Source organism: Pholis gunnellus, assembly GCF_910591455.1.
Source record: "Pholis gunnellus genome assembly, chromosome: 2".
Classification (NCBI taxonomy): Eukaryota; Metazoa; Chordata; class Actinopteri; order Perciformes; family Pholidae; genus Pholis; species Pholis gunnellus.
In genome coordinates, this window is record NC_136536.1 from 9,286,332 (window position 1) to 9,336,823 (window position 50,492).

Sequence of the window (50,492 nt, forward strand, 5' to 3'; positions counted from 1 at the left end):
GGTTGATGACTTATTTATTTATATGGCTCATAATGGGAAAGTGATGGCTTATTAATGTTCTTAATCATTTGTCCTCTAAACACAGTGTGACATGCAGTGGTGTACTCAGGCTGTCTGAAGGGCAGGGGTGAAAGAAAGGAATGGCACCAGCGCGTAGAAGGTTTTCTAGAAAGTAGGGCAGCTTATATGACATCGTTTTTCTCCAGTGGAAGGGCACACTAGGGCACTTTATCATGTCTTAAATCATAGGTGCATCCAGGAGGGCACTTTTGCTGTCGCCAGCAAATCTCCTTCGCCAGTCAGTGTTCTTCACCGCTGGACTGTCTCTGACGCCGATCAACACGAAGAACCAGATATTCAAACGGAAGCTGCAACTCCATATTCATCCGCCTGCAGAGAAAAGTGTGTTGGTGGGAACATGTTTCAGTGTGAAGTCCGTAATCTCTGATCTTCATTCTCTCTCTGGTCTTTGTGTTGATCGGTGCAGGACAATGTTTACATTTTCTTTCATAAAACCCTTAAAAATATTTTTTTGGGGCGGCTTTTAACTTGAGCCAAATCCTGCCTTTCTTATAAAGGTATTTTCATTGATAACCTGCATGGTTTGAGGGTTTTATGAGGGTTTAAAAAAAAAAAGCACTTAAAGGCACCTTTATGAAAAAGTGCTCTGATGGTTTACAGAGTGAAAACATAAAGTGACACCTCGTGTCCTGCACATGTTTCTTACTGGTGACTAAAGCAACAAATCCCCAACATCTCAGCCACATGCATTGTCTTAACGTCAGGCTGGTTTAGTCTTCTTCTCATCCTTTACAGGACAAAATATCAAAAATGGTTTGAAAGAAGAGTACCAACCCTGCCTTTAAAGAATTGTATTTTGATATAAACTTCATATGATATAGATGGTTTAATAACACAACAGTGTGTACACAAAGTACTTCATGTACATCACACTCTTTCACTTTCATGATATACAAGTCCAAATGGAGTACTGATACTGTTGTTAAATGACCCTCTTGTGGATATCCACCAATTGTCCAGTTTCACAGGATAGATTTCCCATTAAAAAGCAGGAGCTGGAAAATGAGCAATCTGAGGGAGGGAGCCCAAGTGAGACATTAATGTGGAGGGTGGGGAAGAGAAATGGCTTGCAATTTACTTCTCCCACCTAAGACATGCACACATGCACACACACACAACACACTCTCTCTGTACATAAGGCCATAACTTGTGTTTCACTCTACAGCAGTTGAGCCATAGAGACGCCACATAAATACAACAACTATTACGAAGATATTCAGCTTCCAGCGGGGGCAAGAAAAAGCTACTTCACAAACGTTTGGCCATGTTGGTTTTATTTCTCATATCGCAGAAGATAAGTCGGATATATCAACACTGTTGAAGAAGAGGAAGTAGAAGAATATGTATCAGAACATAGAGCTTCAAAACAGCTGTGTTATCTGGAATGGATAAGGTAACATTGTTGTATTAGCTAATGCTGACTCATCCAAATTATAATTGTATTATTCCTGTCACTCCAGGAACATTCTCTATTCCACAGGCCCCTTCATTGCCATTTTCCATCCATCTGCCAGGTACCCTTAGACTTTACTTCCCTTCCCCATCACCTGACTGCCCCACCCATCTACACACCTGTTCCTACTTCCCTCCTCAGGCCTGCAGTTACCTAACCTTCTGTCCACCTGCATCTCATTCCCTCATCGGCCTTCATCTACCGGCCCACTTCCATTCATTCCCTGCCATCAACAATAAACCACTGAAATCATCCTGCTGCCTCGGCTGTCTGTGGGTTCCTCCCTTGTTGCCACTTTCCCTCACACCTGGGACAGTTCTCTTGACATAACATAAATTGCAAGAATATAAAATAACTTCTTAAACCCTAGGCCTCTGGCTCAGGCCCCTGCTCGAAAAGGAAACTCCCAAAATGAAAAGAGAATATCTGCAAATTCAAGCATCAGTGTATATGCTACGCAGTAAATGCGTAGACCCTATAAACATTACAAAGGTTAATAACAAACAGTGGATGGTTCTAAAGCAACTGCATGAACACCTTAGACAATTAAAAACAACTTTTACTAGCATTGAAGTCCCGGTTTGATTGACATCTGACAATGCAAGTATTTGATCATTTTACAATTTTAGAAAACAGTTACGTATGTTTATTTATTGTATGCTAACTATAACATAGTATTATAACATAATATACTACAAAGATGACAATATAGTTCAGTATAATGTCAGTATACAGTATACAGTCAGTATTGGGACACAGCTAGTATTTATTCTTAGAAGAAAGGGACACATTTGTCATCCTGACAATGATGCAATCAGCAACAGTGTAAGTGCGCAATAAAGTTAAAAAGAAAAAAAAAACAGTTTAACATTGTGCCTTTGTAATAGGCTTAAGGTTACCCTGGTGATATATATTCTCTCTGACCCAAATAATGAAGGATAATTATAATGGAGAATGGGAACATGGCCAGGCGAGACTACTGGCTCATTCTTTCTCTGGGTAATATTACTGTGGATTTGTCTGAAAAGCGAGGAAGGTCATGCAGACAAAAAGAAAAACATTGAAAAGAATGAAGGAGAGAGAGAGAGAGAGAGAGAGGGAGGAGGTTAGTGGAAAACTAACCATCTTCGGTGCAGAGGACATGGACTGTTGTTACAGCCAAAAAACATCCATTTGATGAAATGAAACACATCGATCTGGGAGTTTTGGACAGCAGATTCAAGCTCATTTTGAGGCTCGCACAACAGACCTGATTTTCATGAATAGAAATCAGTGTAAATGTCCAGGTAGTGTATACTCTGTGTAGAAACCAAGTTTCTGTGGGAGATCTGCTGCCAAAAGGAATCACTGTCTATCTCACTAAAGACGATAAATTCTGAAACAACAAGCGTTTTATTTCATTTACACTCGATCCATACCCTTTGTTCTGTTTCAGCACATTTATACCACAGCAGATTAAGAGAGTATCAAGGCTTTCAAGCTTATTCAGTGGGGACTTTAGGCTGAACCAGCAATATTCCACCAACTTCATATATCAGCACAGTGTGCGGCATTTAAAAAGACCACTGCAGCTCTGGCCTATCGGACAGCATTTCAAAATAAAAAAGACTGAGATCAGCGGTGAGTTGGTTTGTTTGGGGCTTGGATAAATTAAGTTGTCACTGGCCACTGCGTGTGATTCATAGGTTTACAGGCCATTTGTTTGTAGTAAAAGTTGCTGCTTCTCTCTCAGGGCTCTCGCGAAACACATGACATGAGAAGAAAGGCCTTATAGTAAACACAGCATCTTCACAGCTAGCACGGGGCATGATGAAAGGATATGATGGATTCGTGGATGCTTCCCGAGGGGGCCACAGTTTTCCACTTAATGATGGTATTATAGCAGCTGGTGGTAGAGCCTTGGCATGAATTACAGCAGATAAAACCGAGCCCACGTTGTACCCAGAGTCACACTGAGCTCATGTTGCGCTGACATGTTATCATGTTTTTTTAGGAATTTAATTTATTTGCTAACAGAATTCCTATTAAATAACATTTAAATTGTAATGATACAATTTAATAAAAAAAAGTCGAGGCAATACTTCCAACATGTAACTCCTCGTTAAACCACAATTCTTTGTTTATACATTTCATTTAACAAATGAGCTGTAATATGTTAATTAGTTAGCTTTAGAGTTGGTGGAAGGTGGATTTTTAACCTTTGGATAGAGCCAGACTAGCTTCCTCGTGTTTCTAGTCTGAATGCTAAGCTAAGCTAATTGGCTGCTTTATATTTATTTATTCATTCATTCCTTCACATATTTCCCCCCAAAAATTAAAAAAAACATTCCTTTGAATGAACAAACTGACTAAACTTCCTTTAAGGTTTTTTTTATGAAATTTTAACGAATTGACTGAATTCGCCTTTTTAAGATCCAACAGATCTTACTTTAACCAAATCGGACTATAAATAGATCAGAATCCACTCCAGTCAAATGTACCAGCCCTCGCCAGGAAGGCAACCATTTGACGTCTACTTCAAAGAATGGATATCGTGAACATACCTGAAGTTGACACAGATGGAGGTTTGAGTTCAGGGATGTCGGCTTGTTGCGGTAAAGGCTCGTTAATCCTAATTAGCTCGCTTCGCTAATGAAGCCATTAGCCCTGTTGTATAGCCAAAGGGCCATGCTGCTCCTGCTGCTGCTGCTGCTACAGATGCACTTGTTTTCCTCTTGTTTTGTTTTACCTTCACAAGTGGCCTCTAATAGACAATAAATCACAATACCACGCACTTTGTAAGGCTTGTTTATTAACAACTGTTACAGATTATATTTGCATTCAGTTTTATATTAGTCACAGGGGCTGAACCTCACTACACTACAACACTTCAACTGATCCAATTTCACATATAGGTTATGGTACAGTACTTTTACCACTGCATACCAAAGCCACAAATTGTCTCTTGAATTCGGCGATATACCTCTTAGTAGCAACTTTTCTGCGGTTTGCAAGGACGTTTTTGTTTGTACTTGTGAGGACGGGCGACAGTTGGCCTGAAGGCTGAATACTTATTATTCTATGGGGAGCTGAAAATGCTAATGAATAAAAGACTATCTTGGCAGTGAATCTGCCCATACTGCATGTAGCCGGAAAGTCACTGCATCAATTATTTTGTTAATCAAACATCATTATGAAGAGTCAGAGGGCTGCTGAATCAAACCAACGCCACAGCACAACAACAAAGTCAAATAGTCCATCAGTAAATTATTAAAGAGTCTTTATATAACCTTCAATTATGATGTTCCCACTGCTCTACAATGAAGCATTTCAATATAGTTATGTGTAGCAAAAGAAGGATCCCTGTTATCAATTACAGCAACTGCACTGGGGGAAGAAACTACTGCTGAAAATACTGACAATCTTTTTTGTTTCCTAATAAAAGTTTCCAGGAGACTCTCCATTTTTTGAAGGTGGTGAAGGTCATGCTCTTTTTCCAACACCACCGATGGCTTGTCGACTTCAGTAACTCAATGAGCCACAAACCACGACGACAACTCATGTATCCTGGCAAGGTCGTCAAATTTCTCTGGTTTTGTTACTCAGTTCCATTTTGTTCTGTGTAGATTGCAGCCTTTTTGTTGTGGAGTTTGATATGACAATATCAGATCATGAACAATTAAACTGTCTCTACGATCTGTCTTTGCAGAGAGACTGTTAGTATCGTACTACAGTCCACGTTCTATCAGCTGCAGTTCTCTCGCTCCAGTGTCTCCCCTGCATATAGCGGTGCAGTGCTGCTGCTAAATCCTTCGCGCCACTGCTATGTAGAAATCTCTCCAAACGCAATAACGTTAGGAGGCAATATGGCCTTGTGTGCTCTGATTAATTTGGCATGCAGTTAACACACCATTCATCTTTTTGTTTGAATGAAAACTCAACTCCTCGCATTTGCTCCTGGTGTCCTAAAGATTTCTTTAAATGTTTATCAGTTACTTTTCAAAATGCATATGAACCACTCTGCTCAACGCCATTCATTAGATCCACCTCACAGCACTTAATCAAAAGGAGAATACCTTTAAAGCGTGTTCGCCTGTTACTCCCGTTATTTCCTTCTACCAAAACAGTGTTTAAATAAACTTAAAAATGATATAAGAGCCTAATTTAGTGTGGTGTTTTGTCGCCTTGAAGGGCTATATTATTTAAAATAAGGAAATTAGTTCGGTTGTACTGTTCACTAACTTGCAAAATGGTCTTGAAATCAACATGAAAAAGAATGGTAATGATATCGGGGATCATTATCGTATCATTTTCTTCATTTGCCTGTTTTTTGTTTATTAGACAAACCGGATCACCGTTAAATCCAGCTTGACAACTCCTCTCAACTGTTTTGATGCTCAGGTCTCACAAGGAGTATCATGACTTCAGTTGTTGTCTTGCACAGAGATTGCTCTCTTCCTGCCCCGCCGCTCAAAGAAATTCCATCAAATAAAAGCTTGTTCGTCGCCCGGGGGCCTCTGCAGTCTCACAGCACCTGTCTCTGTTTGGAATTGGCCCGGCAGTAAAGTAGATCTCTTTAGATCAGGCTGGTGTACTCCGATATCCCATCAGTCTCTCTTTCTCCATATTGATCGCCGCCCCTTGGCGAGTAATCTCTGGCTGGCAGCGAGGGGGGGGGGGGGGGGGGGGGGGGGGGGTGACAGCACTTCTTGCATTCTGCATACGGATGAGATGTAATCTGTCTGCCATCTCCAGATGGAAGTGCTATCTTGCGGCCGCGGGGCACAGGAGCGGAAATGACTCTGTTCTGTTCAATCATTGTACTCTTTTGAACGGGGGTGTCTTGGACATAGCTGAGAGATAAAAAGATTTAGCTTTCACACACACACACACACACACACACACGCACACATAGAGGGGGCTGTCCCTTTGATAAGCATGTATCCACTTAGAGAAGACAGTTTCAAGGCAACAGTTTCCGCAACCGCTGACCTCTTGGTGTCCATCTCTGGTCCTGCTCTTTTCTCTTTTCTCAAGCGACAGAGATCATTTTCTAAGTTTCAAGTCGCTGGATCACCCCTGACATTGCAGTTCTGCAGAGAGCAAGCTCGACATCCTCTCCCAGATTGGTAATCTGCAGAAGGTCGCGTGATGAAAGCAGCCCAGACTCTTACGTGACACCGTGTGTGTGCTCTCTGACACGGGATTCTTTTTTCTCCAGTGAGCATAAGGAAGCTTGTTAAAGTAGTTTTTCCATGGGGGGATCCATTGAAGATTCAGACTGTTTGCCAAGTACATTTAGGATTCTGTCTGAGTGGTTCAACTTCAAAAAGAAAGTCAGAGCCAATCCACAGCACACCCACCAATCACTGTCAAAGCCTCCCTTGCTTCTCTTGGCGCGACAGCTTTGGAGATCTCTTCTCGGTCTCCCCTGCTAGATTTGGATGGAAGTGTGATTACACTCTCATCTTGAGAGGCAGCATCATTTTCACACAGCAGAGCTTCAGAGCACATGAAGATTAATTGCTCCACTTTGTCCTCTTGCTACCTTTGCATTACGCAATTTCAACTTTGCCTATTTCATATGTCAAAACAGAAGTCTCTCGGCATTGATAGCACAGGACTTTTCTCTCTCTTCTTTCTCCACAGTTGGTTGGTTTAATCACGGCTGTCTCACCAAAACATTTCAGTAGCTGTCGGTGCACTTAACGGCGGTGCATTATTCAGTGTGGACGGGTTTTCTGTGCAATGTGGCACGTACACTGGAGGCATGCAAAGCACACGCCGAGAGCAAGATGTACAACAATGATGTTGCCTCTGTAGTTCGTTGTTACATACGTACTACAAGATTAAACTGGAGGCAGTGGATGTGTTTTGCAAAAGTAAAGTGAGTGAGTTATTCACATCAATACACAACACGCCTCATGGCTAGTTTGAAACATTCTGTCAACTCTGATGGGATCACATATTTAGTTGAATCCCCTCACGTCGTCCCCTCTGTCACTAAGTCGCTTATTCTTCCTCACAAATCCTCCGTTGGCACCCCAAATGTTCCCTTTCCCACCATCTGGCAGTGACACATAATACAAGCAAGACACGAGTGTCACTTCTGCTTCGTCAAGTTTTAAATTAGCACAGCTTGCTTACTCATAATTGTCTCCTTCTGTCTGGACCAACAATCAGATTAACTGCACATTAGTTTCAACACAGTTACGCAAGAAGGGAAAAGTATCAATACCACGGTGCAAATGTGCTCTGTAAAAGTTCTGCATTCTGAAGTTCACTTATAAGATACATGTGTAGCTTTCGGGTGATCTATTAGCAGAAATGGAACATGATATATGTGTATAGTTAACTGAAACTAAGAATTGTTGTGTTTTTGTTAGTTTCGTACGAGCCCCTTTTTAATTTTGTTTTAATGAGAACTAAGGTTAATGCAAATGAACAACGGAAGGTGTAGATCAGCAATGTCCGCTGTGAAAACAGCTTGCATATTTTCAGATGAGCTAAATCAGCTGATGACCTATAGTCATGTCAGCCAATTGACTACTGAGGTTGGCCAGGACAGCCTGCAAGACACTGCGAGGGGTATCAGACCACTCGCGAGGGGTATCAGACCACTCACTAGTGGTAGACTAAAGCTAATAATGCTAGATGTGCAGCAACTATGTGCAATCAAAATGTTCAAATAAACTTAGATCATCTGCTCATTTTCCAACACCATTTATGGTATGTGACTAACCTCAGTTTATTAGTGAAAACTAATATAGTTTTTCTTTATTGTTTTGATCTGTTCGGCTTTTTTGTATTATTTTGTATTTATCTGTTTTTGGTTCTGTTCCTATTTTGTATTCACAGCACATTTGTGTGTTTCATTGTATTGTCTGTTTTTGTAGTGTGTTTTTTGTATTTGGTTGGGTTTTTCCTGTACTTGTTTTGGGGCTTTTGTACATTTTGGCTGTATTTACAGCAAGTTTTGTATTTGGTTTCTTTTCTGTATTTGTCACACTTTTTTCTGGTTGTGTTTTCTATGTAGGTCACATTTGCCTTCGGTTGCATGTCTACAGTAGAAGTGTAAATTTACATAAAATGTAAGTATTCAAGTCAAGAACAAGTACCTCAAAACTGCACTCAATTACAGTACTTGAGCATATTTACTTCATCATTTTCCTCCCGAAGGTACTTTAGAAAACATTTACAATTGAAACAGCCATGACGACACACACGTTTCGATGTTTTCACAACTGAGTCTTGTCATTAGCTGGTAAAGAGGTGGGGGAATAATGACAGCGGGCTCTGTTCTGAGGCTTCGAGGGGGTTATCGGCAATATCTTTGCAACAGAACAAAGCACTGCCTCCCTTTGATGGCAGCCCTAAGTTAGGAAACATGATTAAAGTGCTCTACTTTCTGCCAATCCTCTGAGGGGACACTTGATAAATCTAGTGAGCAGAAAAAAGGAAGCACGCAAAGAAAAAAAAAAAAAAAGGGTGGAGGCTGGGATTGGAAGCAGCATTTCAGAATGTGTCCTGCCATGTCGTCTTCACATGTTAAAGACCAAAAGCAAAGATACCTTGCCTGCATCTAGCAATTAATGAACAAATAAGTTCATTGAAATGTTTTCAACTTTGCATTAAAGAATTCCCTTCCAGACTGTCTCACTGATGTGTGAGGGGATGAAAAGAGAGATGACACACTTCAAACCTCTCTCATCCTCTCATCGTACTAAATGTCTTTCATGAAAACTGAAGTGCTGTTATTTGCAATTTGCATCCCCCATCCTGCTTCTCAAGACTAATCACTCTCTATTTTTCTGCGCCTCAAACCATTTCACTCTGACATTTTACATTGTACCAAAGCCTCAAACCCTTATTGTGACTGTTTACCACTTTTTCCGAGTAAACTAGCTAATTATTTGTGTTGTTGAGTATAATATAGTAAGTCATAACATCTATCCTATAGCCTGCTGTGCATTATGTTATTGCTCTGCACTCTGCTGGTATGGTAATATCCCCTTCAGACTATTATGTGTGCTGCAGTGCAGGCACTAGAGAAAAGGGACCGGGTTTAGACAGGATAGGAAGCCGGCAATGAACAGCTGTTCACAACAGAAGCACATTTCTCCATGCCAGTCAACATGCTCCTCTCTCTCCCTCTCTCTCTCTCTCTCTCTCTCTCTCTCTCTCTCTCTCTCTCTCTCTCTCTCTCTCTCTCTCTCTCTCTCTCTCTCTCTCCATGTGCCCTACCGTCCACACGCTCTTGAGAGGATGTATTTCCCGCTGCTGTCATCCAGCGCCATATTAATGACTCCATAAACATCAGTGGTTTTTAACATTCAGCTGTGCTCTCCCAGGTGTGTTCTGCCAAAACTGTCAGGGCGTGACACTTGAACTATTCATCTCCATTTTGCCACAAACTCATCTTCCCAATGAGCAGGGGAAACAAATGGCCCTATTTCAGACATTAATGTATTTTAGCGCCGACTGGTTGTAAAACCTCACAGAGCGTCGGCCGAATGATGAGATAAGATAACTATTAAATTGAGGATCCCGTCTTCAACAAACTGCGATCGATGTCTTATTTTCTGAACCAGCTAATGGTTCGAGTTATCTTAGGTTTGAGGCTCACCATGACAACTGACTCTTTCTGTGTTTTGTCGAAGGGAGGTAGTCTGAACTCGAGTGGCTGATTCAGTCACTCATGCCTACTCATTATCCCATGGATCTGTCCTCCCGTTCAACAAGCATCTATTTTAAGGGTGTCTAATACAGCCACCAAAATCACTTTTACCATGAAAAGCAAAAATAAAGCTTGACTGCACAGTAACAATTCCACATCAGTCTTTCCCGTCATCCCATCTGTCCATTTCCCATTAAAAAAAAGGGCACAGTGTAGTAATGATTATATTCTAATTCTAATTCTATAACAATCATGTTTCAGCCTTTGCTTTTGAGACAATTATTCTATCGTCTGCATATTTAACACATGCCTGTTGTCCCAGATTCATGAAAAAGCCTTCTGGCTGTAGCCATGTGAAAGAATTAAGGGGAGAAAATGTAAAAAAAAAAAGAGAGATTAAGTGCATCTTCAGGGCCAGAAGAGAGAGAGAGTGGAAGGAGGAAGGAAGAAAGCTAAAAGTGGCTGTTTGTGAAGTTGAATATGGCTCTTTGGTTTTGAAGAGAGGACGGCACAACAATCCGGTTTTCCTCTCAGCTTCTGTCGTGCCTCGGAGCTTCCTGGCATCCCACTGAACTCGGAACAGTTGTCTGGCATCCAAAACTCTGCACCTCGGCTATAGCAAGTGTAGAGGACCGGGCACATTAAGCCTTCTCCCCCTCTCACTTTGCCTCCAACGAAGCCTCTCAGATTAAAAGCATTCTCATGACTGCGCTACATTTCTGCACATTCATAATCCTCGTAATTCACAAAGCATAATGTTACGTGTTCATGTGCAGACACAACACTTCAGTGGAAGGGCTTATTATAATCACAGAGGAGGCAAAGAGGAGGAAGCGCCAGCAGGGCTGCACCTCATCTGCTGTTTTTCATGCTTTAATGATCAAATGCCCCCTGGTGGCTCAAATAAGTTATGTGCATGTTCATCTTCTTTAAACAGTTGCTTCCTTTTGTTGTGACATTCTTGGAACTGTTATTGTGTTTCAATGTACCTATTAAGTAAGCTGTCATCTTCAAAGATGTGCGTGCTTGAAAAATCTTCAAAGCACTTTTCTTTTTGCTTCACTGTATTCTGCTAACCTTCTAATGTACTGCATTTCCAAAAGGGATCATTTATATACTTTTTTCTTTATCTCACAGGTGTAGCTACTTTGCATTGTATATCAAAAAACAATCCATTGTTAAATATTTAATCAGTGGTTCTCAGCCTTTTTTAGCTGATGTGTGTGCCAAGAAATCTGAAAGCCTCAGTGATGGTTATGGGTTATGGGTTATGGTGTATGTGTGATTTGGGAAAGGGGGCTGTCCCTGAAATCTGTAATGTGTTCTTGTTTTTTAGATGTCCTGAGCTGGAGGTGGTTATCAAGAAACCTGCTCACACTATCGGTCTTCCTTATTGTTGGTTATGAGTCCAACTGTGTTTGTGTCATCTGCATATTTAAAAACGATAACTGAGCTGTGGTGGGATGTGAAGTGGTTTGTGTAGAGGGAGGAGAGCCAGAGTGAGAAAATGAGTTCAGGCAACAAAACCTCTTAGTTAGATGTGGGGATAAACATAATGGTTGTGCTTTAATTACCATACGTCAACTAATACGTACGTGAACAACGTAACATAAGAAAAAACGTCACCAATGTAGCTTAAAAAACAAACAAATAAGAGACTTTTCGGGACATCGGCTGACCGGCTTGTTTGACCCATATACCTCTCCAACTACCGCAAGGTGTCTATCTCGCATTTTATACTACGTCACGTTTTGACGTAGTATAAATATAGCCTACATGGTGTACAAATGACACGCAAATTGTTGAGTCATTAATAGGCCATTTGGTGAGAGCAGGCTGGAGGGGGAGATGAAAGGCTATTCATCTTAACCCTCTGTTGCCTTCTCCACAGGAAGCTCTTGATCCTGTGGCATATGCAGGGGTCGACGTTTATGTCCAACAGTTTATTGAAGAGACTGCGGGCGTAGGTGTATGGTGACTCTCAGCGTTGTAGTGTGTGGTGGAGGGCCATGTTAACGGCATCCTCAACAGGCGTTTTGGCTCAGCAAACAAACTGACAAATATCCATCAGAGGGAGGGTGATGGATTTCATATAAGAGAGGATGATGCGCTCCAACGCCTTCATGACCACGGATGCTATAGAGCAATTTGGTCTGAAGTCACTGAGGCTGGCGGGTCTTAGTTAATTTTGGCACAGGGATTACGGTCGAGTCCGTGAAACACTGCGAAACATCGTTAGGGGGAGTTGTTGAAGACGTTAGTGAACATTGGAGCCAGTTGAGCTGCACAGTGGTTAAGTACAGCTGGACTGATCCTGCTTTGTTTTCCTGGACGTGGCCATCACCTCACCTGAATGTAAAGTGTTGTATTGGTACTTTTAATGAAGTACGTAAAGGAGTACTTCTTCCACCACCATCTAAATGTCTATTAATGTCTATACCATGCCACTCCTGATAGTCCAAAACTCTGCCCGGAGGCATTCAAGGAAACTTTTTTTCTTTGAATGAATAACACATATTGGAAAATAATGGATGCTGGTGGCCTAGTTTGGGGAAAAATAATCTGTTATCATTGTAAAACATGTTTTGTCTTCCCAGCTGCTACAAAGCAGAGTCCAGAGGGAGAAGCTGTTGGGGGATCGGTCACAGTCTGTATGCCTCAAATCAATACGTTGCCACATGAAACACGTAAACCCAGAGAGAGACATTTCCCTTTGTGAGCCAGTGGGCATATAGGGAACTCTGGATCAACCACGTCAGGCGATTTACCATAACACTCCCCAGAGAGGCCTTCTCATGTCAGAACAAAAGGAATCTGCCTTTATGTAACCAGGCCTGTAAAATCAGAGGCATAAAGGCCCTGAAAACCATCAATCACATGGGGCACTGACACACCCTCCATCACAGAAGCAAACAGAGGCAAGCGGTGAAACCAGAGATACCTCTAAAGTAGGCCATCAACTATTCATTCTGATGTGATACGCCTACACATATCAGGTGTGATGCAGTCTTTAGCCTCCGCTCGTCTTTACAGGAATCACTGCTGGCCGAGGCAGCGACGCCTCAGAGCCATTACACAGATTGTTCAGAGGGAAGACATGGCTCCATGCATATTTCATGACGGTAGTCCACTTTTGGGATAGCTCATCGGCTGTTTTAGAGATTCTGGTGACAGGCGACCAAGAAGCACACTCTATACCAAAAGGGGTTGCTGTAGTCTTTTTTTAAATGAATTAGTGAAGTGACTTATTAAGTGTCCTCCTAGAGGCTTTGCTGACACGCCATATAAGTTACACAGCATGAAGAGGACTTTAGTTATCTATCCAGACAAGCTAGTATAAGCCTTTATTTAGAGTCTCCGCTAAAGAAGCAAACAGTGGCGACGAGCTTCTGAGCTGCGATATCAGCATTGTAATACAAATAAAGAAGTCTGCCAGAGAGTGGGATGATCAGTCATTTATTAAAGTGTATAACACAAGAAAACGCTAGCATTCATGCCATTGCTCAGAGTTTTGATCTCTCTCTTTTTCACCTATACCCCCATGCATTTATTCAACTTTCACACTTAAAGGTGCTTTATGCATAGTGCCAGGTTTATTACACAGCTACTCTGTGAATAAACCACATGAAATTGGCAGTAATCATTGACTCCCTAATTAAAATAAAGGACATGTTTAGAAAAGGCAGTTGCTTTGTCTTCCACCCACCCACACACACACACACACACACATTCAGTATTATACTTCTTACTCACTGTAACAGAGTTAGTTCACATTCAGATTGACAAAAATTCTGTATGCATTAATTGTCTTGTATTGATTAAATGTGCTTGGAGGAATAAACCAAATCATTTGTGCATTATTTCTGCCTTCATTCAATAGTAGATCAGAAGCATTCATTTTTTCCATTTGATGTTTGTTTTTTCAATCCACTACAACAAACCCACAAACAACATGGGTGTGAAAATTGAGCTGATCCCAAAACGTCTAATGTTTTATAATGGAAGACAAGGAAAATCGCCCAATCCTCATAGTTGAGAAGCTGTAATCATCACATGTTTTCGCTTGAAAATGCTCTTTTCTAATCGTTTGAGTTCCAGTCTTAACAAAACTAAACATTGCTTCACAAATGTCCTGTTGTTTTGCAGGGCTCCTGTATTGGATTGTATTCTATTGTAAAGGTGTTATTGTGTGAATCACCTGTGAACGAGCATTCAATGCTCATATGATCTTTGATGTTGCAGTTGTAGCACCGGTTGACCTGGTTAAACTGTTCATGCTCTTGCCTCGAGACTAGTACAGTGTAGTTCTCCAGCAGCGCTGATTTTGAGCAATTTAAGCATTGATATTGGCACCTCATTCTTGATGTTGTGAAAATGTGGTCAATGTGTTTTTTTTACCTGAGGGGTTATCGTGGATCATCCATCACTTTTTTGTTTTTTAAATGCTTGAAACAGATAAACAACAGACATGATGCAAATTCAAGCTTGAACTTAAGGGAATAGTTTGATATTTTGTGAAATGCACTTTTCTCGCTTTCTTGCAGCGAATTCGATCGATATCGTGCACATATGTGTTCAATATGAAGCTGGAGCGGGATTAGCTTAATTTAGCCGCAACAAATAACCGGCACATAACTAACCCCCATGAAACCTCAAATTTTTACACTTTTTTCTACTGATTAAATAAACAAGATATATCTTGTTAATTATTGAGCTTTAGAGGTGCCGGTATTCAGATTTTGTTACCTTTGGACATAGTTATTCTCCCCATTTTCCTCCTGTGTCTTTATGCTAAGCTGAGCTAACCAGCTGCTAGCTTTTCATATTTGGTGTTTAAATATGACACTGGTATCAATCTTCTGTTCTATAGGCAAGAAAGTGAAAAAAGCTCATTTCCAAAATGTGGAAAAATGGTAAAAACACAACATTTTATATCGAAGAACTGCATTTGAAATGAAGAACTTGAAGTCTCCACTTGTGTTTCTCTCATCTCAGTAACATTGGGTTTTATTCCGTGTTACACCTGTTGTAGTAGCTAAATATGGTGTTGTCTATCCACCTGCGGAACTTGGATACAGCAGTGTAGACTCCAGGAAACTGGGCATCAGCACATCCTCTCCCCCAGGACACCAGGCCATAGACCCGGCCCTCACATACAAGCGGACCCCCAGAGTCCCCCTGAAACAGCAGCAAAGAAGGGGACTTCAGGGATGACTGATATTTTACTGAACAAGTAAAGGATAGATTTGGTGATATTCTATATTTTTCTTATTGTCAAAAGATGTGTAGAGAGACAAAAACCAACACTGAGTTGATCCTACTAGCAAAAGCAGCAAGTAGAAATACCTTATTCCATGTGCCATAGAGCTCCATTGTTGTCCAAGTGATGCAGTGGGTGACATGTTTTTTTTTATTTCCATGAACGGGTATTTCGTCAAATGTGTATTAATCCACAGCTGAAAATAGTCCCCAACATATGCCCAATTTTCTCCTGTTGAGTTATTATACAGACCATTTAGGCTATCTCAGTAAAAGTAGAAACATTCCAACACAAGTAGAAGTTGTGCATTCAAAATGTTACAAAAGTAAAAGTACATAGGTTTTAGTAGTGACATTTATATTTTTATTTTAAAAGTATTATTAAAAGTCCTGTGTGAAAATTAAAACTTTATGTTGACTTATATTAACTTTACGTCAAACGTTACGTTAAACGTTGCGTCAAACATTATGTACGCATGTGACCTAATTATGGTGACAATTGATGGTATTTTAAGCATGATCTGAAAGTTTTGTTTCATTATTGGTTTGTTTTGTTTGAATTCAAATGTTGACCACATATTTAAAACGTAATTCTGGAGAAAATATATTTCCCTCAAAATGTAATTGAGAATGCAGTTAAGTTTTGTGGGAACTTAATTTCTTAGTTAACAGGGTTTGTCAATGTTGTGCTACATTATTGGATTATTATTAGCGATGCATTAATGTAAAGCAGCATCTTATGTTGCAGCTGGTTGAAGTGAGAATAACTTCTTAACTAACTATATGCTGAAGGGCAGATGTAGTGTAGTAAACTGCAATCTCCAAATGGTGACCGATCCGCACACTGAGTACAACTAGGTCCTCTTACCTGACAGGCATCCATTCCACCAGTACTGAAACCAGCACAGAGCATGTTTTCTGTGATGCTGCCGTCGAAGGACCCACTGCCGTTGCACTGTTCTGTGGAGACGATGGGCAGCATGACCGTGCGGAGGGTGGAGGGGATCTGACCACCAGTGGCGCTGGTGTATCCCCATCCTGACACTCGACACAATCGGCCCACTGCTATGGAGGCGCCCTGCCGGGGCAGCAGAGCGATGGAAACGTAGCTGTTCAGATAGACCGGGGCCCTCAGCTGGAGAGACGGTGAACAGTTTGATCAGTAAACAGACTCTCCCGAGAGCCACAGATTTGAGTAACACACTCGAAGAAATAGGCCGATAGTTTTTCACCTTTATAAGCATGATGTCGTTGTTGGTGTTGGTGGTGTTGTACTCAGGGTGGGGGAACAAAAGCTGAGGAAGAATTTCTTGCTCTGTGCCCTCATAGATGGTTAAAGAGTAGTCTCCCGCTACAATCATCATTTTGTTTACTCTGCAGAAACAAAAAAAAACATTGTAACGTTAAATGCTTCGTCTTAATACGAAAGGAATAGTTCAACATTTTGAGATCTATCTGTCTGTTAAACCTGACGCTACAGCCAGTAGTACAGCACGCATTTGTACGTTAATAACTGTAAACACAGGGCCTTTCTCAACAGTATGTTCTCTTCAGTATGTCCCACTTCATATGTTTAGGGTGTCCCTTTTTTTTTTTTAACCTATCCAATATTGTTGTTTATTCAACATTTATTTTTCAGCAGTAGGGCCCTGAGTCCGTCATATGCTTGCATCAGATTCCCGTACCACTAAGCTCCATTGTTACTGGTGTGCTTGTGTCACTTTCAGGAACATTCTCTCCTCATTCTCTGACCTCCTGCATTGCCTATTTCACATGGCTTGAAATGACTGGATCTTCTCATGAAACCCTGTATACACACATTTACACGCAGACAAGTCAACATGAGGTCATCATATGTCAATAGGATTATTATTTTTACATGCAACTTCCTTACAAAAGGCTAAATCCGGGCACACGGTTTTACCGCAATACTATCCCAAAGGTTACACCGCTTTCATATTCAGCACACGTAAATCAAAAGAAGAAAAATTAGCTCACCCAATGTTACAGTGTGCTGCTGTGATTACCCAGTACTTATTTATCAAGGAGCCCCCACATAAGTGCTGACGCTGTGTTGTCTGTATCGACACAATGTACTTGATTGAATGTGGAACTGGTGCGTATCCTCCCACTATACGTTCCCGGGCCTCCTCTTGACCTGCGACACACACCCAGAGGGAAACAAATACCATCTTAGATGGGATTTAGAGAGAGAAACACACATAACAGTCTAGAGGGCGCTAAGAAAGTTGAAACATTATTACTGCAGCTGCAGCATCAGCAATAACAATAAAGAAAACAACAGCTGACTTCAGTGCACAGATGCTCCCGGGCTGAGCAGATCAATGAAAAACAATCTCACCTCTGAGGTACATTGATTCACAGTAAAGGATTAGTCTGACCATCATTATCTATCTTATGCTAACACAGGAGTGGTTTGAATCCCGCTGTAAAGAGCAACTAAGTACATTTACTCAAGTCAAGTGCTGTACTTAAGTACAAATTTGAGGTACGGATGATTTACTGTAGGATTTCTTGCCACTTTATACTTACATTTTGAGGATATTGCGGTACTTTTAACCCTACTACATTTATCTGACAGTTATTTACAGATTAAGATTGTACATACAAATGATATGATGATCTTGTAAAACGGGATGTACTATTACAGAATAAAAAAAGATAATCTTAAAATAAGATTTTACTAAATTATGAGTATCTTTACTTTTGCTAATAATACTTACATACTTTTACTTGAGCGGTGTTTTCAATGCAGGACTTTTACTTGGAAAGAGGCAGTTTTATATCAGTGTTGCAACTTTTTTGAATACTTCTTCCACCACTGCTAAATAGAGATTCTTATTCTGTTACAGAAATCTTAAAAACGTGATTTATTTGTACTCATAATTTCTCTCATCCTTCAGAGTTCCCACAGCCGTACCATTGAGGACACTGAGGTCACATTCGTTTATTCTCTAGGAAGTTTTTTTTTTGATAACCTGAGGAGCACTTTACTTTCTACATTTAAAAATGTATATGTGTTCACTGTGTTCACAAACTGATTCCAGTACTTTTAGACTCAATGGTTACATTTGACTCCTTTTAGGCCACAGATTAAGTATTATTACGCCATCAGAATTTGAAGCCTGGCATTGTAGAGCAGGCTTTGACACAGCAGACCTTAACTGAATAAATGAAACAAGATCAGTCCACTCTTTTGAGACTTGGGGGGACTTTGGGCCACTGGGACTCAGGACCATGGTATTTCTAGAATCCTGGCCATGAGAGTATCTACACTGTAAACATTTGAACATTTCTGCTAAAAATGTAAAGTGTACATCACATCGACTGAGAGCCATCTCAGATACAGAAATGCCATCAGCAATGAAACAATTCCCTCTCATTACTGTTCGAGATATTGACTCCAAGCCATAATTAGCAGCAGTGGTGCGTGTCAAGAGCAAAATGGTAACTCTATCTATTCAGTATACATGGCATGGATTGGGAGTGTGTGAGACACACATACATACATGAGCATTAGAAAGCGTTATGTAACAACGTAAAGCGATATGTGTCTCCTAATGCGTGTAATAATGTGAATCAAACAGAATAAAATGCAGTAACGTGTTCTTTTTGGTTGCTGCACAAACTGCTAAACTGTGTTGTAGCGAGTCAATTGTATGTAGTTCACTGCTTACTGCGTATGTAGTTAGCTGCCATTAATCCAGACAAATCTTCTTTTTCACATCCTCAGTCTGCAGCATTGTCTGTTGTGAAATTGCACGGTTCTGCTCGGTCCCAGATCCTAATCGGTGTCTCCTTTCGCATTTTATCTTTGTGACATAATTGCCTGGCACAAAAGGAGGTGGTGGCCACAATAACTTATTGTTGTTGTGTTGTTCACCTTCATCTGTTGTTCCTGAGGTTTCAAATTATTTTGGTGACTAAGCACACTTTTACTGACCATTTCAAAAGCTCTTGGTCTAGAAAGGTGTCTTTGATGCACCGAGTAACATTGTGCATTTCTTTTGAAAAGATTTTTTCACGGCATATCTGCTCTTTATTTGTTTGTGTGACGCTTGGAGAAAATGACATGAACCAAGAGACTGGGCCGCTGATACCTACCTTGATACATGAGCAGCCACGGCGCCCCACAATGTGTATCTTACAGGAATTTTAACTGTTACTGATAATACTTTTAAAAGTTTAAATTGAAACTTAAAAATTTCAAAAAGAAGATCAGAAAATTCTGCAATCAGGTGTATGTACAGTATATATATATATATATATATCTTAATCATTACAACATAATTTACAAGGTGAGCCTAACTGGATGTTAAAAAATGTTAGAACTGAACTATTTTCAAGTTAAAAGTACAATATATGCCAATTCTGCCCTCCTCTTGTTACTCTGTTGGTGTGATTTATGATTTAAAGCTGCGAGACTCTCGCTCATGCCCAGATTAAAATGGCTCTGAGTCAAACTTTTTTGTCAAAAGACCGTCTCAAGGGAGGATCAGTATGCCACTGCCGATGCCACGGCTAAAAGGCAACCTTCAAAACATTGATACAAGGGATGGCAATAACATATTAGACACACATTCAGCCCATTTAAATGCAGATTCAATTTATGACCCCCTCAAACAAAATGTCAACAGTATCCCAACGTTCCTGTCATTGTAACCAAGAGGCTTCATGCACGAATAAACTGTAACATTTTGATAAAGCAGCGTACTTACAGTTTACAGCCAGGACTTCAAACAGTATACAAAGCACTAAAGATGACAGGTCCATGGTGAGACAATGGGGAGAGCAGTCGGCACGCAGAGTGAGGAATCACCTGTGTACTGCTTGTCTAATCTTAACGTGAGGCCACACACCTGCACTCTCGGGTTTCTTATAGTTCCTTAGTTCCTATTTCTGTTCCCATGGTCACCTCCCTTGTCCTGGACCGATATATAATTGAAGATTCCACAGCACGCCCCATGTCTCAACTCTTCCATGACTTACTCATGCTGCCCTAAACTTCATCATTGTTTATTTAATCACCCAGTTGACTGCAGGCCCATTTTAAGGTCCCACAAAAGGTTATACTATGTTTCTTGTGTTGCCAGTTGTATCATGCAGTACAGTTACTGTAATGCCCCGTCAGCTATGTCCAATATTTCACATGTTGCAGCTTGTGATTGAAGCTCAGGATATGGATCAAACGGGCTGCTATCCCCCTGAATGAAAGGAGATACAGTAAGAGTCTCTGCAGCTCTTCATCGCTCTACCTTTTCCTCTCACTTATTTCCTCAGGAAGGATTAACGAGGGTTTTGACTAATGTAAAGCAGCAACGGCTTTTGTATTCGACTACATTGAGCCAGCGCTGCTGCTCCACATCTATTTTAGGAATGGGTGTCATTAAAAATGGAGCACAGCTCAGACAGGTCTTGCCACTGCTACAATCCCTCTGTGGAGGCCCTGACCTCAGCTGGCTAATAGCCCTCTTTGTCGCCCTCTGTGCTACTGATAGCTGTGCTCTCACATCCCCAGAGTGCTGACCATTGCCTTTTTTCCCGCAATATCCCCTCTTCCGTCCAAGTGCTGTCATCATAGCACACGGCTGCCAGCGGTCTCACGGTCATCCACCTGGCCGTAGCTTAGATTGTATTACATCTGTTAGACCTGACAAAGGTTATAAACAAAGCTCATCCTGAATGATTTGAAAAGAGCTTGAGGATGGAAGTTAGTCGGTGTTGTTTTTATACTGACATTAGAAAAGACAACGACTAGAAAAATCCCTGAAAAAATAACTAATTCACTGGCAAGGAGACTTAGAGATACTCTTAGTTTACAGTCTTGAATGGGGTGACGCTGATGTGTTTTCAGTGTATCACTGTCATTACTTCTCATAAAGCATCAATTACTGTGCTGGCTTCCTGATGCATTTTCTCCTTGGAGAAAAGGTCTTCAGTGAAAAATCTATTTGGCTTAAGTTATATACATACAATTTTACTCATTCAGTACAGTAATACAGAAATAGTTAATTTAATAAACAAAAAAGCACTTAAACTACATTTACCATTTTGAGTGCTTCTGGTAATTCAATATGATAATTTATCGTCTTTCAATGGAGTCATAGTGCATTGAAAACATCGAGATGTTGTGATACACAATTAGTAAATTGACAATAACAAGCACATACTAGCTCAAGTTTCTCAGAAAATCTGATCAAACTCAGTAGAAAAACATTGTCAAAGTTCAAACTCGTGTCTTATTTCTGATTACTCTGTATTCAGGTCCATGCATGTAAACATCGTCAGTGTATAGCTGGAAAAACAGACCTAGAAGACTGTTGTGGCGTAAATTGGTTGTTTTGAAACATCCGTAGCTCCGTCCAATCCAAAAGGAGATGAAAAGAAAAAAAATATCCAAAGCAATCAATTAAGTAAACAGGAAATCACTGTAGAATCACAAGCTGTAACATAACTTCTAAAAATAAAAAAAAAGCACACACCAAGGCTGGGACCTTGGCCTGGACGGTGGAGGACGCCTGCGAAGGGGAGAGGGGGGACGAGATAATGTGCATATATACTCTGTTAAACCTTTTTCTCGTGGTTAGACCTCCGAACCATACGTGGGGAAAGAGCTCCATCCATTCAGCTGAATTATTATAGTGTCTGTTCAATGAATACTTAAAGACATTTGATAGTTTTCTCATCAGTTATTTCTCACAGGGAGGTTAAAAAGTTTAATTTCCAACATACTTCGACCTCATGAGGTACCTAAAGGGCCGGGGAAACCCACAACAATCCCGGTTCACACATTTTTTTGGGATCATTATTAAACAGGATTATCATAAAGTCAGATATGCCAGCCATACCTTCACCGATTATGTATTGGCAAGCTAACATTAGTCTTGCCAGTTAATTCAGTCAGCTAGGTAACAGTTCCAGTAAGTGACAACGTTTCTGTAAGAAGAGCTAGCTGAGGGGATTCAGGCATCTGATATCTCATGCGTCTGTTGCCTCCCTGTGGAGGAACTCTGTGAGGAGGAAGAGGCAGACACAGAGCAAACCAGAAGGATTACATTCAAGAAAAACCCGGCTTGGTGAGGAGTCTGCCCATAGTAGCTCCAACTTCTTCTTAGTTTTAAGACATCGGGGAGGTTAATTGGCTACTCTAAAATTGCCCGTAGGTGTGAATGGGAGTGTGATTGGTTGTCTGTCTCTATGTGTCAAGTATTAGTATTATTTGTTGGTATTATATTAAGCCTATTTGTAAATCACTAATACAGACATATGTTAAATTTAGCATTTTGAAGCCATGGTCACACAGTATCTGTAGCTAACAGTTTGATAAATCAGAACTGTGTTTAACAAACCTGGGTGTAATATAGCAGGACAGTGCCATGTGAATTGTTGGCCTATTGTAATGGAGAGAACTGAATGTACTACCAGAGAGTAATCTGAGTGCCGAGCTGAAGTGCGGAGCTGAAATGCTTTTTACCTTGTTTTTGGTCGGTTGCAACGTGGCGTTGTATGTAGACACTATCCTTATCTCAGCCAAATTAGAAACTTTTTAAAGAACACTTTCAAATTGAGATGTTGTGTGTTGATTTGTAAATGAGACACATGTTCGTACATAAATATAAAATGAACTACAAAACCCAGAGTGTACTGCTGTTCAGGTTTCTAAGTGCATTGGTGCATTTAATTGTGTCACTGTGATTCTTTATTAAAAATAATTATATCCACTGAAGACACGTAAGAATCAAGCAAATGAATACAAGCAAATCTAATCACGTCAACAGGGTTATAACATTTATTCTGTCCATAATATGGTGATGGTGATGACCACCTAAAGGCGTTCCCATCTCAAATACCTTCATATCCCAAGGTGCAAGCAGATAACTAGAGCTTAGAAACAGTCATAATACACAAGAACATTTTAGCTTTGTCATGTTGTAGGTCATTTTCATTGTTGCAGCGTACCAGTACAAAACGAGACGAAAAGATAATTGTAACAAAAGATTTGGACGTGGATACAATTACACTATAAAAGGCACCTGGAGAGCACCGATCCCACCAGTTGGACATACTCTGAAGGTTGCTGTGTCTGGGCTCACAGGTACGTAGAAGGTGATTCTAATCTTTAATAATTAACATTCAGGGCCGTACCCTCTATCACCAGTTTATTTTGTGGAATAAATGTTTAAATTGTATTACCAATCATTTAGTTATCTAGTAGAGTAGATCAGTAGTAATTATTTAGCCATCGATTTCAAGAGAAGGTTGAGACATGTTGTAACTTACAGCAAAACATTTTCATTTACAAAATGCCTTTAGGTGTCATACATAGACTCAGGATCAACTGAGAGGGATCAACTGAGAGGAAACAACTGAGAGGAAACAAGGCAAAAAAGTTGTACGTGTTTTGCCTAACCATAATTAGCGAGAGTTTTTTTCTTTTATTTCACACAAACACAATTGGATTAGATCAGGATTGTCAAAGTAATGAATTGAATTGGCACTTATACACTGTGTATAATGTGCTTCTAAAAATGTTTCTGCATTACAGATGAGAAGTAAAAACATGGCTCTGCTGCTAAGCTCAACTGTGCTGTTGTTTTTGGCAGTCTCTGTGCCAGGTAAGTTCCTCAATCCCCAAATGTTTATACCTGAGTGCATAATAAAAAGGTATGACATCCTGCTCAACATGTAGAACCACGTTGAAAGGGACATTTACAGAACACTGGCTGACGTCAGGGTGAAAAAAAAGGAATTGTATTTATCCTACATCAAGAGTAATGGATATACCAAAACTCTGCCAACATGGCCTTGAGACTGCCTCCAACCACTCTTTAAGATTATAAAGAGCACAGAGTATTAAATATGAAATCAATTTGACATTTTTTGTAAAGAAAAATAAGTTACAGGGCACCTGTTCTCACTGTCTTCAGAGACATTTGCACAGAGAATTATTGGGGGACAGGAGGTCAAGCCCTACTCTATCAAATATCAGGCATCCTTGCAGTCCCGCGCTGGACAACACTACTGTGGAGGAACCTTGGTGCACCCTCAGTGGGTGGTCTCTGCTGCCCACTGCTGGAGACCGTAAGTACTGACACCAGACAGGGACACGCTGATGTTTTTAAATCTTGAAATAGTTGAATGTTAACATAAAATGAGGGAAGCATTGCTACAGTGAAGAAGCTAAATTGGCATTTTACTGTATTTTACAGTTAAAGGGTCGACACTGAATCACCTCTTTGTCTGTTTTTCTCCATTAGGACAAGTCAGATGAAGGTGGTGCTGAGTGAACACAACCTGAACAATCCTGAAGGATTTGAACAGGTTTTTGATGTCTTACGGATATATTTCAAGAACTATAACTACAGGACATACAACAACGACATCATGCTCATCAAGGCAAGCATAGGAGAGCCAGCCTGAAATAGTGGGGCTCTAGTCTTGACACATGCATACACTCTTCACTCGTGTTCGTAATTGATGAATAATGCCATTGCTTGGTCAGCATATGTCAGCCTAAACCTTAATTTGTGTTACAGCTGGATAGACCAGCACAGCTGAATGCCAATGTCCAGCCAGCTGTTTTGCCAGTCGATAGCCGTCCCCTACATTACAATGACGTCTGCACGGTCAGCGGATGGGGTGTGACACAGATTTACAATAGCTACCTCTCTCCTGCGCTACGTTCTGTGGACGTGAGACCTATATCGTACTGCCGTTATTATTACTGGGGGATGATCACTCCAAACATGTTGTGTGCTGGATCTCGATGGGGTGGCAAAGATTCCTGCCAGGTACAGAATGTCTTTGTGTTGCATGGTCTGTTGGGCGCTTGTCTTAAATGATTTCACTGTTGCCTAACAATGTTGCATAAAGGTTTCTTGCATATTACATATTATTTTATTATAATAATTAATATTTCCCTTTTTATTGCTCCGCATGCTGTGTATTGTATGTTTCTGCGTTGCATGGTTTAATTAGTGCAGTACAGTGTAGCATAATGATGCCCTGTGCAGCCGTGGTACATTTACTGTACTGTACTTAAGCACAGTTTTGATGCTATTAGTCAGAAGCCAATAATACTATTTACACCAAGGAGGAATAGACAATGTGGCATTTTCACCCATGTGTTATAGCAGGACAAAGACAAGCAACCAGGTGTCCCTAATTAACAATGCTATTTGCACCTGACCTGGGCACACGTTAAATAATGTATGTACTGTATATGTAGCCTACTGTAGGCTATGTATATTTTTACTAAACCTAACCAAGTAGTTTTGTTGCCTAAACTGTGACCAAACACTGAAAAGATTAATAATAATTAAAATCAGTGTAAAGTGTAAAAATACACTGAACAAACCCATTTCCTGGGTTATAGCAGAATTGCTGCGGTGTCACCTGATCGGATGCAAAAACACACATTACATTATTTTTATGTTACTTTATACCTTCTACTTCAATGTAACTCTTTGAGGCACATACTTTTTAGTTTAGTTTGTTCGTCATCTCTAATTTGTCTTTGTGATCCACAGGGTGACTCTGGTGGTCCCCTTATTTGCAATGGCAAATTGGAGGGCATTGTCTCCTGGGGTATCAGCTGCGCAAACCCATACTACCCTGGAGTCTACACCAAAGTGAGGAATTACATCAAATGGATCAACGGGATGATCAAATATCAAACATCATGAACAATTGCTACAATCAATTTTAAAACATTCACAATTCACAACATTGTGTTTAATGGCCTGTTTTGTCACAAATTACTCTCTCTGTGTTTAGTACTAATTGCCAATATTACACACTTTCATAATGTTAGGATATGTTATATAGAGCCATGGTTATAAGTCAATTTTAGATATTCCTAGGTTTACGAGAAATGTGTTGATATGCTTGCAATTCATTGATTTTTCGTCCATTGTTCTGATAGAGAAATAAGATTGAAATAAGAAATAAAGCCATTGTTATTATTATAATTGTATTATTATTATTATTATTGTAGTAGTATGTTAAAGCAGCTTAATCAATAGAGTTGGGCAATGTGGTTAAAATTATTGATAATATTGAATTAACACCTAATTTATTGATTTTCTTTCAATACAAAGTCCTGGGTCCTTTTCTAAAGTTACTACAAGCACTGAATCAATGAGGAAAGCATCCACAGTGACAATAAAGATGAGTTCTTATGTTAAGAGGATATGATGACTCTCTTGCATGGCATCACAAGAATCAAAACAGTCAATGAATTACATTCTCACATACTGCATCCGCAACATTATGTCTCAACAAAAGCCTTGAAGAAGACAACTGGATCAAAATACTTTATCATGAGCCCTAAAAGGCCAAAAGAGTTCAATGAGCGTGGAACAGAGTTCAGAGTAGGAGCATCCCTCATGGCAAAGAATAAGGAACGGTCATTACCAGTAAGTCATTATTTCTGCCGATTGAATTTCATGAAGCTGTCCATGCATTTATGACATAGACAATACTTCAACATTGCTGATAGACTCTTCCGATGATTTCTTTTGGAAACAAGCAAAAGAAAAACTGGTATGTTGTCCAAACCAATGGCTCAGCTGCTTATGTAGATTAGTTGTTCTAAATCAGAGCTCAAACTTGCACACTTCTGTCCATTAACACTGATCACAGCTTGGCTATTCAATTGAATATACCAATATGTACTAATGTGCAAGTGTACTTTACCTCTTTTACTCCAAGTTATGCATACATGTTTGACCATTTTCGATGGATACAGCACACATAAATGTGTACATAATCTAGCCATTGCAGATTATGTCTGTTTGGTATAAAAATAAATTAGCAGACGGCAAAACTCGACTTAAATTGCCACTTAAATGACCTCTCAATTGCAGTTTTCCGTGTCGGAATTTGTTTCTCTCGGATTGGCCTACAAAAATACGTCATCTTCGTCTCCTGTCATTCTCGCGCATGCTCGGTAACGGCTGTTTTGTTTACCATAACACTGTCCTTGCCTGAGGTACCCGAGGACAACCTTACTGACACAAGCGGAGCACAGCCTTTTGGCCCTCCGGTTGAATTATGTCTGTGAAACACGCGATTAGCCGGGGACTCGAGTTGGGCCGGTCGGTCTTTCAGCTGGGCCTCCTCAAGTCGGGTGGCCGGTTCGCAGCAAAGCTCCGAGCTGACCGTTTCCGTGCAGGGCCGTCGGCCCGCACCGTTCAGCCTCAGGCTTTCCTGCCGTCTCGGTACCGCTATTTCCGCACCTCTCTGAAGGGCCTGGCCGCCCAGCTTCAGTCCGCCGGGTTCAGGAGAAGGTTTGGCGGCGGGTCCCCGCGGAACAGGGCCGTGTTTTTGGCTTTCGGTCTCGGCGTGGGGCTCATCGAACAACAGCTTGAAGACGACAGGAGGAGTGCGGCGACATGCGATGAGATCCAGGTATGCTGCCCCGACGTAACGTGTTCTTAAGTCATACTGTGCTCGAGTAGTTTTGGAGTACTTGTAACGTTGATTTACTTTTAGTATTTTGATGTTATGCTACTTATAATCCACTACATTTAAATGACAACAACCATATTTACTTTCTTGTCTTGCTGATTGAGATTATACATACAAAACACAAGATTACACATTGTTATGAATTACATTTCCCAGCAAAGCAGAAAAAAAATACACTATTTCAGTGCTGTACCAAGGATAATACTAAAATACTGTTAACGTCAACACATCAGTAATAATATAATGTGTAATAAAACATTCTATATCCTTAAAAATATTCTCTACAGACATTTTCATGTAATTAAATGCCTTTACGCTGTTGTATAACTAGTTACTTTAGTACTTTTAAAAGTACACACAACTGGCAGTTTTGACAAAGGTTTTATTGAGACCTAATACTAGATCAAAGTTGTCCACCTGCGTTGCATTAATTGCCAGCTACTGCTTCTACTACTAGTACTATTACTACTACTAGTACTGCTTCTACTACTACTACTACTACTATTACTGGTACTAGTAGTGTGATGCTTTTGAAGTCATAGCCAGTTGATGTGGTTAAGTCTGTAAAAGCCTTTTGATAACATCTACAGCTTGTTATTCTGTGTTAAGAAATACTTCTGTGTTAAAGCTCCAATAACTTTATTGGACTTCAACTGGTCGAATGTGCACACGTCTACCTTTCTGCATCTTCTTGTTTTTCTGCCTAATATTTCTCCCCATTTGCAGGCGGTGTTCAGGAAGAAAAGATTCCAGAGCCCATTCAAGCCATGCGCCTCTGGGTATAAACTGGAGGATTACATTATTGGGAGCCAGATTGGGAAAGGCTCCAACGCTGCTGTGTACGAGGCTGCGGCTCGGTTTGCCCCTCAGGAGAGTAACAGCAAGTGCTCCCTGGTTCAGCTGGGAGAAGATGAAGAGGAGACGGCTCGATCGGCGACATGCTGCTCGCTTAGAACCTTCCCTATGGCTATCAAGATGATGTGGAACTTTGGGGTCAGTATTCTACAGTATTCTACACTCCCCCCCCCCCCCCCCCCCCCCCCCCCCCCCCCCCCCCCCCCCCCCCACACACACACACACACACACACACACACACACACACTGTTAGGTGTTAGGCAAACGGATGACAGGAACAAATCAGCACTGACAGGTATTTTTGATGCCGTTTGTTTGCAGGCAGGGTCGTCAAGTGAGGCGATATTAACATCCATGTCACAGGAGCTGGTGCCTGCAGGCCCCCTGGCCCTAAAGCTGGAGAAAGAAGAAATCACTCTGGATGGGTACGTGTTACACTTTCAGTGCTTTTGTCGGTCATTCTTAGTCCTGCAGTCCTGATCAGCTGAACTGCTGTGATCTCTCTACATGCAGACATTTTGGAGGCCTGCCCAAAAGAGTGTCGGCACACCCGAATGTGATCAGAGTGCACCGGGCTTTCACAGCGGACGTCCCATTGCTACCCGGTGCTGAAGAAGAGTATCCAGATGTGCTGCCAGCCCGGCTTAACCCCGCTGGTTTGGGCAACAATCGCACTCTTTTCCTCGTCATGAAGAAGTAAGACCTGCCATCTTTCACCCTCTTACAATGATTTCATTTATTATTACTATTGCTAATAATATGCAGGTCATGAACGGTATCAAATAGTGGCTTTGATTTCACGAAAATCGTACAGGATTACAACTTTAAGAGGTGTACACAAGAAAACCTGAGGCATGCAGTTGAGTAGGACTAATATGCTGTCTTCTTCCGTGCTATAGCTACCCCTTCACACTGCGTCAGTACCTGGAAGTGTCCACACCAGGCCGCAGGCAGGGCTCTCTGATGGTGCTGCAGCTCCTCGAGGGGGTTGACCACCTGTGCAGACAGGGTGTTGCTCACAGGGATCTCAAATCAGACAACGTGCTGTTGGAGTTTGACTCGGGTAAGATCGATATTATGTCATTAAGAGAACAATCCAGACATCAATTAGAGATGTGATTCCATCAGTTCTATGTAAAAAAAATGTAAATTGATTTTGCTTTTATGCAGATGGATGCCCTCGTTTAGTGATTACTGACTTTGGCTGCTGCCTGTCACAGAGTGACTCTAATCTACAGCTGCCATTCAACAGCATATGGGTGAACAGAGGCGGGAATCCCTCCCTCATGGCCCCCGAGGTAGGCTTAAGTAGCTCTTGAGAGAACCTTTCACAGTTCGTATACAATGGCGATGCACAAAAGTGTGCGCATGCAGTTTGGCACCGGACGTACGGTGGAGAGCCATAGCTTGTCAAGCTATGCAAGGCCATTAACCACCAAATATCATGAACGAACCTGCACATTTATAATATTTTTGAAAACATACAAAAGGAACAAACATAAGACAAAAGTTTGACACACCAAGAAAAATAACCACTTGTACAAGTCATTACAGTTAATCATAATTTTACTTTTCTTGAATAACCACGCATTTTATTCCTATCATGATGCGTCTGCCCAAAGGTGGCCACTGCAGTTCCAGGGTGTGGTGTGGTGATTGACTACAGCAAGGCGGATGCCTGGGCAGTGGGGGCCATCTCCTATGAGATATTCGGCCAGCCTAACCCATTCTATCGAGCCGTGGGACTGGAGAGCAGGAACTACCAGGAGAAGCAGCTTCCTCCTCTGCCCTCCGGCGTTTCAGCTGATGTGCAGTTAGTGATCCGATTCCTCCTCAGGAGGAGCCCAAGCAAGGTCAATATATAATATACTGTGTATATATAACAATTTCATCATAAACACAGTGGTTGTATTGGTGTGAATGGTGATCACACAGCAAACACCCTGACCTGCTGAGTTAAATCCTCTGCAGACTGCGAGGACACCACCCACTGAGACGTGTAAAAACATGTTTAGACTGTTAATGTTGTTGAAATCATGCCAATGGATTTTCTGTTTGCCAGAAAGTCCGTAAGAAAAAAAAAAAAAGTAATAAAAATATTCTTATTTAACAACCAAATCCTATTTAAATAAAAAATAATTCTGATTCAGATATTCACTGAGCTACAATACATTTATACTGTATGTTAATTCTCACTCTGCAGCGCCCCAGTGCCCGCGTGGCAGCTAACATGCTACATCTTAGCCTCTGGGGACGGAAGGCCCTGGCCAACCACGACAGCGTTGGCATGAGGAAGCTGGCCGATTGGCTGCTGTGCCAGTCTGCTGTGGTTCTCCTGAAGGGCTGCGGTGGACCCAGTGGCAACATGGTGGAGGCGGAGCTTCAGAGGAGCTTCCTGTCTAACCTGGACCTGGAGGACCTGCGCACCGCTGTGGGCTTCCTCCTGTATGGACGAGAGCAGCATCAGGCCTGCATTCTGTCTGCTTAGATCCACTCTCACTCATTTAGACACACAGCTTAGGAGTCATTGATATGAATAGACTGGGAGCCTCAATTTAAAACTTGCTTTGATTTTCAGTTAATCATCTTTGTTAGTGATATTAATAGACTTGGCCTTTAAATCTAATGTCTGTCTATTGCTGCTCAAATTTATAATCTTCATTTGGAATTGTTTGGAGAAAGGACCTTGTTATCTCTTGTATCTTTTCTACAGTTCTTGTGAGCACCAAACAACTAAATTGGCCCAGAGCTGGACGGTACCAATGGCTGCTGGTATTTATTTTACAAGCTCTAATGCACTTTAGATATTTGCTGGGAAAGACCCTAAGCTACAGTTGTTGTTCCCTGTGTGTTTGATTAAAATTGGTCTGTGTTGAGGTTTCGGACTGGTAAAGGTGAAGGCAAAAGCAGATCATTTAAATTAGAGTAAAAAGTGCATACTTTAGACCCTACTGTGTAGGGCAACATTAAGTCTGTTAATTCCCTATTTAAAATGCATGAAAAAACACCCCAACGTGTTACTACATAGCTATTGCAATAATAATGGTAGATGGCATGGATCATGCAGATTGTTTAAGGATGTGATTTTGTTTTATTTGTTCCTGTGGTTTGCACTTTATGTCCATGTTTGCACTTGCTCACAGCCATTATTATGGTTTACTGGTGTATTGTTCGTTGCCAGCGTAATACTGTGTATTCTAGTAAATTATATATAAAAAGAATGATGATTTGAATAATGTTTTAACCCTTCACACTTAACTATGATCTGTTCTCAAAACAAGTCGCAGCAAGCCTACACATTTGGCACCATGACAGGCATAATAACAATCATCATGTGGACAGTGGGGAACACAATATACAGGGTGTGTAAGTTTTCTTACTGAAGATGGTGAAAATATTTTAGATACGTGTAGATGTTTTTCTGCAGTTTCAGAATAAAAGTACTGAAAGACGTATGAATGGATTTGTGCAAATTATTCTTTTTGTTTTCTAGGTTTACATCTCTGAGAGTCAAGTGAATTTAGATCCATTTATCAATTTTTTAAAGTTGGTGGCTAAAAATGTTATGATTTGGAGGGGCGGGGGGGTCTGTTTCTGATTGTTTGGGCCTGCTGGAGGTCATTCTGTAGGGCTCGGGCAGTGCTCAACCTGTTCCTCCTTGCACAAAGCAGCAGATATCGGTCCTGCTGATGGGTTGAGGACCTTCTACGGCCCTGTCCAGCTCTCCTAGAGTAACTGCCTGTCTCCTGGAATCTCCATGTCCTGGAGATTGTGCTGGGAGACGCATCAAATCTCAATCAATCTTAAGAAATCGCCTCATGCTCCCAGTAGTGATAATGACTCTAGCTAAAGCCAACACTAGTGGAAAACCTGTCAAAAGAGATCAAGAGGGAGAAACTTGAATTGGCCTCCACATGCAAAACCAGTCCTGTTTAGGGGGTCGTCTCATTGTTGTCCCTCTAGTGCACCTGTTGTTAATTCCATCAACACCAATGCTACTTACCTGACCAGATCATTACCAGAGAAGTGCAATTGAATCCATGCCATACCCTGATAAAAGATTGTTCCTTTAATTTTTTTGGGCAGTTTATTTCAAGATTATGAAGGACAAACCACCTGCAACTAATCGTTTCTTGTCAGTATTCACAAAAATATTAAGTAAAAAGGAGGTTTAATAAATAACACAAAACAACTTAACTTTACAGAAACTTTATTTAGGACAGAGCCAAACTGACATTTTAATGACTTTGACTCTGAACATACGCAAGCTGGTAATGAATAGACAATAGACACTGTTTGGAATGTGCTTAAGAACAAATGAAATCATTTGTTTCGTGTTTAACTGGTGCTTTTATGTTTTTTTTTAATATTCCTCTCCCTCTTCCTCTCCCTCACCCTCAATAGAGTCGACTCCAACCTCCTCATAATCCTTCTCCAGAGCTGCCATGTCCTCTCTGGCCTCAGAGAACTCTCCCTCCTCCATACCCTCACCCACATACCAGTGCACAAACGCACGCTTAGCGTACATCAGGTCAAACTTGTGGTCAAGCCGAGCCCAGGCCTCTGCAATAGCAGTGGTGTTGCTCAGCATGCACACGGCCCTCTGGACCTTGGCCAGGTCTCCACCGGGAACTACAGTGGGCGGCTGGTAGTTGATGCCAACCTTGAAACCAGTGGGGCACCAGTCCACGAACTGGATGGAGCGCTTGGTTTTGATGGTGGCAATGGCAGCATTCACATCTTTGGGCACCACATCACCACGGTACAAAAGGCAGCAAGCCATGTATTTGCCGTGGCGAGGGTCACATTTTACCAATTGATTAGCTGGCTCAAAGCAGGAGTTGGTGATTTCTGACACTGAGAGCTGCTCATGGTAAGCTTTCTCAGCGGAGATGACGGGGGCATAGGTGGCCAGAGGGAAGTGGATACGGGGATATGGCACCAAGTTGGTCTGGAACTCTGTCAGATCAACATTGAGGGCGCCATCGAAACGAAGGGAAGCAGTGATGGAGGACACAATCTGACTGATCAACCTGTTCAGGTTGGTGTAAGAGGGACGCTCGATATCGAGGTTCCTACGGCAGATGTCGTAGATGGCCTCGTTATCTACCATGAAGGCACAGTCAGAGTGCTCCAGGGTGGTGTGGGTGGTCAGGATGGCGTTGTAGGGCTCTACCACAGCGGTGGACACCTGGGGAGCTGGGTAGATAGAGAACTCCAGCTTGGACTTCTTGCCGTAGTCGACAGACAGACGTTCCATCAGCAGAGAGGTGAAACCAGAGCCGGTGCCACCTCCGAAGCTGTGGAAAACCAGGAAGCCCTGAAGGCCGGTGCACTGGTCAGACTGAAGGAAGAGAGGGAGAGACAGGGATTTGACTCGAGATACAGCTATATCATTTCATTTGATATTTTGACAAAAAAAAAATCAGGAATTAATCCCTCCTAATATCATGTTACCCACCAGTTTGCGGACCCTGTCCAGCACGATGTCGATGATCTCTTTGCCGATGGTGTAGTGTCCACGGGCGTAATTGTTGGCAGCATCCTCCTTGCCAGTGATCAGCTGCTCAGGGTGGAACAGCTGGCGGTAGGTACCAGTGCGCACCTCATCTAAGGAGACAGATCCAATCAGAAATGTATTGAGGGTTTGGCTAAATTTACTCACAACACAACTGTGTTTTCTATATTTCGTGAGTGTTTACCGATGACGGTGGGCTCCAGATCCACAAAAACAGCCCTGGGGACGTGCTTTCCAGCTCCGGTCTCACTGAAGAAGGTGTTGAAGGAGTCGTCTCCTCCTCCGATGGCTTTGTCACTGGGCATTTGTCCGTCTGGCTGGATCCCATGTTCCAGGCAGTACAGCTCCCAGCAGGCATTGCCAATCTGGACACCAGCCTGACCGACGTGGATGGAGATACACTCACGCTGGGGTGGGGAGAAAGAAGATTTGGATTAATAAATAAATAATAATAATACATAACATTGAATACCGCAGTGCTTACAAAGGAAACCACAACCATTGCTGCTAATTAAAATGGAGGATTGTCTTTGAGAGAACCTTTAAATGGATGCCACAGATCAGCACAAACTGCTTTGAATAATTCTTCCCTCATTGCATGAAAGTCTTTTATTGTTACACCAGAGTCTATTATCTATGATATCTTGTCTGACTGGGGTTCAGTCTATTATTTGTTTTACAGGAGCCCATCTATTTTCTGCTGCGACATGAGACGGTCTGGGATTACTGTGGGGAGAGGATTATCTAGGTCAGACACGATGCAGAGCTGTCTCCTCAAAAAGCCACATTCCCACTAACATTTACGTCTCCTTTCTCTATTTTATTTTATTCTAGAATATATATAAAATAGAGGTCGGATTTTAAAAGTGGCTTCATTTAATGTGACACTCAAAGACAGCCAACGGGATTTATCGTTTTCACATGAAATAATCTTCAGAAACAGGACAGGTGAATTTATGTAACATATATTATTATATATTTATATAAAAGCTGTTATATAAAAACTGCACAAATTGGTACGTTAGTGTGAAACCAATGCTATCTAAGAAGATTTAGACGAGTTATGTGGAATGAGGATTAGGCGTTTGTCGTGCAGGAATGCACACGTGAAACCCTCGTTTTTTGTTTTTGTTTTGTCGTATAGCAAGAATATGGACAATGAAACGATTTATACTCATTATAGACGAACTATTTTCCTCCCCATTCCATGCTGATGTAGGTTAGACTACGATCGATAAACAATACATCTGGGAATACAAATGTTAGAAATTATATCTAAAATCGCACTTACCATGATGGCTTGTCGCTATTATGCAATGTAATGAGACAAGTCTGAGGAGTGTTTGCGTCTGAGCTGCGCGGTGTCTGAAGCGGATCTGCTGATGCTGACGCACACTCTGCCTCTGGAGGAGGACAGGTGAAGTGCGCATGTGAACCCTCACCTTCTCCTTCTGCCGCAGTAACTGTTTCACGTCCACAACCACAACAACCAAAGATGCTGTGGGTGAGATACGACTTTGACCCCACATATATGATTAAAAAATAGGAGAACTAGAATATTTAGTATGTTATCTAATAGGATACATTTAACTACTGTCTACATTTTGCTGATCGTTTTTAATAAAAGGCCATGATGTTGGTTACACTGAGTGCGTCACAATGTCTTGAATGTGGAGCCAATACAAATGGGCCTACACGATTCTCTAGCATCATTATTGTGCCCAAAGATATAAAATAACAGAAGGCTTTTATTGTGAAGAATGCACAGGAAAGGAAGTGTGTTTATTAGCACCAATTTATTCTCAGCAGAGTGCCTCCACATCTGAAAATAAACTTACTGGTTTATAAAAAAACTAGAGAAAGTGTCAAGGTTTAGTCAGAAAATGCAGAAAATCTATTCCACTAACACTCTACAACCCAAAGCTATTTAGTTACTATCATAGATGACTAAAGAAAAGAGAACATATTCACATTTGAGAAGCTGGTACCAGAGAATGTATTTTCTTAAAGCATGACTCAAAGCGATGATTCAAATAAAATAGTTAGTGATAAATGTAGTAGTTGGCATCTAAGCGATTAATTGACAAATTCGTCCAGCTCTAACAGTCCATTCTAAGAGTATGTGTGTTGCAGGCTTTAGCTTTTTACATTTCATATATGCTTGGCTTGCAAAGTAGTTGTGATGTTAAGTATCAAACGAGAAAACGTTTTGTTTTGGTGATGTTTTATGAAATAAAATGAAACATTAATTAACAGTCTCCCATTTCTTCATTTTCAGCAATTTTTTTCAATTAATTTCAGCTTTCAGCATTCCAACGCATTTTCGTTACTTGTAAAAGTTACAACGTTACTTTTACACATGCTGCCACTCCCACAGCTCCGCGACCTTTTAGCCTACTGATGAAGTCATGCTGCCTTCACGCACTCAACCCTTTCGTAATTTTGAAAACCACAAGCAGATGAATGAACGGCGCAATAAGTAGCTAAAACGTATATCTCTCCCGAGGTGATGTGACATGTGTAGCATTTATGTGATGATCAAAGATAGTACAATCAACACAGCAGCGTATGGTCATTTTAAGTAGACATTTAATACCATCGGGGTGTACTTTTGTTCATCTCCGGTACGGCTAATACGGAATGTTCCGAGCTAGGAAACACTTAAGTCAGCAGCAGAAGTCCCGGTATCACACAACTCACGCAGCTCCACATCACACTCATAACGCACAGCGATGCGTTCGTTTTGGAGAAACCTCAATGTAACTCGCGCTATTGTTCACAATGGGACTGCAGCGGGTTTCTTCTCTCTACGGACACGTCAGACTTTGTCTCTCTGCAGCGACACACGGGGTCTGTGCATAAATCCCAACAGGGAGTGCTCGGGGAAACGTTACAATGTGCCACCGAGCGCCGAGTTTGTTGCACGGGTGTCGGGGATCCCCACCATGGCCAAGCTACCGCACCAGGAGACAGCGGACGGGCTCGATGCGGCGTTTATCGGGGTCCCAATAGATACCGGGACGTCCAACCGACCCGGAGCAAGGTGGGGGAGGGTTCTTTCTCTCCAGCAGCCTGTTGCTGTTGGCTATAATTAGCCTCTATGCAGTTGGACCATAGTGTATTAGAAAGTTGAAAACAACACAAAACAATGCACATAAATCATATGACAGATTTGAAAACAAATCAGAAACTTGCATCAATCAAAGAGCTGTGCATTCAGATGTCAAATGATTTTTTTACATTCTTGCATTCAACATATCGCTCTCTGGATCACGCCAAGATGGTGCAAACACTTTAAAAGCGCTTGGGTGCGGGGTCTAGTAATGACTGACATAACTTGTCTGCATGATCAGAGGTTGCAGCTACTAATATTTTTTGGCGTCAGTATAACATAGATAGTTCGTCAGATAAGGAGGACGTTCGTGTAATGGCTTTATACGGTATCAGTGTTCCATTGTATGGTTGTACAGTGAAAAAGACTTTCATATAAACTGCAATGAGTTGTGCAATATCCAAATCAGGGACAAGTTGCTACATGTTGCTGTCAGGGGTCTTCTCTTGTCAAGCTGGTGTAGTGGAAGTCCACCGAGAGTTTAATAAAACTGAAATGTCTACGACACAATCTGAACTAATAGACTTCTTTCAGGAACTGCTCTCTCAACCCAAAGGTCACTTACTGGTAACACAGAAGTTACTATGTGACTGGACATACTCAGAGCAGATAAGATAAGGACTTTGGGTCACGCTTGACACTCAGACCGTTAAGGCTGAGTCAACCATGTTTTATGACTTTACATTTTATGACTTTATGACTGTATATTGTATTCTTCATCCCATTCTTTGTTCATTCCTTTCACTTTGTTTACTTTATAGTTTATTTAATTTATAAAGAACTTGATCATTTGTGTGTATATGAAATAATAGGTCCCTGTACACCTTGAGAAGAACTCTGTAGCAACCCTGAAAAAAACTTGAAATGGAATACAGAAGCTTTGTTGAATGCATTTTATTATTTAACATACCAGCTTGGTACAGCACATTGAGTGCAAAGAGCAAAAACAAGCTCTTCAAGATTGTTAGAAGGGCAGAGAAGGTGATTGGCTAGTCACAGAAACAACTTCACAGTACATTAGACAGAGCAGTACACAGAAAGGTTAAACACATGACTGCTGATATACCTCACAGCCACTACACTCAGCGTTTGAGCTGCTCCCGTCTGACCTTTTGATTTAGGCTCCCAAAGGTCACCCGGGGGCAGACCGTCAGACCCTGCTGCAGTAAAATGAGAGCTTTTTCAAAGGGACTCTGGTGCTTGGAACACTACCACTTTTGTCCACAGGGTGCACCAAAATCAACACAAAATTAAAGTTCCTTAGTAGCTTTAAGTATATTTAAGTAAATCTTAATGGTGTCTCCAAATAGTACAGTCAAGTTCATTTGGTTGTGTTTTGAGTTTTAGTAACACTTATGATGAACCTTGTTAGTACATCAAAAATAGCACACTTTTAGTACATGGCTAACAATGACTAATTATACTTAATTAAGACGACTTCATTGTATTACTGGGTTCAGTCTACTTCACCTGGGTACATATTTTGAACACAGAATGACAGCAGAGGACACTTGTTATTATGTAAGATGTGCTCTCTTTTATTATTTATACAACCTGCTGCTACCTGCCCAATTACATTATTGTACATTTTATTTGTGTGTGTTTTAATGGTGTTTTGTGTTAATGTGTATTGCATGTACTTTTGGTATCCACTGAGGTGGACATAACTCAAATCTATCTCATATAATAACCGTCCGAAACGATCCAGTTTGCTTCACAGCATTGACATTAAACCAGATCTTCCCTCCACCGCTGCAGGTTTGGTCCGAGGCAGATCAGAGTGGAATCTGCGATGTTGAGATCTTACAACAGTGGCACCAGGGCAGCACCTTATGAGTCCCTCATGGTGGCTGATATTGGGGACGTCAATGTGAATATGTATGACCTGAAGGACACCTGCAAACGCATCAGGGACCACTACAGAAAGATCCTGGCTACTGGCTGTATTCCTCTGACTATGGGTGAGAGTGGCTAGAGGAACTAGAGAACCAAGAGGAACAAGAAGAGCGTGTAGTGTTGTCACAGTCGAGACAGATAGTCAGTAATGGCTCAGTAAATATTTTAGATTAATTAAAGCAAGCTCTGCAATGTAGCCATTTAAATATCCCCATAAACTGTAGTTAATTTTCGTTGTTGGTGTCTGCAGGTGGCGATCACACAATCGCATATCCAATCCTACAAGCTGTTGCTGAGCGGTAAGTAGGCTTTGCTTCATTGTCGGGGAATACACATGATATATTTAATCAGATTAACATTACATTACCTGGACAAGTTTGAACTTGATGTTTTCCTTGTTTTCATGGTGAACACAAATTTTAAAAGGCAGCAACTAACAATTGTCAATTAATCTGTTTAATCTTTTAGTGTATGAAAAGAAAAATAATAGTGAAAAAAGTGCTGAGAACTCAAGGTGAGATCTTGAGATGTCTGACCAACAACAGTCCAAAACCCAAAGATATTCAATCAAAAATGATTAGAAAAATAATTCTAAAAAGCAGTAAATCCTCACATTTAAGAAGCTGGAACCAATAAATATATGGCATTTTTGGTCAAATATGAATAATAATGACACGTGCAATTATCTGACCATATATAAAGACACAATACCAACTAAACTATTCAATTACTTTAAAAACACTGGGGTTTTTTTTTCTTTCTGTAAAGTAACAGTTTTTAACGTGGCATACCCATTAAAACATTTTGAACAAAGCTAAGACCAAATTGAAGTCCAAACTTTTGACATTAACTACCTCTTAACCATTTCATACGCGATGTTCTCCTCGCCTCACTCAGTCATGGTCTGTAATCATTTGTCAGGCATGGCCCAGTGGGTCTGGTCCATGTGGATGCTCATGCTGACACCAGTGATGTGGTCTTGGGGGAGAAGATTGGACACGGGACTCCGTTCAGACGTTGTGTGGAGGAAGGGCTACTGGACTGCAAGAGAGTGGTCCAGATCGGCCTGCGTGGTTCAGGCTACTCTGCAGATTCATATGAATGGAGCCGGGCACAGGTACCTTTGCTAGAATACTGGAGGTCTTGCAGAAAACATAAGGCAATGCCTTAGGTGTGACGCGATTCGCGCCGCGTTCATCACGTTTGGTGTGAACACACCTTCGAAGGCCAGCATTCTGATTTTATTGCACAGACAAAGTAATAGTAAGCAGTATATCAATGCCATTATGTGTCATCACTGCTATGGTACATAATACATGAAGCATCTTGGTAAAAGAAAATAATCTCATAATATACAGGTTCTGTCTGGAGAGTAGGACTGATTAGAATAATGCCGGGCTGTAACAAATGATTGCTTTGCTGATTGTAAAAAACAACAACCATGTCCCAGTCTCCAATAGTCCAAGATAATGTCTTCAAATACCGTCCCAGTATACAATACAGTCCCAAACCCAAGATATTACATTTACTAAAATATTACAGATAAAAACACAACTGGGAACAAGCTACTTTTTGCCATTTTTGCTTGAAAATGAATGAATGAATTGTTTATGAAAATAGTTGTCGATTAATTTGCTTTCGATCACATAATTGATGAATCGACTACGCTTGTAGCTCTAGATTAAAGTGCTGCATTAGTATGAAAATCTTGTTTTTAAATTATAATTTTTTTCTGCATCTGCTTTTCAAGTTTTTAAAGTAATTCCCACCAGTTTATTACCATATGAGCTGACAAGTTTGTTGATCTAATAATTAACGTCTATTTAACATGAGATTAAAGACAGGCCTCAAAAGCACACCTGGTTATGTTTATTATATATAACATTTTGACTTGTCTTGTACAACCAGAGACGCAGATTCTGAATGTGCAGTATACATGTCCAAACAATGCTTCTAATACCTGAACACTATCAGCATATCTCACATGTCTTAATCGGAAAATGCTCCATTTGGAGTAAAACCTATTTTGAAATATCAAAATGGAATATGCTGTTTACAGTGTCTGCCTGCATGACCCATGTCATATTTGTGATATTGAAATTTCTGGGTATAATCGTGGAATATTATGTGCATGTAAACTAGTGAGCCAGCATAAACAATACCAGGCAGCAACATTAACCTGTTTTTCCTACTGTGACATATCTGAATGTCTTCTGTGAGAAAGGCCTGCCATTCTCAGGAGAAATATCTTTTGTGCAGTAATAATGTTTTATATCTATGTAAAAGAAAAAAGAATGATTGTGCAGTAATAATGTTCTGTATCTATGTAAAAGACTGATTGTCGTTGAACAAAAAAACCCTGATTTCATTCTGTGCAGGGTTTCCGTGTGGTCCAAGTGGAAGAGTGTTGGTTCAAATCTCTTGCACCTCTGATGGCTGAGGTCAGGGCTCAGATGGGCAGCGGTCCAGTTTACCTGAGTTTCGACATTGATGCTCTTGACCCGGGCTTTGCCCCTGGAACAGGCACCCCAGAGATAGCAGGGCTTACTCCCATACAGGTAACTATAGTGAAACAGACTTTAATCCCTCTGAACTATCTTTCATAACGCAACCTTGTTATATTACGATTTACTCCAGTAGTTCAAAACAAGTACTGTAACTCCCATTTACATAGGAAGTTCTGTTTTTAATGAATTCTCTGTACCTATTTATCTTCTCGGCTGTCTGAATACTGATATATTTTTGTTATCTTGGTTGGATTTAGGGAGTTGAGATTATTCGGGGCTGCCGTGGTTTAAACCTTGTTGGATGTGATCTTGTGGAGGTGTCTCCCCCCTACGACACCACAGGTACTTTTTTTTTTTTAAATTTCTCATCAAATTGGTGTATTTTATTAGTATGACCATTATTTACAGTGGTTTTCTCAACAGGGAACACTGCACTGACTGGTGCCAACCTCCTTTTTGAAATGCTGTGCGTCCTCCCAAAAGTGAAATACTTCTGATCAGTAAAGACATCACAGAACGGAACAGGTAGCTTGTTAATAATGAATATACAGGTACTAACGCCAAATGAGCAGGTTGTCCTGCTGAATTTATCATTGTAATCATATGATGACCAATTAAAAGTCTTACTGTAGCAGACATCATGTACACCAACTTGTAAAAAGCATTATATTCTCTTAATCTTTCATGTACATACTCACAGTACCAACACAATTATATTAATTCTATTTTTATAGATCATGTTGACAAAACAAATTACTGAATTAAGCGCACACTAAGTTTGACTTCACTTTCAAGTGCCATGTCACATACTTTTATATCATACTATGCCATTCTGAAAACATTCACAACTTGAAATGCTTGTAATGTTTGCTACATATAAAGCGCATATATCTATCTATCTATAGTGAAACCATTCACAAATAACACAGTAGATCTGACAGTTGTTTTGATATGTATAACTGTACCTGTACCAGCAAAATGTGCCCCTCAAAATAAATTAAAATTGTCTATTTGTTGCATTAGTAATGTTTGAATATTGCTATCACAGTCAGAACCAGACAACGCTGCACGTGCATTAGTGCGTCAACTCTGTACGAGAAATGATAGCTAAGCAAATTAAGACTGTGGGGTGAAAAGTTTGACTAACCTGTCAACACGACAAACACATGTGACAATTGATTGAACTGACAAAGAACCAGATGTACCTGAACAGAAAACAAAAAATGTAGTTGTGAAGTTTTGGTAGAAGAAGTGCCCTGGCATCTTTGAGCTGGATGTAAAATGACCTCAATTTGAAAGGTAGAGAATGGATGAACAAGCAAGTAGTGACTTGCTGGATGAATTTTTGAGGAATGCAGGAGGAAAATGACATGTAGATGTCCCCAGAATGGAGCCTTGAGGAGCGCCGCAAATCATATTTGTCCTCTCAGATGTGTAATTAGACACAAAGTAGTCCCTGTTTTGTGTTTGTTTGTTCTTGTTTTATTTGTAATTTCTGTGTATGTACATTGAGAGCAACGTAAAAACCAGAGTCAAATTCCTTGTATGCTTTTGCACACATGGCCAATAAAGCTTTTTTATGCATAATGACCTGACAAATGTCCAGCAGGGAATGAAACGTTCTCTACTTAAACAATTTTATGGTTTTGAGTTAGTGTGCAGAGCCTTACACCTGTGATGTGTGTACAACTTTCAAATACAATGTTTTAATCATCCTTCATGTAAGACACTGCCTATATACAATGTTTATCGGCATTACTACTAACAAGACGGGCGGATATTTACCCCCACCAAGAGGGAGAGGGTCTTCTACAAACTGCCTCTTTTGCTACAGCATTTTACCATTAATGACTTAAAGTATGGATTGGGTGCCATCTGCAGGTGACTGGCTACCCATCCTTCATTTCCAAGACAAGATATTCACAAACACACACACCAACCTTTTCAACTAACATAAAGGGCAAGTATGAATAATTCTGGATGATTTACACAGTCTCCATCTTCTGCACCCCCTCTTCCCAGACAGGCCCAATGTGGATGAATGCAGCTGAAGACACGGTCATTGATCTTTATCAGGTATGGTCTCTTATAGCTGTCAGGCAGCACGTTGTTAATATACTGGCTAAAGTTCAATGTGTGCTCGCTGTCAGCAAAGGCCCTCTGGTACCTGCTGTAGAAAGGAAAGTTTAAGAAGGGTTCGTAGTAAAAGTCAAAGCTGGCATAGAGAAAACTGCAGCAACCACTGATGTATGGCTGAATGTCTTAAGGTCAGCAATTGACACGTTTGTCACACATCTTACTAGATGTTTGGTTGAAGAAATAGTAGTAGTAGCCACTGTGATTATTTTATTGGCTGCAAGAATTGAATGAGTAATTCAGAATGGCTTCTCAGCGAATAACAAAAAGACTAAATAGGTTGCTGGGCAAAGCAGGTACAAACATATACTGTACATGTATTCACTGACCTTTTGATTTAGCTTCCCAAAGGTCACCTGGGGCAGACTGTCAGACCCTGCTGCAGTAAAATGAGAGCTTTTCCAAAGGGACTCTGGTGCTTGGAACGCTACCACTTTTGTCCACATGCTATAGTGTAGCAACAGCCAAAAACTTCGATAACGTTTTTCTTACTACTAACTCTTTGTGTCAAATAATGTGGCACGCCAGGGGAGTGTCAGCGGCGCAAAGTAAACTGAATCAAACGTACTCTGATTTATTTTCGTCCGCGTGCTCTCATTCGTGGACCAATCACAGCAGACGGCGATGTAAACAAGGAAGTGGCTCGTTCAGGCGTGCACCGTGCCGTGTATGGACACGAGAAATTGAAAACAAATTTCTTATATTTCTACACGAACAAGATATAGTTTTATGTTTTCACAAACGAGCATTTTAGGACATGGACTGACTGACATGGTAAGTAGTTAATTATCTTGTTTGTGGGTTGAGGATGCTCAGAGCCACACAAACTCATTTAATGTGCTGCTGTGTTACACACCTGTTTCCGTGTCTCCTATCAGTGCTATGGTATGAGCATTAATGTCACAGCTGTCTTTAAAGTAGTTTTTTGTAGACAGTCTATAGTTAGCTTACATTAAATAAATTATATATTTTTGGCATAAGGAAACCTGACCTAAATATCAAGGTATAATGTTTACATGCAATAAATTATTTTGTTTATAGTAAGTAGCCTTAATAAAAAGACATATTAGTCCTCTGACAGTTTAAAGCAAGAAATAGTCATTTTAATAAGCTTTTTTTAGGTGTGTTTAAGTCAGAATCCTATCAAAACAAATGCTGGGATTTGTTGCTCATCATTGTGTTCTTTGTTTCTTAAATATACTCTCCAATGTTGATAATGCATTTTGTTTCTGACTTACCTCTACAGTAACTCAGTGCTACTCGCAGTCCACGTGAACTAGGTATGTGTTTAATTCACCTTTTGGTAACGGTCACGTTCGTTTTCCAACACCTGAGAGGGAGTAAATAAGACCAAAGCCTCGAGGCAGAACACAACGTGAGAGTATTCAGGTAAGCACCATTTATTTTTCATGCACTTACAACTGACATAAAGACAAGAGCTATTGTAGAAGCAGATTGCTAGATCTGTATTGCGGCACAATAATACATAGTATCTATTAATTCTGCTTTGTTTAATCCCAAATGATGTTTTTCTTTTTCTGTATATCTGTATGTCCAAACTTTAAAATGCATAATTTTGTGGATTTTGTGCCTTTTGTGAAGCAGTGTCCTCATCAAGCTGGAGTAAGAAAGCACTCAACTTTATTGTGGAAGTCAAGACCAACTTGAAACAAAGTAAGAATCCAAAACTCTACAAGAGCATTCACTTTGAGAAAACCATAATGAATGCAATAAAGTGAGCCATTTGTAATAATAGCTGTTGCATCACCTGCAGCGTCATCATCTTGGCTTGAGTTTGGAGACCACAAATCTATAACACATAGGATGGATGTTTTATTATAAGACATTAGTATGTATTAGGCAGGAAAGGTCAAACAAAATACAAAAATAATTTCATTCAGGGAAGTGTAGGATTTATTGTTTTCTGGCATGACACATGTTCAGGACTAAAAGTCATGATATTGCTATCTCATAGAGAACATTTGTTGTGGCATTCTTGTTTGTTTTCGGAATAAAAGAGACCAACGTTTTGAGGTGAAGCATGAGTTGGTCAAACTATCCATTCCAGCAACACAGGACAAGTAATTGTGTTTTTATTTTTACCTGATGCTTAAGTTGGTCCATTGTATCCACTGTATGGAGAAGTCATTTTGTTCTTCAGTGTAATGCCTCTTCTAACTCCAGTAGAGGGCACTTAATGCTGAAGTTTACTGTACTTAGCTTGAGAGAGAGAGAGAGTCCAGAAGTCTGACGCTGGTATCAGCACTGAGCTCCTGAGAAATCTTTTAATAAAGTCTGCAACAGCACTTAAACGGCCGGGATATTTCCATAAAACATGAATTGCCTATCATTTATTAAGTAATGCGTTGAGTGGAGTGGAACTATGTTTCAGGAATGCCAGAAAGGACTTTGTGTCTTCTGTGATGTGTGTCTTGAGGGCATGATAAGTACAACACAGGCATGTTTATTGCCCAACTAAAGAAAAAAGACAAATCTCAGAGGATGAGCTCTATTTTGTTAAAACCACAGCATTCATTTCTATGGTTCTCTTGTAAGTCCCCCGTGCCCTTCCCTCTAAATCACCGGAGTACCCCTTTGATTAAATATTAGTTTTTGTGTGCAGCGAGGCTGCAGTAATAAAGTGTTTTCCATCCACTGACGCATAATAAAACCCTCCGAGGGCTCTCTTTCTTTCTCTGACCTTCAAGTGGAGATCCAGATGAGTTATAAGACCTAATGTACTGGAGTCACTTCCCTGGTACTGTGGCCGATGTGGCCGAACAGCATGTCCCAGATCAGCACATCACAAAATAACTCAACTCAGCTGTGTTTATTTTGGTTAATGGTAGCCCAGTCCCAGCTATATATAGATGTGCCTTGCTATCTAGCCTGTCTTCCTAATACCTCTTTGACCACGTGTCTTGGAGTGTCACCCGTTTGGGCTCCTGATTGGTCGAGACACTGGACTGTATATGTGAGGAACTACCAATGATGTGTTCATGATGGTTAGCCTCTCACATTATTATTTAGTGCTTTTTATTTTACACACACACACGCTCTACACAGGCTGAACAAGACACCTTTAAGCTCCTCTGCAAATGCTCAAACATTTTTAGTATACCCAGCATCCAGCAGCTAAAGTGAACTGCAGTCAATAAGGCGCGGCCCGCTGCAGACAACCTCCCAAGCAAGCCCCGCCCCTGCTGCTGCTGCACAGAGCGACGTTCGCTTGTTTATTCAAATGTTATTAATATTGAACGCTTCGCTTGTCCAAATTGACCAACATCGACAGAGCACTCCCTTGGGTCCTGAGCAATGAACCCACCATGTGTGACTTAGATCGAATAAACGGTTTTCGAGATATATACGAAGGACACGCACACAAAGATTCCTTGCTTTAGAGTTAGATTGGGGCTGTGCGTTTATTGAAACAATCATGTCTTTCTGTGTAGTTAATAATTGGCTACTTGGCTACAGGTTAGTTTTTTATTCTCTAAGTCACCGTACATTTTCAAAGTGTAGATAATCAGCAAAATCTTCATGTTTTACTCGCTTATGCTCGGTGATCTAAAAGAAAAATCCTTTGCTGATGAGTATTTTAAGTTGCTGCACTGCTCTATTTATCAACGTGGGATTTTGTTGAGTTATTTGGTGAATCCATGTAAGATATGACCCATATAACAGTTAAATGAAAGGAAGAGGGGGGGGAAAGAGTTGTGTGTCTTCTTCCAATATATCTGTATCACAGTCCAAGGGCGTAAACCGAGAGCGGAAGCATTTTATATTCCTTGGCTGATCTGCCGCTCACTGTCACAGCTGTTTCGCACAGCTGCAGCTCCAGTTGACGAGGCGCAGTGCACTGCAGACACTCTCATGTAACACACAGGGCCGGTCAGTGTTAAGAGTCTTCCGACATCTTCTCCATCATACCTCATGGCTGAATCTAATAATGTGTACAGAGTGCAAGCACAGCAACCTAACAGGGAGTCAATCAGATTTGACTTGAGCTTGCAGACCTCTCCTGAACTTAACAACATGAAGGACTGTCCCAGATGGATCAAGTTGTCCATGGGTAGTGACACATAGCGGTTCGATAAGCCTGACTTTAATGTCTGTATTCGGTTTGTTTGCTTCTATAGTTTACTCAGCTCCCTTCCCCAGTGGAGATCCCAGATCAGTTGTTTTATCACTAAAGCTTATCTAAAAAGCCACATAAAAATAAACTTTTGTATTAATTATGTTGTTTTTACCATTAATTTAGATTCTAGGGCAATGTACTGCTACTTTTAAGAGACTCTAACCTCCAAACACTAAAAGATGGTGTTAGTGAGTCACAGAGGACTGAGCCTGCAGTCGAAGAAGCTGAAGTATCCTTAACATTTTGCTGAATGGTACATTGGTTTTGGGACCTATAATAATGGGTTGAGACAGTTTTGACTAAACACGTTTCACACAATTTTTCCAGCGCTTTTCTGCTGACGGGAGGCAAGGGAGGAGTCCCTAAATCAAACCGCTGTGGTCAGGGAGATGCTTCGAGTGTGCGTTCACAGTCAGAGACCCGCAATGATCTCTGTTGTGTATTCATGAAGAGTCTAGAGGGCACAGGAACACACTTTGCTCTGAGGCCTCCTGTTAATTTGAGTGACGCGTGTTGTTTTATATATGTCGGTCTTAAATGTTGTTTCAACAAAGATGCTCAAAATTAAATATTGCATATGGCTTTAAGTCTTCATGTCTTGGCAGAGTCTGCATTTTGCACATGCCTTCCTCGTTTATCCTTCACGTTACAGTTTCTGTCCACCTAGCTAATAACATTTTCTTTGTTTACTTTTAATTACACAGTTATTACACAGTGGGAAGCTGAATTTAAAGTCCCCCTTCATTCAAAACTACTTGGACTTTTGAGCTCCACTGTGCAGAATGATGTTTGTTTGATGTTAGGCTGTTTTCACATTCACCTCCTGAATGGGCAACGTTTCTCTGTGCTCTCCTTAAATTTGAGTTTTAAAACGTGTGTGACATCACTAGTTTGGATGGGAATCATGGTACGAATGCGTCCTGAACAAGTGTGATGTGAAAAGCTTCAGTTTACATCACAGACGGTATATATGTGGAAGTAGTCACTGCGGCGTCACCCATTGGTTTGTGGACTACGGTTCTGAAGCCTCGAGCTCAGCATTTTTGGCCGTCTGGTTTTTGGCTTTCCCCATCTTTGCTTTTTGCAACCAGAAGGGACACGAGAGGGTGGAGCTAAGTACAACCGAATGCTGAATAAGACATTTTTAGGTGACCAAAATGTTCCAATTTAGATTCTGGATTTCTCAGTAAGGCAGAAGGAGTAGCGGTCATTTTAAGAATTTTGAACTGTTTTTCTGTGGAAAAAACACATCGGACACACATTTTCATTTGATGCATGATGTTTTTATATATCATTCAAACAAGTCTGGAAGAAACTTAATCTAATTACATTGTAAAAATAGAATCTCACAAGTGGTACATTCAGAACATACCAACGAGCTTGATGAGCCCATTCTGTTCATCTCGCTTTTAGCCTATTTTGGTGCGCATTTGAGAACAGCTCCTCGCCAATTCCATTCAGGGTTCAGCTTTTAATTGGCAACAGCTGTCTCTGAGTGTTAACGTGTGCTCTTTACACCAGTGACATTAATGCACACAAACACACAGCTCCTGACTTCGGTCCTGACAAGTACTTTAGCGCGTATTTCTGTGTGTGACGTATACTTATGAGTGACATGTCTCTGATGGGGACAGCAACAAAGGACAGTTAATTTCTATTTTTACTTGATGCATGAGTTGGTCCTTTTGTATCCACTGCGTGGAGAAGTCTCTCGGTGTAATGCTCCTTCTGACACCAGTAGAGGGCACTTACTGCTCAAGTTTACTGTGTAAAGCTCTTTCAATGAAGTCTTTCAATGAAGTCTGCAACAGCAGTTCTATTTTCTACCAAAATAAGGGAATCTCAGTCTTTTTATGACCACGAGCTTTCTATAAACACATTTATTTACCTTTTTAATTATTAACAAAAACGTTGAGCGGAGGGGAACTCTGTTTCAGGAATGCCACGAAGGACTTTCAAAATATGTGTCTTGAGGGCATGAAAAGTCCACTACAGGCGTAGAGCAGGTTTATTGCAATAATTAACCGATACTGAATACTTGAATTGAAGGCGTGGCTTGCTTGTAATTTTTACTTTATCATATTATTATACATATGTAACCAGAGGTGGAAGAAGCATCCAGTGCCACAAAGTAGCCACATATAAAGTACATTTACTCGAGTACTCTATTTAAGTACAATTCTGAGTTACTTGTACTTTTATGTGAGTGTTTTAATTCTATGCAGCAAATACTTCTACTCCACAACAATTCAAAGCGAAATATTGCACTTCACTACATTTATTTGGTAACCGTAGTTACTTGTTACTTAAAAATATATGAGCATACAATACATTGTTATACAGTAAATTAAACCACCCAACATTATAAAAAAGTAGCTGTAGCCAGCCA

At 40.8% G+C, this 50,492-nt stretch overlaps 5 protein-coding genes across 5 annotated transcripts; 3 read left to right on the plus strand and 2 right to left on the minus strand.

Moving 5' to 3' along the window:
• Positions 1–15,197: 15,197 nt before the first annotated feature.
• LOC306708163 (trypsin-3) lies at positions 15,198–20,298 on the minus strand (the record flags this gene model as incomplete). The annotated part of the gene is made up of 5 exons (XM_079175898.1): positions 20,189–20,298; positions 17,448–17,607; positions 16,682–16,823; positions 16,318–16,584; positions 15,198–15,368 (listed from the first exon to the last, which is right to left on the minus strand). The coding sequence occupies exons 1-5, from the start codon at positions 20,241–20,243 to the stop codon at positions 15,198–15,200; spliced, it is 795 nt and encodes a 264-aa protein (XP_079032024.1). The 5' UTR covers positions 20,244–20,298.
• Positions 20,299–24,030: 3,732 nt separating this feature from the next.
• On the plus strand, positions 24,031–26,155 carry LOC306708172 (trypsin-3; the record flags this gene model as incomplete). Its single annotated transcript, XM_079175910.1, has 5 exons — positions 24,031–24,085; positions 24,398–24,551; positions 24,728–24,866; positions 25,007–25,261; positions 26,000–26,155. 5 exons carry the CDS (start codon positions 24,031–24,033, stop codon positions 26,153–26,155), a joined length of 759 nt encoding a protein of 252 aa, XP_079032036.1.
• Positions 26,156–27,432: 1,277 nt separating this feature from the next.
• pink1 (PTEN induced kinase 1) lies at positions 27,433–32,251 on the plus strand. Its single transcript, XM_079167469.1, has 8 exons — positions 27,433–27,881; positions 28,668–28,934; positions 29,118–29,221; positions 29,310–29,492; positions 29,696–29,859; positions 29,967–30,094; positions 30,419–30,649; positions 31,000–32,251. The coding sequence occupies exons 1-8, from the start codon at positions 27,525–27,527 to the stop codon at positions 31,282–31,284; spliced, it is 1,719 nt and encodes a 572-aa protein (XP_079023595.1). The 5' UTR covers positions 27,433–27,524; the 3' UTR covers positions 31,285–32,251.
• Positions 32,252–33,070: 819 nt separating this feature from the next.
• LOC306710505 (tubulin alpha chain) lies at positions 33,071–35,676 on the minus strand. The gene is made up of 4 exons (XM_079179099.1): positions 35,606–35,676; positions 34,499–34,721; positions 34,258–34,406; positions 33,071–34,140 (listed from the first exon to the last, which is right to left on the minus strand). The coding sequence occupies exons 1-4, from the start codon at positions 35,606–35,608 to the stop codon at positions 33,160–33,162; spliced, it is 1,356 nt and encodes a 451-aa protein (XP_079035225.1). The 5' UTR covers positions 35,609–35,676; the 3' UTR covers positions 33,071–33,159.
• Positions 35,677–37,023: 1,347 nt separating this feature from the next.
• agmat (agmatinase (putative)) lies at positions 37,024–43,428 on the plus strand. The gene is made up of 7 exons (XM_079168326.1): positions 37,024–37,357; positions 39,185–39,387; positions 39,573–39,621; positions 40,244–40,439; positions 41,701–41,880; positions 42,087–42,171; positions 42,253–43,428. Exons 1-7 carry the CDS (start codon positions 37,047–37,049, stop codon positions 42,324–42,326), a joined length of 1,098 nt encoding a protein of 365 aa, XP_079024452.1. The 5' UTR covers positions 37,024–37,046; the 3' UTR covers positions 42,327–43,428.
• Positions 43,429–50,492: the final 7,064 nt, after the last annotated feature.

What these genes read in the sequence shown, in the direction of transcription:
- pink1 (XM_079167469.1), top strand. Translation starts at nt 27,525, where the DNA reads ATGTCTGTGAAACACGCGATTAGCCGGGGACTCGAGTTGGGCCGGTCG. An exon ending in CGACATGCGATGAGATCCAG is followed by an intron (nt 27,882 to 28,667) that starts GTATGCTGCCCC and finishes CCCCATTTGCAG; the next exon opens with GCGGTGTTCAGGAAGAAAAG. An exon ending in GAAGAAATCACTCTGGATGG is followed by an intron (nt 29,222 to 29,309) that starts GTACGTGTTACA and finishes CTCTACATGCAG; the next exon opens with ACATTTTGGAGGCCTGCCCA.
- agmat (XM_079168326.1), top strand. Translation starts at nt 37,047, where the DNA reads ATGCGTTCGTTTTGGAGAAACCTCAATGTAACTCGCGCTATTGTTCAC. An exon ending in CTGTATTCCTCTGACTATGG is followed by an intron (nt 39,388 to 39,572) that starts GTGAGAGTGGCT and finishes TGGTGTCTGCAG; the next exon opens with GTGGCGATCACACAATCGCA. An exon ending in ATGAATGGAGCCGGGCACAG is followed by an intron (nt 40,440 to 41,700) that starts GTACCTTTGCTA and finishes CATTCTGTGCAG; the next exon opens with GGTTTCCGTGTGGTCCAAGT.
- LOC306710505 (XM_079179099.1), bottom strand. An exon ending in TCTGGAGCCCACCGTCATCG is followed by an intron (nt 34,407 to 34,498) that starts GTAAACACTCAC and finishes CTGTCTCCTTAG; the next exon opens with ATGAGGTGCGCACTGGTACC. An exon ending in TGGACAGGGTCCGCAAACTG is followed by an intron (nt 34,141 to 34,257) that starts GTGGGTAACATG and finishes CTCTTCCTTCAG; the next exon opens with TCTGACCAGTGCACCGGCCT.